General features: G+C 44.7%; 1 protein-coding gene across 2 annotated transcripts; it reads left to right on the top strand.

Annotated features, from left to right (window-relative positions):
• The first annotated feature begins 20,096 nt into the window (after nucleotides 1-20,096).
• LOC126109777 (uncharacterized) lies at nucleotides 20,097-71,746 on the top strand. 2 transcript variants are annotated; one of them, XM_049914833.1, is made up of 2 exons: nucleotides 20,097-20,507; nucleotides 68,589-71,746. In XM_049914833.1, exon 2 carries the CDS (start codon nucleotides 68,654-68,656, stop codon nucleotides 70,430-70,432), a length of 1,779 nt encoding a protein of 592 aa, XP_049770790.1. In that variant the 5' UTR covers nucleotides 20,097-20,507; nucleotides 68,589-68,653; the 3' UTR covers nucleotides 70,433-71,746. The 2 variants fall into 2 exon arrangements, with proteins under 2 accessions (XP_049770790.1, XP_049770791.1); XM_049914834.1 differs by lacking the exon at nucleotides 20,097-20,507 and adding an exon at nucleotides 40,901-41,027.
• The last annotated feature ends 343 nt before the right edge of the window (nucleotides 71,747-72,089 follow it).

The raw sequence follows: 72,089 nt of genomic DNA, 5'->3' as shown, positions 1-72,089 counted from the left end.
AGATCACGTAACTAATGAGGAGGTATTGAATAGGATTGGGGAGAAGAGGAGTATGTCGCACAACTTGACAGAAAGAAGGGACCGCTTAGTAGGACATGTTCTGAGGTATCAAGGGATCACAAATTTAGCATTGGAGGGCAGCGTGGAGGGTAAAAATCGTGGAGGGAGACCAAGAGATGAATACGCTAAGCAGATTCAGAAGGCTTTGGGTTGCAGTAAGTACTGGGAGATGAAGAAGCTTGCACAGGATAGGGTAGCATGGAGAGCTGCATAAAATCAGTCTCAGGACTGAGGACCAAAACAACAACTACTTCTTCCTATTTGTCAAGTCGTATTATTTGCTGGAATGTGTAATGGTTGTCAGGGACCGGCCTCGCCGTAGTGGTAACGTCGGTTCCCGTCACATCAGCGAAGCTAAGCGCCTTCGGGCTGGGCTAGCACTTGGATGGGTGACCATCTGGTCTGTCGAACGCTGTTGGTAAGCGGGGTGCACTCAGACTTTTGTGAGACAAACTGAGGAGCTGCTTGGTTGAGAAGTAGCGGCTCCGGTCTCTTAAACTGACACACGGCCGGGAGAGCGGTGTGCTGGCATGTGCCCCTCCATATCTGCATCCAGTGACGCCTGTGGGCTTAGGATGACACGGCGGTCGGTCGGTCCCGTTGCGCCTTCCAAGGCCTGTTCATACGGAATTTAGTTTACTTGAACAGTTAACAAACATCTACATCTACATCCATACTCCGCAAGCCACCTGACGGTGTGTGGCGGAGGGTACTTTGAGTACCACTATCGGTTCTCCCTTCTATTCCAGTCTCGTATTGTTCGTGGAAAGAGGGATTGTCGGTATGCTTCTGAGTGGGCTTTAATCTTCCTCATTTTATCCTCATGGTCTCTTCGAGATATACGTAGGAGGGAGCAATATACTGATTGACTCCTCTGTGAAGGTATGTTCTCGAAACTTCAACAAAAGCCCGTACCGAGCTACTGATCGTCTATTCTGCAGAGTCTTCCACTGGAGCTTATCTATCATCTCCGTAACGCTTTCGCGATTACTAAATTATCCTGTAACGAAGCGCGCTGCTCTCCGATGGATCTTCTCTATCTCTTCTATCAACCCTGTCTGGTACGGATCCCACACTGCTGAGCAGTATTCAAGCAGTGGGCGAACAAGCGTACTGTATCCTACTTCCTTTCTTTTCGGATTGCATTTCCTTAGGATTCTTGCAATGAATCTCAGTCTGGCATCTGCTTTACCAACGATTAACTTTATACGATCATTCCATTTTAAATCACTCCTAATGCGTACTCCCAGATATTTTCTGGAATTAACTGCTTCCAGTTGCTGACCTGCTATTTTGTACCTAAATGATAAGGGATCTGTCTTTCTATGTATTCGCAGCACATTACACTTGTCTACATTGAGATTCAATTGCCATTCCTTGCACCATGCGTCAATTCGCTGCAGATCCTCCTGCATTTCAGTACAATTTTCCATTGTCACAACCTCTCGATATACCACAGCATCATCTGCAAAAAGCCTCAGTGAACTTCCGATGTCATTCACAAGGTCATTTATGTATATTGTGGATAGGAACGGTCCTACGACACTCCCCGGCGGCACACCTGAAATCACTCTTACTTCGGAAGACTTCTCTCCATTGAGAATGGCATGCTGCGTTCTGTTATCTAGGAACTCTTCAATCCAATCACACAATTGGTCTGATAGCCCATATGCTCTTCCTTTGTTCATTAAACGACTGTGGGGAACTGTATCGAACGCCTTGCGGAAGTCAAGAAACACTGCATCTACCTGGGTACCCGCGTCTATAGCCCTCTGAGTCTCGTGGACGAATAGCGCGAGCCGTATTGGAAACGCTTTCGCCCTTAGCCCCAAAAGCCAATGATATGCTCTTATGGACGTTAGCTAAATCGCTCCGTATTTGCATTAGGACAACGCCTGCTGTGTTTTCAGCGTCCCCTTGACTCGCCCTCCACTGCTAGTGCTGCCACTGTGAGTGGTTATGGCACGCTGATGTACAACGATGCAGTGGTCACGTTAATGAGGCTGAATCGTGTAATATTCCCGAAAGTGTGTTAGAAAATAGTTTACGACAAACGTGTAAGATTGGAGAGTTCACTGTGTGTGATAACTGTAAAAGCCTATTTTGTTTCTGAATTCCTATTAGCATACAAAATTGTACTTATGCGTTTCATGACTATTTACACTTAATAGCGTTAATTCTATAGGACCTAAAAAAGGCTATTTCGACGTTAGTGTCTATATTTGCCTATTTCGGCTTTAATATACTAAAAAGTGCGTATTTCATCATATAAGACAGTGGCTCCAAATTTTTCCACACTATGCGACAGATGGAAAAAAATTTTTCTGTTCAGCGTGCAGCAAGGTGGCCAGTTGATATGCGCTCATGCTTCGTATTTGCCTAACACTTCGGTCTTTTTTTATTTTTTTATATCGCTATCCCTCTTAATACCAAATACTCTTTATAGGTGTTTTATTATTCCTATGTAAAAAATAGATCATGAATCTTTAGGTTAAAACCTATTTTTTTTCCTAAGTTCCTATTTGCATATAAGTTGGTAGTTACGCGTTTCATGACTAACTAAACTGAATACGTTAGTTCTATAGGACCTAAAATCGCGTATTTCGACGTTGACTCCTAATTTTGCCTATTTCGGAATCAAAATCCTAAAAAGTACCTATTTCGTTATTCCGACATAGAGTTCTTGTGTTTTCAAAGATTAGAAAAAGAAAGTAAACTTAGGGCTTTACGTCTCGTTGAAGGCGAAGGTCGTTAGAGACTGTTAACAATTCCTTTGCTTGCCTCACTACCAACAGCACTCGGCACTCCATCCAAGTACGCGCCGAGCGCGACAGCGCTTAATTTTGGTGAGCGAATGGGAACCGGTCAAAGATTTGAGTTACACATTAGAATCGAACGTGGGAGTACTAAATGTTATATTTGAAAATATTTCGTTCGTAGGATTCTGGCCAGCTGTGTATTTTCGCAAAGAAACGGTTTCAAAGGCCTTAAGCTCAGCACGGATTTAAAAATCACAATGTTAATCGTAGACGCCCTCTATAGCAAAATTACTGCCCTTCGCGCATTTTCTCGCTGCTGTCTAGAGGCAGTCCTATCAAACTACTCAGGCAGTCCTATCAAGCTACTCTATTTCGTGGAAGGTATTATACGTGAATTTTCCGGGTCGAAAAATAATTTGCCAGTAGTGAGATGTTTTCATCTGAAGCACCGGTCGATTCCATTCGCTTGTTCAGAAGAGGCGGCCATTAATAAGATGTTCATACTGTCAACACTGTGTATTTTAATTTATTTTCATTTTCTCTGCATCATTTGTATTAGAGCCTATTTTAGGTTTTATATAGCCTAGATGGTGAAGATCAGTTTGGATTCCGTAGAAATGTTGGAACACGTGAGGCAATACTGACCTTACGACTTATCTTGGAAGAAAGATTAAGAAAAGGCAAACCTACGTTTCTAGCATTTGTAGACTTAGAGAAAGCTTTTGACAATGTTGACTGGAATACTCTCTTTCAAATTCTGAAGGCGGCAGGGGTAAAATACAGGGAGCGAAAGGCTATTTACAATTTGTACAGAAACCAGATGGCAGTTATAAGAGTTGAGGGACATGAAAGGGAAGCAGTGGTTGGGAAGGGAGTAAGACAGGGTTGTAGCCTCTCCCCGATGTTATTCAATCTGTATATTGAGCAAGCAGTAAAGGAAACAAAAGAAAAATTTGGAGTAGGTATTAAAATTCATGGAGAAGAAGTAAAAACTTTGAGGTTCGCCGATGACATTGTAATTCTGTCAGAGACAGCAAAGGACTTGGAAGAGCAGTTGAACGGAATGGACAGTGTCTTGAAAAGAGGATATAAGATGAACATCAACAAAAGCAAAACGAGGATAATGGAATGTAGTCGAATTAAGTCGGGTGATGCTGAGGGAATTAGATTAGGAAATGAGACACTTAAAGTAGTAAAGGAGTTTTGCTATTTAGGGAGTAAAATAACCGATGATGGTCGAAGTAGAGAGGATATAAAATGTAGACTGGCAATGGCAAGGAAAGCGTTTCTCAAGAAGAGAAATTTGTTAACATCGAATATAGATTTAGGTGTCAGGAAGTCGTTTCTGAAAGTATTTGTATGGAGTGTAGCCATGTATGGAAGTGAAACATGGACGATAACTAGTTTGGACAAGAAGAGAATAGAAGCTTTCGAAATGTGGTGCTACAGAAGAATGCTGAAGATAAGGTGGGTAGATCACGTAACTAATGAGGAGGTATTGAATAGGATTGGGGAGAAGAGAAGTTTGTGGCACAACTTGACTAGAAGAAGGGATCGGTTGGTAGGACATGTTCTGAGGCATCGAGGGATCAGAAATTTAGCATTGGAGGGCAGCGTGGAGGGTAAAAATCATAGAGGGAGACCAAGAGATCAATACACTAAGCAGATTCAGAAGGATGTAGGTTGCAGTAGGTACTGGGAGATGAAGAAGCTTGCACAGGATAGAGTAGCATGGAGAGCTGCATCAAACCAGTCTCAGGACTGAAGACCACAACAGCAACAACAGATGGTGAGTCACTAACTATTGTCACCTAGGATAACATCGAAAGTATGGTAGGAGCTGAAAAGTTTGTGGGGCAAAAGTTGCATGGGACAACGGGAGCCATACTATAACTGTAGTTTCTTGTTGCTAGGTGAGGTCGCTTCAGAGATATGAAGGTAGTTTTTAAATGGGATGCTATAGTTTGCTACTTACTTTCTGATAGCGTCTATCGAGACTAATCCTATGATGTGTAACAGTAAGTTCTTTGAAGTTCAACGATGGTCACAAAGGTTGCATGAACGTCCATTTACAGAAACTTTTCGAATTGATGCTCATTGGTATCCTGCAGTGCTGTAATCCTATTATCATGGACTGAGTGGTATTCCTTATCACATCCGCACTTATCGTACCACATGCTATGACAATTCTCTCTCGCATATCTTCAAGTGTAGTTGGAACGTCTTCAAAACAATGTCTTTTACGAATCGCCACAAGAAAAAATCCAGAGGTGCCAAGTCTGGCGAACATCTCCTCCGCGTCCAATCCAACGATTTGGGAATTGTCTCCGCAACTCATTTCTAGCCATCAACGAAAAATGTGCCGGACACCCATCGTGTTGATACCACATTCTGTTGCTTGTTCCTAAAGGTATTTCTTCCAATAACAGACATAATGTTTCTTGCAAGAATGTGTTGTACTTCCTAACATTAAGATTTTCTTCGATGAAATAGGGGCGTATAATACTGTCCTCGAGAATCCCACACTATACATTCACCGACCACGGTTTTTGGTGTGCATCTTGCCGCAGTTGCCCAATAACGCATGTTACGCAAATTAACGTTTCCATAGTCCGTGAACGTAGCATCGTCAGTAAATAAAATCACGTCAATAAACGTGTCATCGCTCTGAATCTCAAGTTGAACCCCTCGGCAGAATGCAATGCGATGATTAAAATCCGTACCAGTTAATACACTCCAGGAAATTGAAATAAGAACACCGTGAATTCATTGTCCCAGGAAGGGGAAACTTTATTGACACATTCCTGGGGTCAGATACATCACATGATCACACTGACAGAACCACAGGCACATAGACACAGGCAACAGAGCATGCACAATTTCGGCACTAGTACAGTGTATATCCAACTTTCGCAGCAGTGCAGGCTGCTATTCTCCCATGGAGACGATCGTAGAGATGCTGGATGTAGTCCTGTGGAACGGCTTGCCATGCCATTTCCACCTGGCGCCTCAGCTGGACCAGCGCTCGTGCTGGACGTGCAGACCGCGTGAGACGACGCTTCATCCATTCCCAAACATGCTCAATGGGGGACAGATCCGGAGATCTTGCTGGCCAGGGTAGTTGACTTACACCTTCTAGAGCACGTTGGGTGGCACGGGATACATGCAGACGTGCATTGTCCAGTTGGAACAGCAAGTTCCCTTGCCGGTCTAGGAATGGTAGAACGATGGGTTCGATGACGGTTTGGATGTACCGTGCACTATTCAGTGTCCCCTCGACGATCACCAGTGGTGTACGGCCAGTGTAGGAGATCGCTCCCCACACCATGATGCCGGGTGTTGGCCCTGTGTGCCTCGGTCGTATGCAGTCCTGATTGTGGCGCTCACCTGCACGGCGCCAAACACGCATACGACATCATTAGCACCAAGGCAGAAGCGACTCTCATCGCTGAAGACGACACGTCTCCATTCGTCTCTCCATTCACGCCTGTCGCGACACCACTGGAGGCGGGCTGCACGATGTTGGGGCGTGAGCGGAAGACGGCCTAACGGTGTGCGGGACCGTAGCCCAGCTTCATGGAGACGGTTGCGAATGGTCCTCGCCGATACCCCAGGAGCAACAGTGTCCCTAATTTGCTGGGAAGTGGCGGTGCGGTCCCCTACGGCACTGCGTAGGATCCTACGGTCTTGGCGTGCATCCGTGCGTCGCTGCGGTCCGGTCCCAGGTCGACGGGCACGTGCACCTTCCGCCGACCACTGGCGACAACATCGATGTACTATGGAGACCTCACGCCCCACGTGTTGAGCAATTCGGCGGTACGTCCACCCGGCCTCCCGCATGCCCACTATACGCCCTCGCTCAAAGTCCGTCAACTGCACATACGGTTCACGTCCACGCTGTCGCGGCATGCTACCAGTGTTAAAGACTGCGATGGAGCTCCGTATGCCACGGCAAACTGGCTGACACTGACGGCGGCGGTGCACAAATGCTGCGCAGCTAGCGCCATTCGACGGCCAACACCGCGGTTCCTGGTGTGTCCGCTGTGCCGTGCGTGTGATCATTGCTTGTACAGCCCTCTCGCAGTGTCCGGAGCAAGTATGGTGGGTCTGACACACCGGTGTCAATGTGTTCTTTTTTCCATTTCCAGGAGTGTATTTCAGCGTATAAGTCTCTAGCTCTCACTGAATTTTGTTGGCATTCTCCGTAAATGACAAGCGTATCGGCTTGTTCTTCGAAGGAATACGTAATTCACATTCGCTTGATTCCACGATACTAGTCTTACCATTCCTATTAGTGTTGTATTGGGAAACCGTCGAAACACGTTTACATGTCAATAACACGTTAGATGGATACGCTGTATTCGACGAATATTTACTATTTGCACGATATACGAGGGAGAACTGTCAGGGTATGTGCTTCGTTAAGTGCCGAAGTGATACGGAATACAACTCAATCCATGACAAGAAGATTGCAACATTGCATTGATACCAATGGTCATCACTTCGAACACCTTCTGTAAATGGACGTTCATGCCACCTTTTTGACCTTCGTTGACCTTCAGAGACCTCACTGTCACACATCATTAGATTCGTCTCGATAGCTGCTATCAGAAAATAAGTACCATATTATAGTGTGGTGTCACCGCCGGACACCACACTTGCTAGGTGGTAGCTTTAAATCGGCCGCGGCCCATTAGTACATGTCGGACCCGCGTGTCGCCACTGTCAGTAATTGCAGACCGAGCGCCACCACACGGCAGGTCTAGAGAGACGTACTAGCACTCGCCCCAGTTGTACGACGACTTTGCTAGCGACTACACTGACGAAGCCTTTCTCTCATTTGCCGAGAGACAGTTAGAATAGCCTTCAGCTAAGTCCATGGCTACGACCTAGCAAGGCGCCATTAACCATATCTGAGAGTCTCACTTGTATTATCAAGAGCGATGTACCATAAGGATGAATTAAAGTTAAGTAAACAGAAGCTCCGTACTTTTCTTTATAGCATTCATTAGGTATCCTGTTTCAGACCTCACGCCAGCCGGCGTGTGTGTACGCGTGCATTTCGGCTACTTCCGAGTGGCGTGGCTGTCTTGCAACGCCTCAGCATATAGTATTCCATTGGAACTACTGACGGCCTCGGGAGAGCCAGTCCTGACAAAACTCTACCATCTGGAGGACAAGATGTATGAAACAGGTGAAATACCCTCAGACTTCAAAAAGAATATAATAATTCCAATCCCAAAGAAAGCAGGTGCTGACAGATGTGAAAATTACCGAACAATCAATTTAATAAGCCACAGCTGCAAAATACTAACACGAATTCTTTACAGACGAATGGAAAAACTAGTAGAAGCCGACCTCGGGGAAGATCAGTTTGGATTCCGGAGAAATACTGGAACACGTGAGGCAATACTGACGTTACGACTTATCTCAGAAGAAAGATTAAGGAAAGGCAAACCTACGTTTCTAGCATTTGTAGACTTAGAGAAACCTTTTGACAATATTGATTGGAATACTCTCTTTCAAATTCTAAAGGTGGCAGGGGTAAAATACAGGGAGCGAAAGGCTATTTACAATTTGTACAGAAACCAGATGGCAGTTATAAGAGTCGAGGGGAATGAAAGGGAAGCAGTGTTTGGGAAGGGACTGAGACGGGGTTGTAGCCTCTCCCCGATGTTATTCAATCTGTACATTGAGCAAGCAGTGAAGGAAACAAAAGAAAAATTCGGAGTAGGTATTAAAATCCATGGAGAAGAAATAAAAACTTTGAGGTTCGCCGATGACATTGTAATTCTGTCAGAGACAGCAAAGGACTTGGAAGAGCAGTTGGACGGAATGGACAGTGTCTTGAAGGGAGGATATAAGATGAACATCAACAAAAGCAAAACGAGGATAATGGAATGTAGTCGAAGTAAATTGGGAGATGCTGTGGGAATTAGATTAGGAAATGAGACACTTAAAGTAGTAAATGAGTTTTGCTATTTGGGGAGCAAAATAACTCATGATGGTCGGAGTAGAGAGGATATAAAATGTAGACTGGCAATGGCAAGGAAAGCGTTTCAGAAGAAGAGAAATTTGCTAACATCGAGTATAGATTTAAGTGTCAGGAAGTCGTTTCTGAAAGTATTTGTATAGAGTGTATCGATGTATGGAAGTGAAACATGCACGGTAAATAGTTTGGACAAGAAGAGAATAGAAACTTTCGAAATGTGGTGCTACAGGAGAATGCTGAAGATTAGATGGGTAGATCACATAACTAATGAGGGGGTATTGAATAGGATTGGGGAGAAGAGAAGTTTGTGGCACAACTTGACTAGAAGAACGGATCAATTGGTGGGACATCTTCTGAGGCATGAAGGGATCACCAATTTAGCATTGTAGGGTAGTGTGGAGGGTAAAAATCGTAAAGGGAGACCAAGAGATGAATACACCAAGCAGATTCAGAAGGATGTAGGTTGCAGTAGGTACGGGGAGATGAAGAAGCTTGCACAGGATAGAGTAGCATGGAGAGCTGCATCAAACCAGTCTCAGGACTGAAGACCACAACAACAACAACAACAACAACTATAGCATTCCATTTTGCCCTTCACATCTCTGACGCGACCCCACCTAGCAACAAAAAGGAACGTCATATTATGGGACCCGTTGTCCCATACAACATTTGTCCCACAAACGTCTCAGCTACTGTCATACTTTCGGAGTTACTCTAGGTGGCACTAGTTAGTTATTCGCCCTGTATAAGTTTATTTATTATATTTTCTTAAAATGGGCAAATTCACAATACTGACTTTCCTTAGCATTAATTCAGAATACCCGTTTAAAAACCGTATTTTCTGCAGAAGTTCCCTTTTAGCCTCTTCTGTTTCTGGGGAAGTCCTATTTCGCCCGTGTTAGCCTTTAAGTACGATTTAGCCTTACTTAGATAACCTTTGAAATCGGACGCTTCTAATGATCGAGACAAAATTTTTCTAGAAGAAAGTAGAAGTAACATGTGTTTCTAGCCTGACGTCGCATAGCTCTCGCAAACTTCTTTTAATACCGAAAATAGTTTCGTATGGGAAGCAATTCTTCCTAAATCGATTTTCTTCTTCTTCCACGCATTCCCCTACTATTGCTCTCAAGAGATTATTGAACATTCTAGAGTAAATTTTACGAACTGCAATTAAAACCAACCTTCGTAATTCTCATACCCATTTCTTAATAATTTTTTGAGTCTTACTGGGTTGTCTCAACCTACGTCAAAAGCTTCGAAATCGCACCGACGGTTGTGGCGGAGCGGTTCTAGGCACTTCAGTCTGGAACCGTGCGATCGCTACGGTCGCAGGTTAGAAATCTGCCTCGGGCACAGATGTGTATGATGTCCTTAGGTTAGTTAGGTTTAAGTAGTTCTAAATTTTAGGGTACTGATGACCTCAGATGTGCTCAGAGCCATTTGACCATTTTTGAGCTTCGAAATCCTGCATCTCCATTGACAAGACTTTCCTCTTAGTTCTCTCAGTATTTCACATGTTTCTGTTTCACATGTTGCTAAACTTTCTACGACAGTGTCTGTTAGCCTAATCTTCGTTGTTGATCTAATACGTATGTTCCATAAAACTGCACTTAGCACTTATATCACTTGTCGTGGACAACATGGTTCTAAATTTCCCTTTCACTGGAACCATCTTTCTTAAGGGGTTCCGGAAAGGCTCAAAATCATGAAAAGTTCAATTTTTACTTTTTTGCGTTTTCTGAATCTGCAGACTATTACCTTTTAATAGATATATAATTTATTCAATTCCGAAGACTACAACTATTTTTAATTTTTTTTTTTTTTTTTGAAATGTGTTCTACATTGGGCGTGACCCACTGTGGCGCTGTGCGATATGTTAATTACCTTGGTGACGGTGATTCTAAAAGTTTAAAACATGTTCAAGGACTGAAGCCCTATGGTGATGATGTTGTAGTGCAGAAATTTGAGTGTATTGGACACGTACAGAAGCGAATGGGAACAAGACTTCGGCGACTGAAAGCTTCGTACAAAAAACAAAAACTCAGTGATGGTAAAGGGTTGGATGGGAAGGGAAGGTTAACTGACAGTGTAATTGACAAAATACAGAACTATTATGGAATGGCTATTAGGCAAAATACACAAAGTGTCGACGAAATGAAGAAGGCTGTTTGGGCTCTTTTTTTTTCATACTTCTTCAACCGATGAAAATCTCCAACATAGCTTGTGTCCCAAAGAAGAAGACAGTTGGTGTAAATATAACAAAGGATTGCTAACTGGTGAAGTGTACACTCATAAGCATAGTCTGCCTCATGCAACAATGGAGGTGATAAAACCTATTTTCGGAGACTTAGCAGCACCTGAACTGTTGAAAAAGTGTATTCACGGAAAAACTCAAAACCCCAATGAAAGTGTAAATAGTGTTATATGGTCGAGAATCCCCAAGACTGTATTTGCTGGAATAGAAACACTTTACTTTGGTATGCATGATGCTGTTGCGACTTTCAATGATGGAAACATTGTAAGGTGCAAGGTATTTAGAAATATGGGAATGAAGATAGGTTCTAACATGGTACGAGCGATGCTTGCTTTAGACAAGGATCGCCTTCGGGCTGCAGACAGGGCTGTAAAGAGTCTAGAAATACAAGCAAGAGTAAACAGGAGGAGGAACAAGAGGAAGCTGGAGGAGGAGTTTGCAGAGGATAAAGATAATCCATCCTATGGACCTGGAATGCACTAAAAAGTTAATCCAATCTTTGTCGCTTGATTCCCAAAACTTATATTTTCTCATACTAATTACATGTTTTCTAAGGATCTTCCAAACATATTTGTTTCAAACTTTCAGTAAATGTTACACAGTACCTTCTGCATAATTTAACACAGCCTTTTTCCAAAAAACTGTATATTTTTGAATATATAAATAAAAAATTGCAAAAAAAATGTTGTGAATTTTCACTACAATTGAAAAAAATCATCTTTAATAACTGAACTAAAATTTTGTAAAATCCCTGTGTTAAGTTGTAGCCCATATTCCAATAAATAAATTGTAAAACGTTCAACTTCCTACCTCAAATACTTTGTGAGGAAAGATGTAATTTATAAGCGTTATTTTAACATTGCAAGTATAGGGCGTTCCGGAGTCCCTTAATGACGGATTCAACTGCAGACGACGCTGCAAACGAAAATGGACTATGAAATTTGGAACTTGGACTGCAAAGACAACCTTGGGCGTATTCACCACTGCAGCACAAGTGATTTACACCAGCATTTAACTGCGAAAAAGATCTGTTCACGATGGTTAGCAGAGGATCTGGCCAAAACTCAGTTTTAGGCTGGTACGAACTGTCGTCTGGAGGCACTCAAAACATTCGACCGAGTAAATGCAAAGTCTGAATACAACGAGCCAACAAGAGATGTATCTTTGATACATTCGCGACACCTAGAAACTTACGAGCCATGATCTGCGCTGATGATTCAATGTCAACCTGGACACACAAAAACTATTCGTCCGCGAAGCGTTTGATAGATGATAGGCTGTTCCTTCCCTCAGATGTTACGTCAGTCGACGATTGACTTGGGAGTATCAAAGACCAGTTAGTGCTGAGTGGTATAAAACAATTTCTATATCGCAAATTGATGAAATGAGGAAAAAACAGTGCAAAATGACAACACCGCATCACTTTTCATCACGACGATGTCTCACGCCGAATCAGGTAATTAATTTTTTGACACAGAAAACGTGCTGTTACTGTCTCACTGCTCGGTTTCACGCGATTTGTAGGGCACTGAAAAAAAATACAGAGACGGCGATTTTATTCACTTATTTACGTGCGCTCCAAATACCAGAGGGAAAAAGATTTTCCTAGTTTGTCCGAAAGCACACAAAAATGGGTAAATTTTAAAATCGAATATTACGAGTACATGGAGTCTTGTAACGTGACATCCTCCTCCAGCATTACTTTTCTTCAACAGCAGTTGTCGATGCCAGTACTGTTTTTCGAATTTTGTACGGGTCAATATTATCTCAGCTGTTTCTCTGAAACTTTCATATTATTTCATACGCAATATGTTATTTTCCATTTTCTGAAAGTACGGTTCAATTTTTTAACCATTGGAAATTACGAATTATTTGGCACACTAAAAACTTCTATTATTAATTACGCGATCTAGTACTGTTTATTAAGTTTATTCCTGGATTCATATATGAAATAATAATTGAAATTAAAAGAAATTCATTTGTCAAGCAAAACTGTAAAATCTTTGGAGCATGGTTATTACCTCATAGTGAAATACTACACTACTGGCCATTAAAATTGCTACACCAGGAACGTGACGTGCTACAGACGCGAAATTTAACTAACAGTAAGAAGATGTTGTGATATGCAAATGATTAGCTTTTCAGAGCATTTACACAATATTGGCGCCGGTGGCAACACCTACAACGTGCTGACATGAGGAAAGTTTCTAACCGGTTTCTCATACGTAAACAGCAGTTGACCGGCGTTGCCTCGTGAAACGTTGTTGTGATGCCTCGTGTAAGGAGGAGAAATGCGTACTATCGCGTTTCCAACTTTGATAAAGGTCGGATTGTAGCCTATCGCGATTGCGGTTTGCCGTATCGCGGCATTGCTGCTCGCGTTGGTCGCGATCCAAAGACTGTTAGCAGAATATGGAATCGGTGGGTTCAGGAGGGTAATAGAGAACGCCGTGCTGGATCAAAATGGTTCAAATGGCTCTGAGCACTATGGGACTTAACATCTATGGCCATCAGTCCCCTAGAACTTAGAACTACTTAAACCTAACTAACCTAAGGACATCACACAACACCCAGTCATCACGAGCGTGCTGGATCCCAACGGCCTCGTATCACTAGCGGTCGAGATGACAGGCATCTTATCCGCATGGCTCTAACGGATCGTGCAGCCACGTCTCGATCCCTCAGCCAACAGATGGGGACGTTTGCAAGACAACAACCATCTGCACGAACAGTTCGACGACGTTTGTAGCAGCATCGACTATCAGCTCAGAGACCACGGCTGCGGTTAACGTTGACGCTGCATCACAGACAGGAGCGCCTGCGATGTCATACTCAACGACGAACCTAGGTGCACGAATGGCAGAACGTCATTCTTTCGGATGAATCCAGATTCTGTTTACAGCATCATGATGGTCGTATCCGTGTTTGGCGACATCGCGGTGAACGCACATTCGATGCGTGTATTCTTCATCGCCGTACTGACGTATCACCCGGCGTGATGGTATGGGGTGGCATTGGTTACACGTCTCAGTCACCTCTTGTTTGCATTGACGGAACTTTGAACAGTGGACGTTACATTTCAGATGTGTTATGACCCGTGGCTCTACCCTTCATTCGATCCCGGCGAAACCCTACATTTCAGCAGGATAATGCACGACCGTGCAATGTTGCAGGTCCCGTACGGGCCTTTCTGGATAGAGAAAATGTTCGACTCCTGCCCTGGTCAGCACATTCTCCAGATCTCTCACCAACTGAAAACGTCTGGTCAATGGCGGCCGAGCAACTGGCTCGTCACAATACGCCAGTCACTACTCTTGATGAACTGTGGTATCCTGTTGAAGCTGCATGGGCAGCTGTACCTGTACACGCCATCCAGCTCTGACTCAATGCCCAGGCGTATCGAGGCCGTTATTACGGCCAGAGGTGGTTGTACTGGGTACTGATTTCTCAGGATCTATGCACTCAGATTCCGTGAAATTGTAAGCACGTGTCAGTTCTATTATAATACATTTATCCAATGAATACTCGTTTATCAACTGCATTTCTCCTTGGTGTAGCAATTTTAAGGGCCAGTAGTGTAGCTATACACAACATTTGTATCCTGCTCTCTAGTTGACATATATAGGTAAATCTCATCAATGTTACATATGTCGTTGTCCTCGAATAGGTAGTGCCAGTGTAAAGGTCAACTGGAGGACGGGATACATATTAAATTGTATCGACCGTTTCGCCTTTAATATGGCTAGTACAGATTCGAAAAAATTGTTCTCATACTAGTATGGGAAACGAAAGAATAACGACGGCTGCGAAATTTCTATTACCGGTAGGTACTGGAGTATACGAAAACATACGTAATGGTGTAGGCAACAATGAAATATGTCGAAATAGTCAAATACAGTAAAAGAAAAAAATGGAAAACTGAACGTACCACATGAGAACTTTTCAAAAGAACCGAAGCTCGTCTAGAAAGACATCAACAAAAATCACATACCCACATACGCAACAAACAAAACATAACGAAAACTCTCACAGACACACACACACACACACACACACACACATACACACACAAACACACACATTCACCCCCCATCCCCAAACCCCTATGCTAATGTGAAATTACCTTACATATTTCGGACGGTACATTTGCCCAACGCGTTTAACAAAACATGTAAACGGGCAATATGTTTGGGGAATACTACGACTCTATGAATATTCGTCTAAGTGACTGTGAAGTGTGTAAATCCGTCGTTTCCCCATCCCTACAAGAGATTTCACAGCTGACCAATAACCCTGTATGCTCTTCGTGCAAGCCCCTGTGGATAACGATCAAAACTCAGTATTGTGATTAACTACGAGATGCTGATAACCCGTTTCCCGTAAATCCCTATATGAAAAAAACCATCCGAAATTACAATGGAACCCTCTCCAACTTGATCTTCAATTAAGCTGACCAAAACTTTCTTCCATCGATTGGGTACTACTTTAAACACTACATCGTCACAATCTTGGGCTGAAACTACAGCCCCCCCAAACCCATAATTCCTCCAGAGATGCCCACCACTGTTGGTTGGTTGGTCGGTTGGATGGTTTGGGGAAGGAGACCAGACAGCGAGGTCATCGGTCTCATCGGATTAGGGAAGGACGAGGAAGGAAGTCGGCCGTGCCCTTTGAAAGGAACCATCCCGGCATTTGCCTGGAGCGATTTAGGGAAATCACGGAAAACCTAAATCAGGATGGCCGGACGCGGGATTGAACCGTCGTCCTCCCGAATGCGAGTCCAGTGTCTAACCACTGCGCCACCTCGCTCGGTCCCCCCACTGTTCTACTTCCTTTTGCCACCACACCAACAGTACGTGATTTTCATAATATCTCTCAAGGCGAGCTTACATTTTTCGAACCACGTCGCTCGTCTAATGGACCGCCACAACCTATCCCTGCTGCACCGCCATATGAGTAAGTCGCGAGTACGGCGATGAGATACATTTCTGAAGCGCATATGTTCGCCGCACTCACGAGATCGAACGTACTCTGCAACGAGACCACACATTTGTAAAAAAAAAAAAAATCGTGGCCAACATATCTACGCCTATAGCCTCTCTCATATCATCCAGATTTATCAGAACAGATAAATCCATACCTACAAACGGAAACGAGATACTAAAAATTGTCCTAAAACAAGAAATTAATCGTCCAAATTGTGGTGTCACCGCCAGACACCACACTTGCTAGGTGGTAGCTTAAATCGGCCGCGGTCCATTAGTACATGTCGGACCCGCGTGTCGCCGCCATCAGTACTTGCAGACCTAGCGCCACCACATGGCAGGTCTAGAAAGACGGACTAGCACTCGCCCCAGTTGTACGGACGACATTGCTAGCGACTAGACGTACGAAGCCTTCCTCTCATTTGCCGAGAGACAGTTAGAATAGCCTTCAGCTAAGCACATGACTACGACCTAGCAAGGCGCCATTAGCCTTACCTACTTTGAGAGTTATAGTATAAATGTCTCAAGAAGAACGCTGTATTCATCAGAGAATAAAAGTTAAGTATATTATAAGCTACTTACTTTTCTTGCTACCATTCAATAGTTATCCTGTTCCAGAATTCACGCCCGTCTGCATTACATCGCGTGCCTTTCGGCTACCTCCGAGTGGTGTGGCTGTCTTGCTACGCCACAACACAAATTACCTCAATATCATTAAGAATGAAATCAAGTACTGAATGAATTGCAAACAATAAATTATTTAAATAAATGCACACGAATAATATTTTGAGCAATATGTAGCGATCTCTTTTAAAATCACCTTCAATTATTTTAGTGTACAATGATAGCCCTTATTCACTGCAAGTTTAAACGCAACCAAAACCTCTCAGACAAACAGAAGCTAAACGATGTCAAAGTAAGCGTAAGGAGGGCTATGCGTGAAGTGTTCAGTGAATTCGAAAGTAAAATTCTATGTACCGACTTGGCAGAAAATCCTACGAAGTTCTGGTCTTACGTTAAATCAGTAAGTGGATCGAAACAGCATATCCAGACACTCTGGGATGATGATGGCATTGAAACAGAGGATGACACGCGTAAAGCTGAAATACTAAACACCTTTTTCCAAAGCTGTTTCACAGAGGAAGACCGCACTGCACTTCCTTCTCTAAATCCTCGCACGAACGAAAAAATGGCTGACATCGAAATAAGTGTCCAAGGAATAGAAAAGCAATTGAAATCACTCAACAGAGTAAAGTCCACTGGACCTAACGGGATACCAATTCGATTCTACACAGAGTACGTGAAAAAACTTGCCCCCCTTCTAACAGCCGTGTACCGCAAGTCTCTAGAGGAACGGAAGGTTCCAAATGATTGGAAAAGCGCACAGGTAGTCCCAGTCTTCAAGAAGGGTCGTCGAGCAGATGCGCAAAACTATAGGCCTATTTCTCTGACATAGATCTGTTGTAGAATTTTAACACGTGTTTTTTGCTCGCGTATCATATCATTTCTGGAAACTCAGAATCTACTCTGTAGGAATCAACATGGATTCCGGAAACAGCGATCGTTTGAGACCCATCTCGCTTTATTTGTTCATGAGACCCAGAAAATATTAGATACAGGCTCCCAGGTAGATGCCATTTTCCTTGAGTTCCCGAAAGCGTTCGATACAGTTCCGCACTGTCGCCTGATAAACAAAGTAAGAGCCTACGGAATATCAGACCAGCTATGTGGCTGGATTGAAGAGTTTTTAGCAAAATGGACACAGCATGTTGTTCTCAATGGAGAGACGTCTACAGACGTTAAAGTAACCTCTGGCGTGCCACAGGGAAGTGTTATGGGACCATTGCTTTTCACAATATATATAAATGACCAAGTAGATAGTGTCGCGGATGATGCTGTAGAATACAGAGAAGTTGCAGCATTAGAAAATTGCAGCGAAATGCAGGAGGATCTGCAGCGGATCGGCACTTGGTGCTGGGAGTGGCAACTGACCCTTAACATAGACAAATGTAATGTATTGCGAATACATAGAAAGAAGGATCCCTTATTGTATGATTATATGATAGCGGAACAAACACTGGTAGCAGTTATTTGTGTAAAATATCTGGGAGTAAGCGTACGGGACGATTTGAAGTGGAATGATCATATAAAATTAATTGTTGGTAAGGCGGGTGCCAGGTTCAGATTCATTGGGAGAGTCCTTAGAAAATGTAGTCCATCAACATAGGAGATGTCTTACGAAACACACGTTTGGCCTATACTTGAGTATTTGCTCATCAGTGTGGGATCCATACCTGGTCGCGTTGACAGAGGAGATAGAGAAGATCCAAAGAAGAGCGGCGTGTTTCGTCACAGGGTTATTTGGTAACCGTGATAGCGTTACGGAGATGTTTAGCAAACTCAAGTGGCAGACTCTGCAAGAGAGGCGCTCTGCATCGCGGTGTAGCTTGCTGTCCAGAGGGTGCGTTTCTGGATGAGGTATCGAATATATTGCTTCCGCCTACTTCATGAAAATTAGAGAGATTCGAGCGCGCACGGAGGCTTTCCGGCAGTCGTTCTTCCCGCGAACCATACGCGAGCGGAACAGGAAAGGGAGGTAACGACAGTGGCACGTAAAGTGCCCTCCGCCACACACCGTTGGGTGGCTTGCGGAGTATAAATGTAGATGTAGATGTAGAACACAGGTTTTATTATCTGCGGCTGAAAGTGAAGACATTATTACCTATGAGTAATTTATGACGTCATTTCTCAAAGCCGACGGATTGTATCGCCTGCTTCACTAGACCCCCTCTCTTTGTCAAAGAGATTTGACGAATATTTGTTCATATTCCTTAGTCAAACGAATTTGATGGTGTAATACCTGCCTTAGTAGAGTTGTGGCGATTCGTGAATGAGTCGTTCATTTGAACGACTCTAAATGAAGAATCGTAAGAATCGAATCGTGATACTGAAGAATCGTCGTTCAAAAGAATCGTAAGAACGATTGTGTGTTTCCGAGTCGTGACGATTCCAAGTTCTAACGATTCATCGATTCTTAGTACGCTATGCTTCGAAGGCAACTTCCGAATCATGCCGAGTCGTGCCGAATGATTACGGCCGCCAGATGGCAGTCAAGTGGAGGACGCGTGTCAACAAAGGAAGCTCGAAACGAACAAACGAAGTTCCTGGGCCGTAATATTACGCGTGAAAATCAAGCTGACACTTGGCAGTGTCGTCTTCTCATGTAAATAGTTGTGCCAGTGGCAAGTTCTCAGACAAATTAAAAGCAAAACCTCTGCTTCGCATTTAGAGGAAATGAAAGTTAAGCTAAATTTGCCTTGTGGAAGGGCTGTCAGCTGCGTTATGAATTGCAAGAGTGATGTGGACTTGGAAAGACATCTTAGCACAGAAAAACATAGGATGATATGAGCCAAATCACGTCTGCCTCACTGCTAGATTTTGTTACTATAAAACAGACGTCCGTAGTTCGATACGTTCAAGCCACACAACCAAACTGGCATACCACGTAATTTTGCACCACCTTTCGCACAAATCGACTCCTCTTTCCTGGCATACTGAAATAAAGCAATAGATGCAATCAAATCGAACGTTACGTATAAATCGAGAATCACACTTGTAACTTCATTTGCATGTTTACTCATAAACTATTTATGGCATATATTATCATGACACAGTTCGATTCTAATCCCATTGACAATTTCAGACATGTGCTGCCATCTGTGAGTAAGATGTAGAACTTTTTGCATTCCGTAAGAATCGTGCCATCGCAGACTTGAATGAATCGTGAACGAATCGTAGGAATCGATTCGCAATGTGAGACTGAATCGTAGGAATCGAATCGGGAAAAAGAATCGTGTTGTCCAACTCTATGCCTTAGCACTGACGATTTTACCGCCAGTTCGAGCGTCTGTCGTAACTGCAGCCGCAGTGGGTGGTTGGCGTGGAAGAGGGGAGGGGATTCACTGTGCAGTGCTGGCAACCTCTGCCGCACGCGCTCTAGGCGACAAACGTGATTTCTGCCCCGGGACGCGCAAGGAGAACTTAATGAAACGGCGTGTATAGCGCGTATACGTTTTTCTCCTTGCTGATCGATGTTCTTTGCTTGTTTTGCGTGTTAGTTAGCAGTTACAAAACCCGAGGAAGCGACTACAGTATATCGATAGCGCTGGCGGGCGACACGCAACTGTGGAGTGGCAACAGTGGTGGGTGCGTCCGGCGCTGCATTTTTTTACAAGTAGGCTCACTTACAGATAGCACGGAGAACGTTTCACGATCGCTAACGGAACTGATTGCAAGTGACGCCTTGTAATATCGCTGCAGATAATACTCCGAGAGTTTGCGCTTCTGTTAAGCACGTAGAGTTGGACACAGATACGGAGAACTACCAGTTAAGTGCCGAGTGACCAGCTGGGGCTAATTTTAACAACTGCATACGGAGCCACTCCCGTCTATTTCAGGTAAGTCTGGCCTCGCTCGTTCATACAGTCGAAGATCCGATTTGTAACAAGTGTCTTTGCGTGTGAACTTCCTTCATTAGCTGGTGCAGTAGATTTCGGAAAAATCAAGCCGCGAAAACAGTAACTCCACTGGAAATAGTCACCTACACGAGTACCGTTTGCAGCTTAAAATCATATAATGGCCCTAGGCACTAAACGACCATTTCTGTTTTTCTGTATGCGTGTTTGCGTTTCGGATGTGAAGCCCAATTTACGAAAACTACAGTAGTGAAAATGTGTAAAAAACGTAGGCCAAACAAATTACTTCTTGTAGTTTTCCACATTAGACAGGCAAATAAACAATTTATGCACTTTATAATGTTTAGCGGTTTATAGTGCAATGTGGATAAACGTTATTGGCAGAACCGATTTCGTTGTACTACTTTGTACTGCAATTCCATCTAGTGCAAAATCGTTGCGTAATGCATACAGTGCGTGCTCCAGATCTCCGATAACGATTCGCGAAAGCTTGCGAATTAATAGTAAACGACCACACTCATACACACCATTCATCTAATTTATCGTCCGTTTTCTCAGAAAAAAAGAAACATTTGAGGTATCAAAAAAACGTTTACATATTAGACATGAGCGCATTACAGGAAGTGACAAGCAGCTGTGTCAAAGTTTGACTTTCATACTTTATCGGTAATACAAACTGCAAGATATGTTTGTACGGGTCCGAAATTCGTGCATTGTTTGGGTGCCTGATAAACGTTTCAGCGCAGTTTATTTTCCATTATGTGTAAAGATAAGTTCATAGTAAATAACTGACCCCAGGAACGTCATTTGCGAATATACTTGAATGTATTTAATAACAGAAAGTCGTCACCAAGCAGTGTGTAACAATTTCTTTCACAACTTCGCACGTGTTTCGTAGGTGAAAACAAATTTCCGTAGACTACGTTACTGATAATTTGTAACTCGTAGGAAGGCTGTAGGATAAAGAAATTGCGTCACTTGCGTTTTCACATTACGCAGAATCGCAGATACCAGAAGCAACAGACGACTTTTGTTATCTTTACCTGTCTGCACTGTAATGTAGATAAGTGACGGATTACATAGCACAAATTTCTCTGTGCAAACATATAACTGTGACGTACAAATTTCGTGTACGTAAATTTCTCTTCGAATCCGGAATAACGAATCCTTGCAAATACGCAGTAAATGCTTCTGCACATATACATCATGTCTGTTATTTTACGCAAGTTTTTCACGGAAAAATAACATTTCGGTTGTCACGTATTTTCTTACGAAAATTAAATCACAAACGCAAGTTAGCAGTCTATTCAGCACAATGGCAAAAATGGTTGATACAGGTACGTTTTCATTGTAGGTAGGCGCTGAAGCAACGTACGATTTTCTTATCCGCATTAATGTACAGTATATTGTAGTTTGTATAAGTGATAAATTTCGAAGTACTACTACTTTGGATCCAACGCAAAACTGAGTCGTATTACACAGACAGAAGCCGTGCGATTTTTCTGTATATCATAGCAACCGCCAAATATTTAAAACTTTTTCTCGCAAATGACGTTCCTACGGTCAGTTATTTATTATGAACGTACGCACACTGCAGTGAACATAATGGAAAATAAATTGCATTGTAACGTTAATCAGGTACCCAAACAATGCTCGAATTTCGGATCCAAACAAATATATATTACAGTTTGTGTTAACGATAAAGTGTGAAGTCAGACATTGGCATAGCTACTTTTCACTTCCTGTAATGCGAATGTACAGTTTTTTCTGATGCTTTTTCTCTTTTCTCTTTTGAATATTTTTCAATGAGCTTTCTCTGTTTCTGCTTATATATTATGAATGTACGCACACTGCAGTGAACATAATGGAAAATAAATTGCATTGTAACGTTAATCAGGTACCCAAACAATGCTCGAATTTCGGATCCAAACAAATATATATTACAGTTTGTGTTAATGATAAAGTGTGAAGTCAGACATTGGCATAGCTACTCTTCACTTCCTGTAATGCGAATGTACAGTTTTTTCTGATGCTTTTTCTCTTTTCTCTTTTGAATATTTTTCAATGAGCTTTCTCTGTTTCTGCTTATACATTATGAACGTACGCACACTGCAGTGAACATAATGGAAAATAAATTGCATTGTAACGTTAATCAGGTACCCAAACAATGCTCGAATTTCGGATCCAAACAAATATATATATTACAGTTTGTGTTAACGATAAAGTGTGAAGTCAGACATTGGCATAGCTACTTTTCACTTCCTGTAATGCGAATGTACAGTTTTTTCTGATGCTTTTCTCTTTTCTCTTTTGAATATTTTTCAATGAGCTTTCTCTGTTTCTGCTTATATATTATGAACGTACGCACACTGCAGTGAACATAATGGAAAATAAATTGCATTGTAACGTTAATCAGGTACCCAAACAATGCTCGAATTTCGGATCCAAACAAATATATATATTACAGTTTGTGTTAACGATAAAGTGTGAAGTCAGACATTGGCATAGCTACTCTTCACTTCCTGTAATGCGAATGTACAGTTTTTTCTGATGCTTTTTCTCTTTTCTCTTTTGAATATTTTTCAATGAGCTTTCTCTGTTTCTGCTTATATAGGGGTGCTAAGCATCTACAAAAACATTATACAGCAGTCCAAGAAAAAATAAGAGGTGAATAACAGGATACATAAAAAAATTGGAGTATAAATTCAAACTTAGTTATCGCTAAGTAACTAGAAAAACATTTCCCATTTTCTATTTTGTTTTAATATTTGACGGTAATGAAAGACGATGCCACCCATAAATTGCGAATAAGTCGGAAATCAACCTGCGCTGCCGCAGGGGACAACTCACTATTGTTGAATTTTTCAGGAGGAATAAAAATCATTTCACAGCTTTGGTTAGTAATGCAATGGTGAACTTCTTTCTGCCGTGTAAAACAGTTCATTTTCTTGAATGTGAAACGGTAATATTGCCTAATTTAAAACATATTTGTAGTTGCAATGGTGATTTTTATCGCCTATAGATGTCCTCTTACACCAATAAATCTGGAAACAAATATATTTTAAGTCTGTTACTTAAAATTACATGAAAGTAAGAACTGATAATTAATTAATGAACATGCCTTTGTAGGGAGCAGTATTAAGCAGAAAATGATTTATTACCCAAAAAATTTATATTATGAAGGATATTTAAATGATAACCAAATAACTTGCTTTTGAACCTAAACCACTCAATGTATTTAATATTAACCCTTAAGCCTTCACAAAACAGCACTCATATTACAAAAGATGAGTTGTTCTAGCCACTTTTAAGTCATATTCGTCCACTTTTGTGGTGGACCACATTTTCAGACGATTAGAAAAGGCATGATACTGTGGATCTTTAATATACTTCATTAGTTTCCCAATACCATTTTTTCATGTTTTTAGGAATTTTTCTGCCATCTGTTTCTGTTTGATGAAGCCCAATATATGCTGTGGATCTTTGATATACTACATTAGTTACCAATATGTTTTTGTAATAACGGTAATAGCCACCCTCGGAACATTGTTAGAAAAAGGGCTAACGCAGCAGCAGATATCTTATGAAGAACACTGAACACTAATTTCGAAATATTTTCCAAGTCTTCTGTCTTATTTGTACAATTTAGCGCAGAGCCACTTGGCCGTTTTACACTAGCATATTTCTTTGTCAAAGTAGACAGTCAAATATTTATGTCAAAGCAATTTGATGGTGTAATCGGTTCAAATGGCTCTGAGCACTATGGGACTTAACTTCTGAGGTTATCTGTTGGGGTTTATGGGCGCTCAACATCGAGGTCATCAGCGCTTCTGAGGTCATCAGTCCCCTAGAACTTAGAACTACTTAAACCTAACTAACCTAAGGACCACACACACATCTATGCCCTAGGCAGGACGCGAACCTGCGACCATAGCGGTCGCACGGTTCCAGACTACAGCGCCTAGAACCGCTCGGCCACACCGGCCGGCACAGCCTAGAAAACGAAACCATTTACGCCATCAGACATTCATAGAATCGAAAGTGCTGAAGGTGATAATCTGGTAGGGTTTTCGCCTCACACGAAAGCACATGCGAGAATTGTAAATCCTTACCAGCAGTACTGGGGAATTTTTGGAATTGTTAATTTGCGGTAAGGCCTTATGGAACCAAACTGCTGAGGTCATCGGTCCCTAAGGCTGTACACTACTTAATCTAACTTAAACTAACTTACGCTATGGACAACACACACACACACACACACCCATGCCCGAGGGAGGACTCGAACCTCCGACGGGGGGAGCCGCACGAACCGTGACAAGGCGCCTAAGACCGCGCGGCTATCCCGCGCGGCGGGAATTTTTGAAGCTACCGCATAGGATGAACAAAGGTAGATCAACAGACGCTCTGGAAGAAAGTGAGATTTAAATCGTCTTCACTGAGCAATAGGAAGATATACGTAATGAACAAACCGACCACGTTTTTAAATTGTCGTCAACATTTACTCCAATGCAACACTATAGATTCACCCTTCTAGCTGTGTAAACACTCATTGTGATTTAGATACTCCATTCACGATTATACCGTTGTGTTTTCGATAACATACAGCGTGCCTTGTTCTAACGTGTACTAACTCTTAGGGCAGGGGTCGGCAAGTAGTTTTCAGTGGGGTTCGGATTCGGTGTAAAAATTTTTATGCAGTTCCACAAAAAAAAACTATTAATTAAAAGGTACAGTTTTATATTTTGTTTTAAAGTCGAGTTAGTTTCCAAAAAACGGGTAAACCAAGCAAAACAAGTAGTTCTCAGGTAATGTTGTAATATACTGAATGTGAGAAATTACATCGACGGTCTTGAGCCAGTTTTTTTTTCCTTTTTAAGTTCGGAGTAAGAGGGGTACAGCAAATGCGAAACAGGCCTATGTCTTCGAAGTGGGCGTCCGTCAACCCGGACCGATATATGTTCTTCGAAAAATTCATTTTCGAAACCGACGACTCGCATATTTATGTCGAACCAAACATAGTGGCCAGATTGATAACTACTCTCTTACAATTTTCATATTTTTCTGAAACATTTTTACCCCAAAATTGTTCAGTGTATTCAGCTTTATACATTCGCAAAGAAATATCTTCTTGCAAGTCGATTATCTCCACTTGAAGTGAAGACTTTGAAACGCTGAACAACTTAGCAGGCACATCAGTCCATTCTGCCGATACATCAACTTCGTAAGGAAATTTTAGCAATTGAGACAGCTTTCCAATTACTGCAAAGTCTTGAAATCTTGTAGCAAAATTCGTCCCTTACATCGGACAGAAATCTTACAAACACTGCAATGTCTTCTTCAGAGTTCTCTTTTTTATACTCAGGAATTGTTGGGAAATGAACAAATTCGTGCCTTGCAATATATTTTTTAAAAATATCCAGCTTACGACGAAAAGCAGACACGCTTTGTATCAGATCACATATTAATTTTCCATTCCCTTGTAACTCTATGTTGAGCGCATTTAAGTATTTCAGAATATCCTTCAGAAAAGCCATAGCTAGCATATTGCTCTCGTTTGTTATGAACTCTGAGTGCTTCTTTACTCCCTGCGTATCCAAGATTTGCAAGAAGGTTACTTCTTCCTTTATTAGCCAGAAACGTTCAACAACTTGTCCTTTACTTAACCAACGAACATTGTTGTATTGCAGTAAGTCAGAATACACTGCATCACATTCTGAAAGAAACTTCTTGAACTTTCGATGTTGAAGAGAATCTCATAAAATTAATCAAATACACCAAGCTGTCCACTACTTCTTTCAGTGTATCACTGAGTTCCCAGAATGAGATTTTCACTCTGCAGCGGAGTGTACGCTGATATGAAACTTCCTGGCAGATTAAAACTGTGTGCCCAACCGAAACTCGACTCGGGACCTTTGCCTTTCGCGGGCAAGGAAGTTTCATATCAGCGCACACTCCGCTGCAGAGTGAAAATCTCATTCTGGAAACATTCCCCAGGCTGTGGCTAAGCCATGTCTCCGCAGTATCCTTTCTTTCAGGAGTGCTAGTTCTGCAAGGTTCGCAGGAGAGCTTCTGTAAAGTTTGAAAGGTAGGAGACTAGATACTGGCAGAAGTAAAGCTGTGAGGACCGGGCGTGAGTCTTGCTTCGGTAGCTCAGATGGTAGAGCACTTGCCCGCGAAAGGCAAAGGTCCCGAGTTCGAGTCTCGGTCGGGCACACAGATTTAATCTGCCAGGAAGTACCACTGAGTTTTTCTCAAAGGGCAGTCTGATGAATTACACACTGATACGACAGTAGACCTGGATTCTGATCCCTGATTTTCTTTACTACACCTTTTTCTATGCCAATCACCGCTGAGGCGCCGTCAGTTGAAAGTGACACTATTTTATCAGAACGAATGTTGGAATTATTAATAAATTCGTCAGTAGCTTTGAATAAATCTTCTCCTCGAGTGTTACCTTTCAAAGGCATTATTGCGAGCAATTCTTCCCTCAGTATCTTATTTTGAATGTCGAAAAATCTCACGAAAATAGATATTTGTTCATCGTCAACAACGTCACATGATTCGTCACGTGCAATGGCGTAGCACGGTGCCTTTTCCAAAAGTTCAAGCAGAGTGCTTTTAATGTCAGTAGCTAAAATTTCCGTTCTTCTTATATTACTTCTTGCCGACATTATAATACATTGAATTGCAGCGACAACATCCTTTTTTTCTTCAAAAATTGCCGAGGCTACTTCCAACATACATTCTTCCATTATTTCAGAATCTGAAAATGATTGTTGGTGTTTACTAAGTGTCCAGTACACACGTAACGCTGCTTCTGCCGATTTTTCTAGCTCACTCGTGCAGCGAAAAAGCAGTTTCGTGCTTTTTTCGTAAGAAGTGAGATATTCCTGTAATTTATATTTACATTTTATCGTGATACGTTTACAGAGAAGTTATACATATCACATTTATACACTACTGGCCACTAAAATTGCCAAACCACGAGTGCTACAAACGCGATATTTAACCGACAGGAAGAAGATGTTGTGATATGCAAATGATTAGATTTTCAGGGCATTCACACAAGGTTGGCGCCAGTGGCGACACCTACAACGTGCTGACATGAGGAAAGTTTCCAACCGATTTCTCATACACAAACAGCAGTTGACCGGCGTTGCCTGGTGAAACGTTGTTGTGATGCCTCGTGTAAGGAGGAGAAATGCGTACCAACAAGTTTCCGACTTTGATAAAGGTCGGATTGTAGCCTATCACTATTGGGGTTTATCGTATCGCGACATTGCTGGTCGCGTTGGTCGAGATCCAATGACTGTTAGCAGAATATGGAATCGGTAGGTTCAGGAGGTTAATACGGAACGCCGCGTTGGATCCCAACGGCCTCGTATCACTAGCAGTCGAGATGACAGGCATCTTATCCACATGGCTGTAACGGATCGTGCAGCCACGTCTCGATCCCTGAGTCAACAGATGGGGACGTTTGCAAGACAACAACCATCTGCACGGACAGTTCGACGACGTTTGCAGCAGCATGGACTATCAGCTTGGAGACCATGGCTGCGGTTACCCTTGACGCTGCATCACAGACGGGAGCGCCTGCGATGGTGTACTCAATGATGGATCTGGGTGCACGAATGGCAAAACGTCATTTTTTCGGATGAATCCAGGTTCTGTTTACAGCATCATGATGGTCGCATTCGTGTTTGGCGACATCGCGGTGAACACACATTAGAACCGTATATTCGTCATCGCCATACTGGCGTATCACCCGGAGTGATGGTAAGGGGTACCATTGGTTACACGCCTCGGTCACCTCTTGTTCGCATCGACGGCATTTTGAACAGTGGACGTTACATTTCAGATGTGTTACGACTCGTGGCTCTACCCTTCATTCCATCCCTGCGAAACCCTGCATTTCAGCAGGATAATGCACGACCGCATGTTGAAGGTCCTGCACGGGCCTTTCTGGATACAGAAAATGTTCGACTGCTGCCCTGGCCAGCACATTCTCCAGGTCTCTCACCAACTGAAAACGTCTGGTCAATGGTGGTCGAGCAACTGGCTCGTCACAATACGCCAGTCACTACTCTTGATGCACTGTGGTATCGTGTTGAAGCTGCATGGGCAGCAGTACATGTACACGCCATCCAAGCTCTGTTTGACTCAATGCACAGGCTTATCAAGGCCGTTGTTACGGCCAGAGGTGGTTGTTCTGGGTACTGATTTCTGAAGTTCTATGCACCCAAATTGCGTCAAAATGTAATCACATGTTAGTTCTAGTATAACATATTTGTCCAATGATTTCCCCGTTTATCATCTGCATTTCTTCTTAGTGTAGCAATTTTAATGGCCAGGAGTGTACATTATCCAATTGAAATGTATTACCTTTAGTTTTTCTTTACGAGCCTCACTGCCAAGAGGAACATTTTTGTGGAATTGGCGATGAGTTGTTTCATAGTGTCGCTTTAAATTGCCACTTTTAATAACAGCGACAGTTTTACTACATATTAAGCAAACTGGAACCGCTTGAGGCCTACCAGGCAGGGTAAACCAATATTGCTCAGTCCATTCAGTCAAAACTCTCCTATTTTCAGTGTCCTCTTTTCGCCTTTTAGGACCCATCATTAATGTAGGTATGTGTGTACGAAAAGGTTTTTCACGCGACAAATTGTAAAACAAATGAATAAAGTTCACAGTACATTAAAACTTATTCATGGTTTTTGCACTGACAAAGGACTGTCCCCACCGCAGCCCCCTCAGATTTTGTGGTAAGATGAAAGCAGATCAAGCATGTAAACAGGAAGGGGATGTAATGAACTGTGAAAAAAGAAGCAAAATACTAATGGTGACGGGTCCAAGGTCATGATGTGCAACATCGAGGGAATGACAACAACCATGGCGTCGAGGTTATGGGGTCACTGTACTGGACTGCAAGGCAGCAGATCAGCGTTCAAATCTCCCTCGTGCCCATTTATTTATTTATTTATTTCACAAAATTATGAAATTTCACCCCGGTCACTGACGTGTCTGTTCTCTCGTTGCGCGTACAGATAGTTTGTGTTACTCCTTCAAAGCTATACAGGACAGATGGATCAGCCATTGTACAACTTTTATGTAGGAGTGGACATGTCTACCACGCCTGCAGGTTCCACACGTCTTGGGCAACGACTAGATGTGTTTCACTTTAGACAAGTGAAATACGTCGCGAAAATATTCTAAGATTTGGTAAAGCTGCGCAGATACGAAAAAAGCAGTATTGTTTACGGGATCGTGCGTCTATTATCGAAGTCGAAGCACTCACATAAAGGGTGGTCCAGTGATAGGAACCGGCCCAAATATCTCACGAAATAAGCATCAAATAAAAAAACTACAAAGAACGAAACTCGTCTACCTTGAAGGGGGAAACCAGATGGCGCTATGGTTGGCCCGCTAGATCGCGCTGCCATAGGTCAAACGGATATCAACTGCGTTGTTTTAAAAATGGAACCCCCATTTTTTTTCATATCCGTGTAGTACGGAAAGAAATATCTATGTTTTAGTTGAACCACTTTTTTCGATTTGTCATAGATGGCGCTGTAATAGTCACGTGGTATCACGTAACATTCCACCAGTGCGGACGGTATTTGCTTCGTGATACTTTACCCGTGTTAAAATGCACCGTTTATCAATTGCGGAAAAGATCGATATCGTGTTGATGTATGGCTATTGTGATGAAAATGCCCAAGGCGCGTGTGCTATGTATGCTGCTCGGTGTCCTGGACGACATCATCGAAGTGTCGGGACCGTTCGCCAGATAGTTACGTTATTTAAGGAAACAGGAAGTATTCATCCACATGTGAAACGTGAACCACGACCTGCTACAAATGATTATGCCCAAGCAGGTGTTTTAGCTGCTATCGCGGCTAATCCGCACATCAGTGGCAGACAAATTGCGCGAGAATAAGGAATCTCAAAAACGTCGGTATTGAGAATGCTACATCAACATGCATTGCACCTGTACCATGTTTCTATGCACCAGGAATTGCATGGCGACGAGTTTGAACGTCGTGTACAGTTCTGCTACTGGGCACAAGAAAAATTACGGACGATGGCAGATTTTTTGCACGCGTTCTATTTAGCGACGAAGCGTCATTCACCAACAGCGGTAACGTAATCGGCGGAAAATTCACGATGGCTGCGACAAGTGGAACATCAGCGACCTTGGCGGGTTAGTGTATGGTGCGGTATTATGGGAGGAAGGATAATTCGCCCCCATTTTATCGATGGTAATCTAAATGATGCAATGTATGCTGATTTCTTACGTAATATTCTACCGATGTTACTACAAGATGTTCCACTGCATGACAGAAAGGCGAAGTACTACCAACATGATGGATGTCCGGTACAGCTCGCGTGCGGTAGAAGCGGTATTGAATAGCGTATTTCATGACAGGTGGATTGGTCGTCGAAGCACCATACCGTGGCCCGCACGTTCACCGGATCTGACGTCCCCGGATTTCTTTCTGTGGGGAAAGTTGAAGGATATTTGCTATCGTGATCCATCGACAACGCCTGACAACATGCGTCAGCGCATTGTCAATGCATGTGCGAACATTACGGAAGGCGAACTACTCGCTGTTGAGAGGAATGTCGTTACACGTATTGCCGAATGCATTAAAGTTGACGGACATCATTTTGAACATTTATTGCACTTATGTACTATTTCCAGGTAATCACACTGTAGCAGCATGCGTTCTCCAAAGCTACATGTATCACATTGGAACAAGCAAAATAAAATGTTCAAACGTACCTACGTTCTGTATTTTAATTTAAAAAACCTACCTGCTACCAAATGTTCGTCTAAAATTGTGAGCCGTATGTTTGTGGTTATTACAGCGCCATCTGTCACAAAGCGAAAAAAGCGGTTCAACTAAATCATTCATATTTTTTTACGTACTACACGAATGTGTAATAAAAAATGGGGGTTCCTATTTAAAACAAAAAAATAAAACGCAGTTGATGTCCGTTTCACGTATGGCAGCACCATCTAGGGGGCCAACCATAGCAGCATCAGCTTTCCGCCTTCAATGTATACAAGTTTCGTTCTTTGTAGTTTTTTCGTTTGACGCTTATTTCGTGAGATATTTGGCCCAATCACTATCAATGGACCACCCTGTATACGGAAGTGACGTAAGTAATAAGGTAGTGATAAGCAATAGTGTTGCGTATACAAGGTCTAAAAGTGCAGTGCATTGTCGGATATGTTATTTGTACTCAGATTACTGAGGTTCAAATGGCTCTGAGCACTATGCGACTTAACTTCTGAGGTCATCAGTCCCCTAGAACTTAGAACTAAAACCTAACTAACCTAAGGACATCCATGCCCAAGGCAGGATTCGAACCAGCGACCGTAACAGTCGCGCGGTTCCGGACTGAGCGCCTGGAACCGCTAGACCACCGCGGCCGGCAGATTACTGAGGTGAAAAGGTGTTACGGCCGAAGGACGGGAATTAAAAGACTTTGAAAGCGGAATGGTCGCTGGAGCTACACGCACTGTATTTTCCACAGTGATAATAATTATGTAATCCACTGTTACGATATTCCCAGTGTCAACAGTGTGCTGAGAATATGAATTGTCATACATTATCTCTCACAACAGACAACGCAGTGGCCGACGGCCTTTACTTAACTACCGGGAGAAGCGGCGTTTGCGGAGTGATGTCAGTGGTAACAGACAAGCAACGCTGCGCGGAATAACCGCAAAATCAATGCGGGAAAGGGCACGAAATTGACTGGGCTGGTGACCATATTGATTGGACCCTTGATGACTGAAAAACCGTGGCCTCGTCAGATGGGTCCCGATTTCAGATAATAAGAGCTGACGGTAGGGTCGCAGTGTGGCGCAGATCCTTCGAAGCCATGGACCCAAGTTGTCAACAACGCACTGTGCAAGCTGCTGGTGGCTCTGTAATAGTGTGGGCTGTATTTACATCGAATGGACTGAATCTTCTGGTCCAACTGAACCTATCGTTGTTGTGGTCTTCAGTCCTGAGACTGCTTTGATGCAGCTCTCCATGCTACCCTATCCTGTGCAAGCTGCTTCATCTCCCAGTACCTACTGCAGCCTACATCCCTCTGAATCTGCTTAGTGTATTCATCTCTTGCTCTCCCTCAACGATTTTTACCCTCCACGCTGCCATCCAATACTAAATTGGTGTTCCCTTGATGCCTCACAACATATCCTACCAACCGATCCCTTCGTCTGGTCAAGTTGTGCCACAAACTCCTATTCTTCCTAATTCTATTCAATACCTCCTCATTAGTTACGTGATCTACCCATCTAATCTTAAAATTCTTCTGTAACACCACATTTCGAAAGCTTTTATTCTCTTCATGTCTAAACTATTTACCGTCCACGTTTCACTTCCATACACGACTACACTTCATACAAATACTTTCAGAAACCATCTCCTCAGAAACGCTTTCCTTGCCATTGCCAGTCTAAATTTTATATCCTCTCTACTTCGACCATCATCAGTTATTTTTCTCCCCAAATAGCAAAACTCTTTTCCTACTTTAAGTCTCTCGCTTCCTAATCTAATTCCCTCAGCATCACCCGACTTAATTCGACTACATTCCATTATCCTCGTTTTGCTTTTGTTGATGTTCATCTTCTGTCCTCCTTTCAAGACACTGTCCATTCCGTTCAGCCCGCATCTCGTGGTCGTGCGGTAGCGTTCTCGCTTCCCACGCCCGGGTTCCCGGTTTCGATTCCCGGCGGGGTCAGGGATTTTCTCTGCCTCGTGATGGCTGTGTGTTGTGTGCTGTCCTTAGGTTAGTTAGGTTTAAGTAGTTCTAAGTTCTAGGGGACTGATGACCATAGATGTTAAGTCCCATAGTGCTCAGAGCCATTTAAACCATTCCATTCCGTTCAACTGCTCTTCCAAGTCCTTTGCTGTCTCTGACAGAATTACAATGTCATCGGCGAACCTCATAGTTTTCATTTCTTCCCCATGGATTTTAATACCTACTCCGAATTTTTCTTTTGTTTCCTTTATTGCTTGCTCAATATACAAATTGAATAACATCGGGGAGAGGCTTCAACCCTGACTCACTCCCTTCCCAACCACTGCTTCCCTTTCACCTCCGTCGACTCTTATAACTGCCATCTGGTTTCTATATAAATCGTAAATAGCGTTTCGCTCCCTGTATTTTACCCCTGCCACCTTCAGCCAACATTGTCAAAAGCTTTCTCTATGTTTACAAATGCTAGATACGTAGGTTTGTCTTTCCTTAATCTAGCTTCAACGATAAGCCGTAGGATCAGTATTGCCTCACGTGTTCCAATATTTCTACGGAATCCAGACTGATCTTCCACGAGGTCGGCTTCCACCAGTTGCTCTAGTCGTCTGTAAAGAATTTGTGTTAGTATTTTGCAGCTGTGACTTATTAAACTGATAGTTCGGTAATTTTCACATCTGTCCACACATGCTTTCTTTGGTATTGGAATTATTATATTCTTCTTGAAGTCTGAGGGTATTTCGCCTGTCTCATACATTTTGCTCACTAGATGGTAGAGTTTTGTCAGGATTGGCTCTCCCAAGGCTGTCAGTAGTTCTAATGGAATGTTGTCTACTCCCGGGGCCTTGTTTCGACTTAGGTCTTTCAGTGCTCTGTCAAACTCTTCACGCAGTATCCTATCTCCCATTTCATCTTCATCTACATCCTCTTCCATTTCCATTATATTGCCCTCAGTCATTGACTGGAAATGTTTATGTTCGGCAACGTGGAGATAATTATTGCCATTCGTGTTCCCAGACGACGATGGGATTTTTACGGACGACAATGCGCCATGACAGCGGGCTACAATTCTTCGCGATTGGTTCCCGACAATTCGAGTAAACAGTCTGGCCCCCCACATCGCCCATCATGAATCCCACCGAACACACACGGCACGTAATCGAGAGCTTAGTTCTTGCACAAAATCCTGCACGGGAAACACACATTTATCAATGGCTATAGAGGGATCATGGCTCAATATTTCTGCACGGAGCTTCCAACGAGCTGCTCCCTACGCCAGGCACTTTTCCATGACTTCTGTCACCTCATCGCATTATTTTTCCGCTGCTAAAATGAATGCTTGCCAGTTAAGTACGCAAAAGAACTTGCCCCCTTCTAACACCCGTGTACCGCAAGTCTCTAGAGGAACGGAAGGTTCCAAATGATTGGAAAAGAGCACAGGTAGTCCCAGTCTTCAAGAAGGGTCGTCGAGCAGATGCGCAAAACTATAGACCTATATCTCTGACGTCGATCTGTTGTAGAATTTTAGAACATGTTTTTTGCTCGCGTAACATGTCATTTCTGGAAACCCAATATCTACTCAGTAGGAATCAACATGGATTCCGGAAACAGCGATCGTGTGAGACCCAACTCGCTTTATTTGTTCACAAGACCCAGAAAATTTTAGATATAGGCTCCAGGTAGATGCCATTTTACTTGACTTCCGGGAGGCGTTAGATACAGTTCCGCACTGTCGCCTGATAAACAAAGTAGGAGCCTACGGAATATCGGACCTGCTGTGTGGCTCGATTGAAATGTTTTTAGCAAGCAGAACACAGCATGTTGTTATCAATGGAGAGGCGTCTACAGACGTTAAAGTAACCTCTGGCGTGCCACAGGGGAGTGTTATGGGACCACTGTTTTTCACATTATATATAAATGACCTAGTAGATAATGTCGGCCGGCCGGAGTGGCCGTGCGGTTCTGGGCGCTACAGTCTGGAACCGAGCGACCGCTACGGTCGCCGGTTCGAATCTTGCCTCGGGCATGGATGTGTGTGATATCCTTAGGTTTCTACATCTACATCTACATCCATACTCCGCAAGCCACCTGACGGTGTGTGGTGGAGGGTACCTTGAGTACCTCTATCGGTTCTCCCTTCTATTCCAGTCTCGTATTGTTCGTGGAAAGAAGGATTGTCGGTATGCCTCTGTGTGGGCTCTAATCTCTCTTATTTTATCCTCATGGTCTCTTCGCGAGATATACGTAGGAGGGAGCAATATACTGCTTGACTCTTCGGTGAAGGTATGTTCTCGAAACTTTGACAAAAGCCCGTACCGAGCTACTGAGCGTCTCTCCTGCAGAGTCTTCCACTGGAGTTTATCTATCATCTCCGTAACGCTTTCGCGATTCTGAATGATCCTGTAAAGAAGCGCGCTGCTCTCCGTTGGATCTTCTCTATTTCTTCTATCAACCCTATCTGGTACGGATCCCACACTGCTGAGCAGTATTCAAGCAGTGGGCGAACAAGCGTACTGTAACCTACTTCCTTTGTTTTCGGATTGCATTTCCTTAGGATTCTTCCAATGAATCTGCTTTACCGACGCTCAACATTATATGATCATTCCATTTTAAATCACTCCTAATGCGTACTCCCAGATAATTTATGGTATTAACTGCTTCCAGTTGCTGACCTGCTATAATGTAGCTAAATGATAAAGGATCTATCATTCTGTGTATTCGCAGCACATTACACTTGTCTACATTGAGATTCAATTGCCATTCCCTGCACCATGCGTCAATTCGTTGCAGATCCTCCTGCATTTCAGCGCACGGAGTTCTAAGTTCTAGGCGACTGATGGCCTCAGAAGTTAAGTCGCATAGTGCTCAGAGCCATTTTGAACCATTTGAACCAAGATAGTGTCGTAAGTTCCATGCGGCTTTTCGCGGATGATGCTGTAGTATACAGAGAAGTTGCAGCATTAGAAAATTGCAGCGAAAAGCAGGAAGATCTGCAGCGGATAGGCACTTGGTGCAGGGAGTGGCAACTGACCCTTAACATACACAAATTTAATGTATTGCGAATACGTAGAAAGAAGGATCCCTTATTGTATGATTATATGGTAGCGGAACAAACACTGGTAGCAGTTACTTCTGTAAAATATTTGAAGTGGAAGGATCATATAAAAGTAATTGTTGGTAAGGCGGGTGCCAGGTTGAGATTCATTGGGAGACTCCTTAGAAAATGTATACCATCAACAATACTTGAGTATTGCTCGTCAGTGTGGGATCCGTACCAGGTCGCGTTGACAGAGGAGATGGAGAAGATCCAAAGAAGAGCGGCTTGTTTCGTCACAGGGTTAATTTGTAAGCGTGATAGCGTTACGGATATGTCTAACAAACTCAAATGGCAGACTCTGCATCGCGGTGTAGCTTGCTGTCCAGGTTCGGAGAGGGAGCGTTTCTGGATGAGGTATCGAATGTATTGCTTCTCCCTACTTATACCTCCCGAGGAGATCACGAATGTAGAATTAGAGAGATTCGAGCGCGCACGGAGGCTTTCCGGCAGTGGTTCTTCCCGCGAACCATACGTGACTGGAACAGGAAGGGAGGTAAAGCAGTGGTACGTTAAGTGCCCTCCGCCACACACCGTTGGGTGGCTTGCAGAGTATAAATGTAGATGTAGTTGTAGAAGTATCATAACATTCAGCCAAGTGCTTCAGTACTGCCAAACCTACGGGTTACCGAAGGGGTTACTTAAATTTCTTAGAGCTTCTCAGTATTCGCAGAAGAGCACAAGAAACATGTGCAAGCGATAACGAGACTTGAGGATTGCGATGCGGGTAGCATTTCTCCTATCCACGCAGAAATCTGCCGACAACATATTTAGTACAATTTTGGTAAACATTTTTGGAATACAGTGATCAATAGATTATTATATTTTGACTAAAGTTCAGTCTTGATCACACCATTAACTTCGTAGCAGCTGAGGAGAGCTCCACCTACCATCCTAAGGGAGCCATGGGTCTGATGATGGTTATGTAAAAATAACCGAAACCGGTTACCTAAATCATTGAAACATAAATGGTGTGATCAAGATTGAACTTTAGTCAAAGTATAACATATTTAGTGTCGCATTTGGACCGTGCTGTACAAGTTCCGTGCGATACCAAGAAGTTTCGCTGGTGAAGTATGTGCCAGCGCTTGTCAGCACTGGAGCCGCTAGCAGCTGTTTCTGCCAAGCCACAGCTGACGCACCAAGTGCAACCGCTTCCAAGGTCTCCGAGCTATTTCTGCTTGTGCGTGCTGCGCCAGCGAAACACGTCACATCGCGTTGGTGGGGTCTAGGGAGACAGATTAGTCATACGCTTCAGTCAGCCACAGGATGAACTTACACGGTATCTCGGTGCAGCAGAGTGCCGCGTGCCATTACGAATCAATAAAAGCTACGGCTGTTGTCTATTAACCGCAGTAACGCCGGAGTGCCGACCATTGAACCAACGGCGTTTTTCTTTGTGGCGAGATTGTTCAGTGACGTGTTAAACACCAGCTTTCTCCTCCGGATCCCGAAACACTTCCAGAATGAAATTTTCACTCTGCAGCGGAATGTGTGCTGATATGAAACTTCCTGGCAGATTAAAATTGTGTGCCGGACCGAGACTCGAACTCGGGACCTTCGCCTTTCGCAGGCAAGTGCTCTACCATTTGAGCTACCCAAGTACGATTCGCGAGTCATCCTCACAGTTGTAATTTCCTCAGTACCTCGTCTCCGACCTTCCAAACTTCACAGAAGCTCTCCTGCGAACTTTGCAGAACTAGCACTGCTGGAAGAAAGGATATTGCTTAGCCACAGGTAGGAGAGGAGGTGCTGGCGGCATTAAAGCTATGAAGACAGGTCGTGAATCGTGCTTGCGTAGCTAGGATGGTAGGGCACTTGCCCATGAAAGGCGAAGGTCCCGAGTTCGAATCTCGGTCCGGCATTACAGTTTCAATCTGCTAGGAAGTGCCAAAATACTTTGTTGACATCCACGTACATAGGGAAAAACGACCATCGTAATTATGTACGAGAAGTGCGAGATTTCAGGGAAAGATTTAAGTCTTCATTTTTACCACATGATATTCCAACTTGCAATTGTCTGGAATTTCTTTTCCCAGTCCAGGAATTATTTATCGCCATAAGAATTGACTCACTGTATTCCTAGCATATGCACAGCCTAGCGTGAACTAATGCAAAAAAAGAGAAAGCAACTGGGAATATGTTGTTGTTGTTGTGGTCTTCAGTCCTGAGACTGGTTTGATGCAGCTCTCCATGCTACTCTATCCTGTGCAAGCTTCTTCATCTCCCAGTATCTACTGCAACCTACATCCTTCTGAATCTGCTTAGTGTATTCATCTCTTGGTCTCCCTCTACGATTTTTACCCTCCACACTGCCCTCCAAAGCTAAATTTGCGATCCCTTGATGCCTCAAAACAGGTCCTACCAACCGATCCCTTCTTCTAGTCAAGTTGTGCCACAAACTTCTCTTCTCCCCAATCCTATTCAATACCTCCTCATTAGTTACGTGATCTACCCACCTTATCTTCAGCATTCTTCTGTAGCACCACATTTCGAAAGCTTCTATTCTCTTCTTGTCCAAACTAGTTATCGTCCATGTTTCACTTCCATACATGGCTACACTCCATACAAATACTTTCAGAAACGACTTCCTGACACTTAAATCTATACTCGATGTTAACAAAGTCCTCTTCTTGAGAAACGCTTTCCTTGCCATTGCCAGTCTACATTTTATATCCTCTCTACTTCGACCATCATCGGTTATTTTACTCCCTAAATAGCAAAACTCATTTACTACTTTAAGTGTCTCATTTCCTAATCTAATTCCTTCAGCATCTCCCAATTTACTTCGACCACATTCCATTATCCTCGTTTTGCTTTTGTTGATGTTCATCTTATATCCTACGTTCAACTGCTCTTCCAAATCCTTTGCTGTCTCTGACAGAATTACAATGTCATCGGCGAACCTCAAAGTTTTTACTTCTTCTCCATGAATTTTAATACCTATTCCGAATTTTTCTTTTGTTTCCTTTACTGCTTGCTCAATATACAGATTGAATAACATCGGGGAGAGGCTACAACCCTGTCTTACTCCTTTCCCAACCACTGCTTCCCTTTCATGCCCCTCGACTCTTATAACTGCCATCTGGTTTCTGTACAAACTGTAAATAGCCTTTCGCTCCCTGTATTTTACCCCTGCCACCTTCAGAATTTGAAAGAGAGTATTCCAGTTAACATTGTCAAAAGCTTTCTCTAAGTCTACAAATGCTAGAAATGTAGGTTTGCCTTTTCTTAATCTTTCTTCTAAGATAAGTCGTAAGGTCAGTATTGCCTCACGTGTTCCAACATTTCTACGGAAACCAAACTGATCTTCCCCGAGGTCGGCTTCTACCAGTTTTTCTATTCGTCTGTAAAGAATTCGCGTTAGTATTTTGCAGCTGTGACTTATTAAACTGATAGTTCGGTAATTTTCACATCTGTCAACACCTGCTTTCTTTGGGATTGGAATTGTTATATTCTTCTTGAAGTCTGAGGGTATTTCGCCTGTCTCATACATCGTGCTCACCAGATGGTAGAGTTTTGTCATGACTGGCTCTCCCGAGGCCATCAGTAGTTCAAATGGAATGTTGTCTACTCCAGGGGCCTTGTTTCGACTCAGGTCTTTCAGTGCTCTGTCAAACTCTTCACGCAGTATCTTATCTCCCATTTCGTCTTCATCTACATCCTCTTCCATTTCCATAATATTGTCCTCAAGTACATCGCCCTTGTATAGACCCTCTATATACTCCTTCCACCTTTCTGCCTTCCCTTCTTTGCTTAGAACTGGGTTGCCATCTGAGCTCTTGATATTCATACATGTGGTTCTCTTCTCTCCAAAGGTCTCTTTAATTTTCCTGTAGGCAGTATCTATCTTACCCCTAGTGAGACTGCGAATATACGCAAGCTAAAATATTTGGAGGAAAGTAGTGTTATAATTTCTGAAATGCCTCGAAGCAAACGGTCTGTTGTGTCATAACCTGCACGGATATGGAAAATATCTTAATTGAGGAATACCACTGGCTTCTTATTCACAAGGTTTCTATATCTACAGCCGGCCAGTGTGGCCACGCGGTTAAAGGCGCTTCAGTCTGGAACCGCGCGACCGCTACGGTCGCAGGTTCGAATCCTGCCTCGGGCATGGATGTGTGTGATGTTCTTAGGTTAGTTAGGTTTAAGTAGTTCTAAGTTCTAGGGGACTGATGCCCTCAGATGTTAAGTCCCATTGTGCTCAGAGCCATTTTTTCTATATCTACATCTACATGGATACTCTGCAAATCACACCTAAGTGCCTGGCAGAGGGTTCATCGGACCAGCTTCACAATAGTTCTGTATTATTCCATTCCTGAACATCGCGCGGAAAAAAAACGCACATCTATATCTTTCCGTGCGAGTTCTGATTTCTCTTATTTTATTATGATTATCATTTCTCCCTATGTAGGTCGGCGTCAACAAAATATTATCGCATTCGGCGGAGAAAGTCGGTGATTGAAACTTCGTGAGAAGATTGCGCCGCAGCGATAAACGCCTTTTTTTAAATATGTCCACCCCAACTCGTGTTTTATGTCTGAGACTCTCTCTCCCCTATTTCGGGATAATACGAAACGTGCTGCTCTTCTACGAACTTTCTCGATGTACTCCGTTAATCCTATCTGGTAAGGATCCCAGACTGCGCAGCAAACGTTTTGTGTATGTTTATACCAGAACGCTGCTATTTTTTGAGGCTTGATTCAAGAGTTGTGCTTTTACGCAATAAGCATTTTTCGGCTGCAAGGCCGATTTGCCGTGATTTGCAATTACACAGCGCTATTAACTTGTACAATTTTTACGTTACACATCTTACTGGTTTGTAACAATGTGTCGAATACGTACTTCCCTACCTGATCTTTGGCGTTGTAGTTGTCAAACATTCTGAGTATTGCATTTGTAGCACAGACTGGGTTTTGTATATTCTCAATAGTAGATGTTGTTCATTAATTTTTGTTTAACTTCTCGTTTTCTATCAATCTGACAGCTTTACTGAACAAGCAATGATCACACGCACGGCACAGCGGACACACCAGGAACCGCGGTGTTGGCCGTCGAATGGCGCTAGCTGCGCAGCATTTGTGCACCGCCGCCGTCAGTGTCGGCCAGTTTGCCGTGGCATACGGGGCTCCATCGCAGTCTTTATCACTGGTAGCATGCCGCGACAGCGTGGACGTGAACCGTATGTGCAGTTGACGGACTTTGAGCGAGGGCGTATAGTGGGCATGCGGGAGGCCGGGTGGACGTACCGCCGAATTGCTCAACACGTGGGGCGTGAGGTCTCCACAGTACATCGATGTTGTCGCCAGTGGTCGGCGGAAGGTGCACGTGCCCGTCGACCTGGGACCGGACCGCAGCGACGCACGGATGCACGCCAAGACCGTAGGATCCTACGCAGTGCCGTAGGGGACCGCACCGCCACTTCCCAGCAAATTAGGGACACTGTTGCTCCTGGGGTATCGGCGAGGACCATTCGCAACCGTCTCCATGAAGCTGGTCTACGGTCCCGCACACCGTTAGGCCATCTTCCCCTCACGCCCCAACATCGTGCAGCCCGCCTCCAGTGGTGTCGCGACAGGCGTGAATGGAGGGACGAATGGAGACGTGTCGTCTTCAGCGATGAGAGTCGCTCCTGCCTTGGTGCCAATGATGGTCGTATGCGTGTTTGGCGCCGTGCAGGTGAGCGCCACAATCAGGACTGCATACGACCGAGGCACACAGGGCCAACACCCGGCATCATGGTGTGGGGAGCGATCTCCTTCACTGGCCGTACACCACTGGTGATCGTCGAGGGGACACTGAATAGTGCACGGTGCATCCAAACCGTCATCGAACCCATCGTTCTACCATTCCTAGACCGGCAAGGAAACTTGCTGTTCCAACAGGACAATGCACGTCCGCATGTATCCCGTGCCACCCAACGTGCTCTAGAAGGTGTAAGTCAACTACCCTGGCCAGCAAGATCTCCGGATCTGTCCCCCATTGAGCATGTTTGGGACTGGATGAAGCGTCGTCTCACGCGGTCTGCACGTCCAGCACGAACGCTGGTCCAACTGAGGCGCCAGGTGGAAATGGCATGGCAAGCCGTTCCACAGGACTACATCCAGTATCTCTACGATCGTCTCCATGGGAGAATAGCAGCCTGCATTGCTGCGAAAGGTGGATATACACTGTACTAGTGCCGACATTGTGCATGCTCTGTTGCCTGTGTCTATGTGCCTGTGGTTCTGTCAGTGTGATCATGTGATGTATCTGACCCCAGGAATGTGTCAATAAAGTTTCCCCTTCCTGGGACAATGAATTCACGGTGTTCTTATTTCAATTTCCAGGAGTGTAGATCTGTGTGAGTAGTCTTTGCTTGTCATGTTATCTATAACTGTGTTCTAAAATTTCGAAAAATTTGCAATAAAATTTATGCCAAAGTTCTGTTTGTTCGTTTAGGATTTGGCTTGGTATGTTTGTGTGTGTGTATGTATGTGGTTTTGGGTGTGTGTGTGTGCGTGTGTGTGTGTGTGTCTATTTTTCATTTTTTCTAAAATGATCATTATTGCGCGTTTAGGTATTATATATACGAATTTAAATGCGTGGACGAACTGGTTCACGTTATTGCTTTCTCTTTCCACGTGGCAGAAAATTGTAGAGCGATATGTCTTGCTCTTTGTGATATTTTCTGGATATCCGAGCAGGAAATATCGTTCTGTTTGGCCTATACATAATGTTTCACAGTCATTACAATTGATTTTATAAATGCGTAAGTGTACACTGTTTATTTTCTTTTAGTGGAATGGATTTGTATTTTTATATTGTGTACGGTACGGTATGTAAATCTTACTGCAGTTTTTTTTAATAATGAATTTAGCTCCTCTGATATATTTCTATGTATGTTCGTGGTACATAAGGGATCTTCCGATTTGTTGGTGTTTCTCGAGTTAAATTTATGACAGCATGAATTCGGGTACGTGTAGGATTTTTATATTTCCACATCTCTGCCTACACATAAATAAATGTAAATGTCGGTAGACTGCCGGCCGGAGTGGCCGAGCGGTTAAAGGCGCTGCAGTCTGGAACCGCACGACCGCTACGGTCGCAGGTTCGCATCCTGCCTCGGGCACGGATGTGTGTGATGTCCTTAGGTTAGTTAGGTTTAAGTAGTTCTAAGTTCTAGGGGACTTATGACCACAGCAGTTGAGTCCCATAGTGCTCAGAGCCATTTGATTTTGTCGGTAGACTATGGCCTCCCGTCGGGTAGACCGTTCGCCTGGTGCAGGTCTTTCGATGCGACGCCGCTTGGGCGATTTGCGCGTCGATGGGGATGAAATGATGATGATTAGGACAACCCAACACCCAGTCCCTGGACGGAGAAAATCTCCGCTACAGCTGGGAATCGAACCCGGGCCCATAAGATTGACATTCTGTCGCGCTGACCAATAAGCTACCGGTGGCGGACATACCTACAGGCCTCAAAAATACTGCGACTAACAGAAATTATGGGGGCTGAACTATCAAAGGTCGAAACAACAGCAGCTTTTGCTCAACAACTTTTACTGTACTGACTATATTGGGATTAGAATTTTGTGATCTATGTGGTTGAGGCTTTCAAGTTTTTTTTTCTGTATAGCTAGTTGTTGTAATGGTAGGTTTTGCAATCTGTTAATCATTGTGTGACAATAAGCGTGCTTGTGTGTTTTTGGATAACAGTATTTGCTTTAACAATGTTACCTGCGGTCGTAGGTTTTCTGTAAATGTAAAAGTAATGTCTACTGTTAATGTTTATTTTGCATTGTTAGGTCTAGGAAGTTGATCGATTAATCGTGTTCATGTTCTATTACGAATTTCAAATTGGGATGAAGTTGGGTTCCGGTTGCACGTACCTGTTTTATGTCGCCGTTAGGAGCGTCTAATAGTAGCATAGTGACATCTACATATCGTGCTCTCGACACAGGATGTTAAATTAAGTTGACTCTACAGGGTGTTACAAAAAGGTACGGCCAAACTTTCAGGAAACATTCCTCACACACAAAGAAAGAAAACATGTTATGTGGACATGTGTCCGGAAACGCTTACTTTCCATGTTAGAGCTCATTTTATTACTTCTCTTCAAATCACATTAATCATGGAATGGAAAGACACAGCAACAGAACGTACCAGCGTGACTTCAAACACTTTATTACAGGAAATGTTCAAAATGTCCTCCGTTAGCGAGGATACATGCATCCACCCTCCCTCGCATGGAATCCCTGATGCGCTGATGCAGCTCTGGAGAATGGTGTATTGTATTACAGCCGTCCACAATACGAGCACGAAGGGTCTCTACATTTGGTACCGGGGTTGCGTAGACAAGAGCTTTCAAATGCCCCCACAAATGAAAGTCAAGAGGGTTGAGGTCAGGAGAGCGTGGAGGCCATGCAATTGGTCCGCCTTTACCAATCCATCGGTCACCGAATCTGTTGTTGAGAAGCGTACGAACACTTCGACTGAAATGTGCAGGAGCTCCATCGTGCATGAACCACATGTTGTGTCGTAATTGTAAAGGCACATGTTCTAGTAGCCCAGGTAGAGTACCCAGTATGTAATTATGGCGCTGAATCGAGGAAGTACAGTACATACTGACGAAACTAAAATGAGCTCTAACATGGAAATTAAGCGTTTCAGGACCCATGTACACATAACATCTTTTCTTTATTTTTGTGTGAGGAATGTTTCCTGAAAGTTTGGCCGTACCTTTTTGTAACACCCTGTATATTTCTAGATTACCAAAAGGTTTTTGACAACCCTGCTCATAAGCGGCTTCTAATCAAAGTCCGCGTATTATTGTCTCAGTTGTGCGACTGAATTCCTGATTTCCTGTCAGAAACATCACACATTCTATAGTAACTGACGCAGATTCATCGAATGATGTGTTCCTGATCTACATAAACGATTTGGCAAACAATCCGTGCGGCGTTCTTGCACTGTTTCCGGATGATGTAGTCACGTGTCTAGTAACGCCATCAAAAGATCTAAGCGAATTACGAAATTACTTGCATAGGATATCTGCGTCGTGTGAAATTTGGCAGTTAATGCTAAGCATTAAAAATTGCATGAATACACTCCTGGAAATTGAAATAAGAACACCGTGAATTCATTGTCCCAGGAAGGGGAAACTTTATTGACACATTCCTGGGGTCAGATACATCACATGATCACACTGACAGAACCACAGGCACATAGACACAGGCAACAGAGCATGCACAATGTCGGCACTAGTACAGTGTATATCCACCTTTCGCAGCAATGCAGGCTGCTATTCTCCCATGGAGACGATCGTAGAGATGCTGGATGTAGTCCTGTGGAACGGCTTGCCATGCCATTTCCACCTGGCGCCTCAGTTGGACCAGCGTTCGTGCTGGACGTGCAGACCGCGTGAGACGACGCTTCATCCAGTCCCAAACATGCTCAGTGGGGGACAGATCCGGAGATCTTGCTGGCCAGGGTAGTTGACTTACACCTTCTAGAGCACGTTGGGTGGCACGGGATACATGCGGACGTGCATTGTCCTGTTGGAACAGCAAGTTCCCTTGCCGGTCTAGGAATGGTAGAACGATGGGTTCGATGACGGTTTGGATGTACCGTGCACTATTCAGTGTCCCCTCGACGATCACCAGTGGTGTACGGCCAGTGTAGGAGATCGCTCCCCACACCATGATGCCGGGTGTTGGCCCTGTGTGCCTCGGTCGTATGCAGTCCTGATTGTGGCGCTCACCTGCACGGCGCCAAACACGCATACGACCATCATTGGCACCAAGGCAGAAGCGACTCTCATCGCTGAAGACGACACGTCTCTATTCGTCCCTCCATTCACGCCTGTCGCGACACCACTGGAGGCGGGCTGCACGATGTTGGGGCGTGAGCGGAAGACGGCCTAACGGTGTGCGGGACCGTAGCCCAGCTTCATGGAGACGGTTGCGAATGGTCCTCGCCGATACCCCAGGAGCAACAGTGTCCCTAATTTGCTGGGAAGTGGCGGTGCACCTTCCGCCGACCACTGGCGACAACATCGATGTTCTGTGGAGACCTCACGCCCCACGTGTTGAGCAATTCGGCGGTACGTCCACCCGGCCTCCCGCATGCCCACTATACGCCCTCGCTCAAAGTCCGTCAACTGCACATACGGTTCACGTCCACGCTGTCGCGGCATGCTACCAGTGTTAAAGACTGCGATGGAGCTCCGTATGCCACGGCAAACTGGTTGACACTGACGGCGGCGGTGCACAAATGCTGCGCAGCTAGCGCCATTCGACGGCCAACACCGCGGTTCCTGGTGTGTCCGCTGTGCCGTGCGTGTGATCATTGCTTGTACAGCCCTCTCGCAGTGTCCGGAGCAAGTATGGTGGGTCTGACACACCGGTGTCAATGTGTTCTTTTTTCCATTTCCAGGAGTGTAGTACAAAAAAGTCAGCTAAATTTTTTTGTTACATGATGACTCACAATTATTTAAAGGTTGTCATTTGAACTAAATACCGTACTTTGGGATTATAATTGCGAACAACGTTAATTGAAATTATGACAAAGAAAATGATATGGGAGAGGCAAACCAAACACTGCGTTTTGTTGGCGCAGTCTTCAGAAGAGGCGGCAGATCCACTGAAGGGACTAGGCATGTTCGTTCTCTTCTGGAGTATTGCTGTGCGGTGTGGGATCTACATCAGATAGGACTGACGCAGCATGTCGAAAAAAACTCGGAAGGCTAGCTCGTATTGTACTATAGCGAAATAGCGGAGAGAGGGGTTCGCAGATATGATACACGAGTTTGGGTGGCAATCATTAAGACACAGTCGTGGTTCAATACGACCATATTTTTTCATGAAATGTTGATCGTGAAGATTGTCCTGCGAATGCTAATATCTTTTCTTGACTCCCATTTAAAAGGGGGGAGATGACCACCGTAATGAGAGAAATCAGAGATCGCACGGAGAGCAGGGGCGGGCAGGAATCCTGCACATGTGCGGTGCACTTGCACGCGTGCAGTTAACAGGTGTTCCGCGTGCACACAGGGGCAAGCTGGCCACCCTCTTATCTCCCATCCCCACCACACCTTCTCTCCGCTGCTTCCTCTGTAAAGCGTTTTGTTTCCTAGCTTGCTTTATTGAGTGAATGAATAAGGTTAGTAGGAGTGCTTGAAAGAAATCATGGTTTGAAAGAGTACCTATTACCTACGATACGTTTTATTTAATTATCACAGGTGGAGTTTACAATACGTTTAATATCCGGAACAAAATTTCTACATACAGACAAACGCAAACAGTTACGTAAATTTTCATCACTGATGTTTGCTCTTAACCGAGACTTATTAATTCAGCAAATGGTTTTCCAGCTCTCGCTATATTAAGCGCAATCTTATAACTTGCACATACCGCTGGGCTATTATTGTTGTCGTCCTGAAAACTTGAAAACAGTGCTCCATAAACAGTTAGATGAGAGACATGACGAGAGGAAATCGCAGATCTCTCGTGACAACAGCAACTACGACAAATTCAAATGGCTCTGAGCACTATGGGACTTAACTGCTGTGGTCATCAGCCCCTTAGAACTTAGAACTACTTAAACCCAACTAACCTAAGAACATCACACACATCCATGCCCGAGGCAGGATTCGAACCTGCGACCATAGCGGTCGCGCGGTTCCAGACTGTAGTGCCTAGAACAGCTCGGTCACTCAGGCCGGCCAACTACGACAGATTCATCTGGTATCGTCAGATCGCTCTTCTTAAGCTCAGTCAATTCCCCATCCGCTCAGAATCCGACAATAAATTGTACTCGTCCTTGTGAAATTTATTATAATGGCCTTCAATACTAAACTTCCGTTGACCAGCGAGAATACTGCCACATATTAAACATTTCGAATTTTCACGTTTTTACACAAAGAAAAAATGATTCTCCCATTACTTTTTAAAAGATAGCAAATCTCCACTTCTCCGTTTCTCGAAATACAACGTTCACTACATAGTGCTCGCTTCGCATCAACGTCCGCAGCTTAGCCTGGCACTACACTGCCGCAACCTGCCGGCTGTCGCCACAGCCCCGGTCGACGCCTGCACGCGAGCAGCACACGCGCAGCGCTGTGCGCTCATGAGCCGCGTGCAACGTTTGCCCGCCCCTGGGTTAGAGGGTTAGCTGCCCTCTGTATTAAAAAAATAAAAATAAAAATAAAAAAAATAAAAAAAAGAAGAAGACTGAGTAAATGGATCAATAAGGAACTTCAATGGGCGTCAGGGGACGTCCGCCACGAACAATTGCAACGAACCATAACGAACAAAATGAGATAAAAAAAAAAGTGGTCAACGCGACAGAATGTGAATCCTAAGGGCCCGGGTTCGATTCCCGGCTACGCCGGAGATTTTTCTCCGTTCAGGGACTGGGTGTTGTGTTGTCCTAATCATCTTCATTTCATCCCCATCGACGTGCAAATCGTCGAAGTGGCGTCAAATCGAAACACTTGCACCTGGCGAACGGTTTATCGGACGGGAGGACCTAGTCACACGACATTTACATTCATTTGCCACCTTCAACCAATCTCTCTACCTTAAAAGGAAAAACAAACTCTTACAGCTTTGCGTACGAGTTCTGATATCTGTTATTTTATCATGGCCATTCCCCCTATGCAGACAGACGCCAAAAGGATATTTTATCATTCGAAGGAGCAAGTCGGTGATTGAAATTTCTTGAGGATACACTGCCGCAACGAAAAACTGCATTGTCTTAATGACTGCCACCTCATTCGCGCGGTAACCACTCAGGTAGGAAATCGCGAATCTAGTCACATAACTGAGACGATACCCGGCAGGCACGCAGTTTCATTAGAAGTCCATAGTGAGGAACGATGTAAAAAGCCTTGTGGAAATCTAAGAAACTGGATTCAAACACAGAACCCATGTTAATAGAAGTCATTACTTAAGTATCGGCATCTACATGGATACTCAGCAAATCAAATTTAAGTGCTTGGCGAAGGATTCATCGAACCACCTTCACAAAAATTCTCTGTTAAAGCAATCTCGTACGGAACGCGGAGAAAACGGACACCTATATCTTTTCGTGCGAGCTCTGATTTCATTACTTTATTATGGTGGTCATTTCTCCCTCCGTAGGTCGGCGTCAACCAAATATTTTCGCATTTGGAGGAGAGAGTTGGTGATTGAAATTCCGTGAAAAGATTACGCCGCTACGATATACGCCTTTGTTTCAATGATGTCCACGCTAAATCCTGCATCATGTCAGTAACACTCTCTCCCCTACTTCGGAATAATACAAAACGTGCTGCCCTTCTTTGTACTTCATCGATATATTCCGTCAGCCCTACCTGGTAAGGGTCCCACACCGCGCAGCAGTACTCTAAATGACGATGGACAAGTACAGCATAAGCAGTCTCTTTATTAGATGCGAAATAAACGCAGGATTTCCTTAGCCTTCCCCCAACATTTTCTATGTGTTCCTTACAGTTTAAGTTGTTTGTCATTGTAATTCCCAGATATTTAGTTGAATTTAAGGCATTTAGATTTGGCTAATTTATCGTGTAATCGAAGTTTAGGAATTCCTTTTAGCAGTCACACACCATCAGATTATTTGACTTGTCGCTCTAACGAGTAGGCGAGTGTCAGCAATATGTCTCGTGGTCTTATCGTGGCGTGCTTATCTTCTGCCGTTAGGTCAGACGATAGAAACGCCACTTGCATGCTTACAAGGGAACCTCCCCATCGCACCCCCTTCAGATTTAGATATGATACGCCTTGAAAAACTGAACACAGATCAATCGAAAAAACAGGAAGAAGTTGTGTGGAACTATGAAAAAATATGCAAAATATACAAACTGAGTGGTCCATGCGCAAGATAGGCAACATCAAGGTCACTAGAGCTCAGGAGCGCCGTGGTCCCGTGGTTAGCGTGAGCAGCTGCGGAACGATAGGTCCTTGGTTCAAGTCTTCCCTCAAATGAAAAGTTTAACTTCTTTATTTTCGCAAAGTTATGATCTGTCCGTTCGTTCATCGACGTCTCTGTTCACTGTAATAAGTTTAGTGTCTGTATTTTGCGACCGCACCGGTAAACCGTGCGATTAGTAGACGAAAGGACGTGCCTCTCCAATGGGAACCGAAAACACTTGATCGCAAGGTCATAGGTAAGCCGATTCCTCCACAGCAAAACGCGTCTGATATATTCTATACGACACTGGTGACGGCATGTGCGCCACATGACAGGAATATGTTACTGACCCACGTAACTTGTACACTTGGCGAATGGGTAAAAAGATTCTTCCACCTTACCCCATTTCGGTTTTCTCGTGGATGTGATAATCACTCCCAAAAAAGTGTTGAAAACATAAGAGTTTGTCACATAAACTGAAAAAAAAAAGGTTTCACTGGAGGGAAGACTTGAACCAAGGACCTTTCAGTCCGCAGCTGCTCACGCTAACCACGGGACCACGGCGCTTCTGAGCTCAAGTTATCCTTGATATTGCCGATCTTGCACATGGACTACTCACTTCGTATATTTTGCTTATTTTTTCGTAGTTGCACACAACTTCTTCCTGTTTTCTCGAACGATCTGTGTTCAGTTTTTCAAGGCGTATCCAGTGTGCCAACGTATAACTAAATCTGAAGGGGGGTGCGATGGGGAGGTTCCCTTGTTAGAGTAGCAGATTGACGGTGACCAACTTTAAACAGAACTTGATTAATTTTCACACACATTTATTAAAATAATAAGAAGCATAGAAATTACTTAACTTGATTCTGGATGTTGTTTACAATTGACAATCTGAAGTTCCTTTGGTCTTGGTACGTTAATCTTATTCTCACATATCTCTGATACTTGACAAAGTGTCTATACATTTCTCTTCATGGCTATGTACAGGAATATGGTAATCTTATTAGGCGCAGACTGAAACTTGACTATAGACTGGTACAGACTGGTGCAGACAAATGCAGACTGACTAATCGGAGGTCTGTACACTCGTGATAATACCTCGCGCATTCAGGTATCACTGCGCGAGTGTGATCCGCGAGGAGAAAAGGCCCTACGTTAGCAGCAATCTCATTGGCTGCGTTACATATTAATCCGCGGATCGGCGGAAGCAGAATTTGGTCCGTCTCTAAGCGCCATCTTGTGCAGGGACAGACGAGCGCTACGCCTGCGCTGTTGTGCTTAGCGGGGCGCGCTCTAGTGGGAAAGTTGTGTACGCGCTGACTACGCGGAACTACACTCCTGGAAATGGAAAAAAGAACACATTGACACCGGTGTGTCAGACCCACCATACTTGCTACGGACACTGCGAGAGGGCTGTACTAGCAATGGTCAAACGCACGGCACAGCGGACACACCAGGAACAGCGGTGTTGGCCGTCGAATGGCGCTAGCTGCGCAGCATTTGTGCACCGCCGCCGTCAGTGTCAGCCAGTTTGCCGTGGCATACGGAGCTCCATCGCAGTCTTTAACACTGGTAGCATGCCGCGACAGCGTGGACGTGAACCGTATGTGCAGTTGACGGACTTTGAGCGACGGCGTATAGTGGGCATGCGGGAGGCCGGGTGGACGTACCGCCGAATTGCTCAACACGTGGGGCGTGAGGTCTCCACAGTACATCGATGTTGTCGCCAGTGGTCGGCGGAAGGTGCACGTGCCCGTCGACCTGGGACCGGACCGCAGCGACGCACGGATGCACGCCAAGACCGTAGGATCCTACGCAGTGCCGTAGGGGACCGCACCGCCACTTCCCAGCAAATTAGGGACACTGTTGCTCCTGGGGTATCGGCGAGGACCATTCGCAACCGTCTCCATGAAGCTGGGCTACGGTCCCGCACACCGTTAGGCCGTCTTCCGCTCACGCCCCAACATCGTGCAGCCCGCCTCCAGTGGTGTCGCGACAGGCGTGAATGGAGGGACGAATGGAGACGTGTCGTCTTCAGTGCTGAGAGTCGCTTCTGCCTTGGTACCAATATGTTCGTATGCGTGTTTGGCGCCGTGCAGGTGAGCGCCACAATCAGGACTGCATACGACCGAGGCACACAGGGCCAACACCCGGCATCATGGTGTGGGGAGCGATCTCCTACACTGGCCGTACACCACTGGTGATCGTCGAGGGGACACTGAATAGTGCACGGTACATCCAAACCGTCATCGAACCCATCGTTCTACCATTCCTAGACCGGCAAGGGAACTTGCTGTTCCAACAGGACAATGCACGTCCGCATGTATCCCGTGCCACCCAACGTGCTCTAGAAGGTGTAAGTCAACTACCCTGGCCAGCAAGATCTCCGGATCTGTCCCCCATTGAGCATGTTTGGGACTGGATGAAGCGTCGTCTCACGCGGTCTGCACGTCCAGCACGAACGCTGGTCCAACTGAGGCGCCAGGTGGAAATGGCATGGCAAGCCGTTCCACAGGACTACATCCAGTATCTCTACGATCGTCTCCATGGGAGAATAGCAGCCTGCATTGCTGCGAAAGGTGGATATACACTGTACTAGTGCCGACATTGTGCATGCTCTGTTGCCTGTGTCTATGTGCCTGTGGTTCTGTCAGTGTGATCATGTGATGTATCTGACCCCAGGAATGTGTCAATAAAGTTTCCCCTTCCTGGGACAATGAATTCACGGTGTTCTTATTTCAATTTCCAGGAGTGTATGTACACAACAACATATATATGATTTTAGGCTGACAGTGTGTAGAAACATGAAATGGAAATAATTTCAAGACAACATCATGTTATTCAAATGCACAACTTCACAAAGATACCAGGTTGTGCACTTTAATTTCGTTGCATAGGTCCGCGATGTAGCTATCAATTGTGTAAGCTTGACATGCAGAAAATTACTATAACCTACTATCTTGAATACTTTACAGTTACTACATCTTTTGGGATCACTGATATTTTAAATGAGGTAGTGCCTGCTGGTCTCCATGTGGTCACACACCTTCTACATCTACATACATACTCCGCAATCCACCATACGGCGCGTGGCGGAGGGTACCTCGTACCACAACTAGCATCTTCTCTCCCTGTTCCACTCCCAAATAGAGCGAGGGAAAAATGGCTGCCTATATACCTCTGTACGAGCCCTAATCTCTCTTATCTTTGTGGTCTTTCCGCAAAATGTAAGATGGCGGCAGTAAAATTGTACTGCAGTCAGCATCAAATGCTGGTTCTCTAAATATCCTCAGTAGCGATTCACGAAAAGAAAGCCTCCTTTCCTCTAGAGTTCCTGAAGCATTTCCGTAACACTCGCGTTATGATCAAACCTACCAGTAACAAATCTAGCAGCCCGCCTGTGAATTGCTTCTATGTCCTCCCTCAATCCGACCTGATAGGGATCCCAAACGCTCGAGCGGTACACAAGAATAGGTCGTATTATTGTTTTATAAGTTGTCTTCTTTGCAGATGAACCAGATCTTCCCAAAATTCTACCAATCAACCGAAGACGAGCATCCACCTTCCCCACAACTGCCGTTACATGCTTGTCCCACTTCATATCGCTCTGCAATGTTACGCCCAAATATTTAATCGACGTGACTATGTCAAGCGCTACACTACAAATGGAGTATTGAAACATTACGGGATTCTTTTTCCTATTCATCTGCATTAATTTACATTTATCTATATTTAGAGTTAGCTGCCATTCTGTACACCAATCACAAATCATGTCCAAGTCATCTTGTATTCTCCTACAGTTACTCAACGAAGACACCTTCCCGTACACCACAGCATCATCAGCAAACAGCCGCACATTGCTATCCACCCTATCCAAAAGATCATTTATGTAGATAGAAAACAACAGCGGACCTACCACACTTCCCTGGAGCACTCCAGATGATACCCTCACCTCCGATACCTCCGATGAACATTCACCATCGAGGACAACGTACTGGGTTCTATTACTTAAGCCCAGGTTCCCCCGGGTTCGAATTCCGGCGGGGTCAGGGATTTTCTCTGCCTCGTGATGACTGGGTGTTGTGTAATGTCCTTAGGTTAGTTAGGTTTAAGTAGTTCTAAGTTCTAGAGGACTGATGACCATAGATGTTAAGTCCCAGAGCCAACCATTTTTTCTATTACTTAAGAAGTCTTCGAGCCACTCACATACTTGGGAACCAATCCCATATTGTCGTACCTTAGTTAGGAGTCTGCAGTGGGGCACCGAGTCAAATGCTTTCCGCACCTTGGCGGCTGCTCTTACTTCAGCAACACGTACACTACGGCAACGAGGAAACAAGTACACTCGCTGGAACGCAAATGGTTCCGCGAAACGGAGGCACCAAAACCACTTACACCTTCGATGGAGAGAGTTGTTGGTGATGGTCTCGAGGGATGGGCCTCTCCGGGAAAATAGGCACCGAAACAATGCGACGAGTAACGCCCGGAGTTGACTTCAGGCAGGTCCTCCACAAACTCGCGACCGTCAATGCAAGGCAGACCGGCCGCGCCGGTGCTGTCCGAGCCCGCGTGTTTTCCTCATTCGTCCCCGTGAACACGTCCTTCCACTTCGTAGCGAGTCCGGCTCCAACTCTCCGTCCGCCGAAACAAGCGCCATATCAGAACCGGGGTAGCATTCATCTCACGCTAGGTGAGGAGAACCCTACGTCATAATGACGTAACGCTACGTCATCGTGACGTAAATAACCTAAATCGACTAAATGAGTACGTATATCGACTGTGCAGTTGCACCGATACCGTCAAGGGTTTCGAAAAAGACGGTCGTGTGAAACGTCAGCTCGCGCTATTCGTCCACGAGACTCGGAGCGCCATAGACACGGGTTCCCAGGTAGATGCCGTGTTTCTTGACTTCCGCAAGGCGTTCGATACAGTTCCCCACAGTCGTTTAATGAACAAAGTATGAGCATATGGACTGTCAGACCAATTGTGTGATTGGGTTGAAGAGTTCCTAGATAACAGAACGCAGCATGTCATTCTCAATGGAGAGGAGTCTTCCGAAGTAAGAGTGATTTCAGGTGTGCCGCTGGGGAGTGTCGTAGGACCGTTGCTATTCACAATATACTTAAATGACCTGGTGGATGACATCGGAAGTTCACGGAGGCTCTTTGCAGATGATGCTGTGGTGTATCGAGAGGTTGTAACAATGGAAAATTGTACTGAAATGCAGGAGGATCTGCAGCGAATTGACGCATGGTGCAGGGAATGGCAATTGAATCTCATTGTAGACAAGTGTAATGTGCTGCGAATACATAGAAAGAAAGATCCCTTATCATTTAGCTACAATATAGCAGGTCAGCAACTGGAAGCAGTTAATTCCATAAATTATCTGGGAGTACGCATTAGGAGTGATTTAAAATGGAATGATCATATAAAGTTGATCGTCGGTAAAGCAGATGCCAGACTGAGATTCATTGGAAGAATCCTAAGAAAATGCAATCCGAAAAGAAAGGAAGTAGGTTACAGTACGCTTGTTCGCCCACTGGTTGAATACTGCTCAGCAGTGTGGGATCCGTGCCAGATGTGGTTGATAGAAGAGATAGAGAAGATCCAACGGAGAGCAGCGCGCTTCGTTACAGGATCATTTACTAATTGCGAAAGCGTTACGGAGATGATAGATAAACTCCAGTGGAAGACTCTGCAGGAGAGACGCTCAGTAGCTCGGTACTGGCTTTTGTTAAAGTTTCGAGAATATACCTTCACCGAGGAGTCATGCAATATATTGCTCCCTCCTACGTATATCTCGCGAAGAGGCCATGAGGATAAAATCAGAGAGATTAGAGCCCACACAGAGGCATAGCGACAATCCTTGTTTCCACGAACAATACGAGACTGGAATAGAAGGGAGAACCGATAGAGGTACTCAAGGTACCCTCCGCCACACACCGTCAGGTGGCTTCCGGAGTATGGATGCAGATGTAGATGTAGAAATGTAAATACATGTGTACAAACGAAGTGGCAGGAGTTATGTGATAAGCTCATCCCAGCTGAATGAATTGTTAAATGTAATTCCAACAATTTGCGATGTAATTATGTATTTCATGAACATAATTAATGTCTGAGCGAAGGAGCCTTAACGAAATAAAAAAAAGCTTCTCATTCTTTTTAAATCCGATGAATCGTGCATAAGTCCTGTGGGCACAATATTGAAGTAATTAATTATTAAGCTGCAATCCAAAGAATGTGCGATGTTATTGTGTGTTTCGTGAACGTAACGAATATCTAAATGAAGGAATCATAACCATAACGAAAGTTAAAAAAGTGTGTAGTCGTGCTTTCAATCCGATTAATATTGAATCAATCATGTGGATAAAAACGTGAAATAGGAAGAAATTAAAGTGTTTCGTGTTTTTTTTTTTAAATCCAATGAATTGTACGTAATTCATGTGGGCAGATACCGAAGTGGTTCTGAACATAATTCCGAATGTTGCTAGAAACATTAAACCATCTAGTTCCATTTAATTTTGCCTTCGTGTTCTAAATCAATCGTGAAATCTTTCAGACTATATTCATGGATCTGCTCGAAAGTTCTCTCATCTCCGTTAGAACGCATGTTTAGAACGAAGTACAAGCTAGCAACACCGGACAATAGGACAATGAAAGCACATAAACAAATGACAATGCAGATTCAAGACGCACACAGCAGTCGATATATACAGAATGCACACAACAGTCGATAGGAAAACTCGTGAAACTCATCATCTACATCTACATCTATACTCCGCAAGCCACCCAACGGTGTGTGGCGGAGGGCACCTTACGTGCCAGTGTCATTACCTCCCTTTCCTGTTCCAGTCGCGTATGGTTCGCGGGAAGAACGACTGTCTGAAAGCCTCCGTGCGCGCTCTAATCTCTCTAATTTTACATTCGTGATCTCCTCGGGAGGTATAAGTAGGGGGAAGCAATATATTCGATACCTCATCCAGAAACGCACCCTCTCGAAACCTGGACAGCAAGCTACACCGCGATGCAGAGCGCCTCTCTTGCAGAGTCTGCCACTTGAGTTTGCTAAACATCTCCGTAACGCTATCACGGTTACGAAATAACCCTGTGACGAAACGCGCCGCTCTTCTTTGGATCTTCTCTACCTCCTCCGTCAACCCGATCTGGTACGGATCCCACACTGATTAGTAATACTCAAGTATAGGTCGAACGATTGTTTTGTAAGCCACCTCCCTTGTTGCTGGACTACATTTTCTAAGGACTCTCCCAATGAATCTCAACCTGGTACCCACCTTACCAACAATTAATTTTATGTGATCATTCCAATTCAAATCGTTTCGCACGCATCCTCCCAGATATTTTACAGGAGTATCTGTTACCAGTGTTTGTTCCGCTATCATATAACCATACGATAAGGGATCCTTCTTTCTATGTATTCGCAATACATTACATTTATCTATGTTAAGGGTCAGTTGCCACTCCCTGCACCAAGTGCCTATCCGCTGCATATCTTCCTGCATTTCGCTACAATTTTCTAATGCTGCAACATCTCTGTATACTACAGCATCATCGGCGAAAAGCGGCATGGAACTTCCGATACTATCTACATGGTTGTTTATATATATTGTGAAAAGCAATGGTCCCATAACACTCCACTGCAGCACGCCAGAGGTTACCTTAACGTCTGTAGACGTCTCTCCATTTATAACAACATGCTGTGTTCTGTTTGCTAAAAACTCTTCTTCAATCCAGCCACACAGCTGGTCTGATATTCCGTAGGCTCTTACTTTGTTTATCAGGCGACAGTGTGGAACTGTATCGAATGCCTTCCGGAAGTCAAGGAAAATAGCATCTACCTGGGAGCCTGTATCTAATATTTTCTGGGTCTCATGAACAAATAAAGCGAGTTGGGTCTCACACAATCGCTGTTTCCGGAATCCATGTTGATTCCTACAGAGTATATTCTGGGTCTCCAAAAACGACATGATACGCGAGCAAAAAACATGTTGTAAAATTCTACAACGTCACTATGACGAAGGGCTCTCCTCACCTAGTGTGAGATGAATGCTACCCTCACAGCAGGGGCAAAGATCGTAGTACAGCCGGGTAATCGATAGTCATGTGCCACCCTTACAGAGCCTCCACCAGCTTGAACAGTCCCTTGCTGACATGACATGGAGGGCCCATTTATTCATGAGGTTGTCTCCATAGTCGTACACATCCATCCACTCGATACAATACGAAACGGTTACCCAGTCACGAGCCCAGGAGAGACACTTCATTCGGTGTCATGCTGCTAGCAAGGACGCTCGCGTGGGTCTTCTGCTGCCAAAGCGCATTAGCGGCAGATTTCACTGCACTGTCCGAACGGATACGTTGATCATACTGATTTCTGCGACTCTTTCATGCAGTGTTGCTTGTCTGTCAACAGGGACAACTATACACGAACACTGCGCTTCTCAGTCGTTAAGGGGGGCGGACGCGGTGGCCCAGGGGTTCTACGCGTATCAGTCTGGAACCGAGTGACCGCTACAGTCGCAGGTTCGAATCCTGCCTCAGGCATGGATGCATGTGTGGTGTGCGTATTGTAAGACTTTCGGTACACACACCATCAGATTATACGACTTTTCGTCTAACGAAGTAGGCGAGTGTCAGCAATATGCTTTGTGGTCTTATCGTGGCGTGTTTATCTTCTGCTGGTCAGACATTAGAAATGCCACTTGCACGCTCAGATTAGCAGATTGACGGTGACCAACTTTAAGCAGACCTTGATTAATTTTCACACATCAGAGGGTTGGATCCCCTCATTCGAAGGCGTCAGATTGCAAAGCCTGGGCTACTCTCGGGTTGGAATCTCCGTCTTCGAAGGTTGTGTCTGTCTGTCTGTCTGTCTGCCCGTCTGCCCGCCGCTTACTGCTGTAGCTGTTCATTCGTCCGTCCGTCTGTCCGCCTGCCTGCTCGCTGTCCGTCACCGCAGCTACCGCTGCTGCCTGCTGTCCGTCCGTCCGTCCGTCTGTTCGCCGCCGCCGCCGCCGCCGCCTGGTCGCCGCCGTCGCCGTCCGACCGCGGTCTTTGGCCGTCTTCGTCTTCCTCCGACCTCGTCCCCCTCCGTCTTTGTCTTCGTCTGTCCCCTGTTTGTGTCCTTTCTTTCTCGTTCTGTGCGTTATTGTTTCTCCCTGACGTCATGTCCACCCCCACCACCACCACCACCGCTACCACCACCGCCATAGTTTACACTTCCCCTTCCGCCGCCCCCACCACTATAACGTGGTGTGCCCAGTCCCACCCCTCTCCTTCCATCCCACCTCTTCTCACTCTCCCTTCGCCCTCGCTCTTTGTCGCCCCCTCTCCCGCTCCTCTCGATCTGATCCTTTCCCCCCACTCCCCCAGCCTGTCACTGCAGCTCCGGCTAGTGTGGTGGCCCGTCGGGCCACTGTCCATGCCCAGCTCTCCCCGTCGCCTTCGCCATCAAAGCCACCTGCCTGCCGCGAGGCCCCCACCTGCCCCCATTGTAGGCAAGCGCATTTCCTCAGGCAGTGCCCTAACCTACGACCCCCTCCTTCCTGCAATACCTGCCATCACCTGCCTTCGCCATCACCGCCACCACCGCCACCGTCATCGTCATCGTCGCCGTCGCCTTCACCGTCACTGTCACCATCTCCAGCCCCGACTGCTGCGTCCACGCTGGGACCTGCCCCTTCCCGCCACCTCCCTATAGCTCCCGTCCGCCGTCTCCTCCCACCGTCCCATCAGCCTTACCTCGGTCTTCAGCAAGGTCCTGGAATCTATCCTCACCCGACGCATCCACCAGCATCTCCGCCAGCACCGCCTCCTTCCACCTACTCCCAAAAGTGTAAAGCCCGACCCCCTCCGACCACTCCTGAACTCACCGTCCCTGTCCGTCCTCTGGACGCCCTCACCCCTCCTGGAAATTCACTTCGCCCCCCCCCACCGCTGAGGACATCATCCGGTTCCTCACCATCGTCCTCCAGAATGTCCATCCCTTTCAGCACCCCCACACCCTCCAACAGGTTTCCCTCGCTGCCCGTTCCATTTTCCACCTCAAAATGTACGCCACCTACTCCAACAACCAGGCCCATTTCACCTTCTCCCGCCTTGACACCCTCGTCTAATCCCTGTCATGGCGCGACAGCAACGTATCCTTTTCAACAACATCCGCTCCCTTCCCGCCAACAAGAACCTCTTCCTGCACACCCTTGCCACCCCCTGCGTGGATGCCTTCCTCCTTAATGAAACCTTCCTCCAAGCCCACCACACCATCCACACTTCGCCCTATCTCCTCCACTGCTCTGACAATCCCCTCCCAATAGCACGTGGCGGAGTTGCCATTGGTCGCCACCGCCAGATCCCCGTTCGGCTCCAACCTCTCCTTCCCGACCCCACCGAACACCTGATCCTTAGTCTCTTCTTCCCCGGCCTTACTGTTACCTGCGCCACCATCTATGTCCGCCCCAACGCTCTTATTCCCTACGACTTCCTCTCCCACATCGACCGTACCTTCTCCTCTTACGTGATCGCCGCCGACCTCAACATCCACAGTCGTTCCGCCGCCCAGTTACGGCGGTGGCATCAGTTCCTCTCCTCCCTTCAGGGCGACCTAATCCCCATCCCCCAGCACACCTGCCTCGAATCCAATTCCAATCCTGATGTTATCCTTTCCTCCCCCAACCTCCTCGGCTGCATAACGGTGGATGTCCTGGAGCCTATTGGTAGCGACCATCTCTCTGTCCTCCTCACCGTTTCAGACGGTCGTCGCCCCCGCCCCGACCCTCGTCATGACCCTCCCCCTAAGTACGTCCATGACTATTCCCGTGCCGACTGGAATGCCTACCGGGATACCCTTTCCACCCAGGTCGATAGCCACCCCTTCACCTACCACCACCCTGACGATGTCACCGATGCCGCCTCCTGTCTCCAGCAGACCTTGTCTGAGGACGTGGAGGCCCACGTCCCTACTGTCGCCATCCACCCCCACCGTCCTACCTTACCCCCACAGGCCGTCCTCCTCCTCCGTGAATCCCGTTGTCTCTACCGTGCCTTCCTCTGCACGCATGACCCGGACACACTACGACGCCACCAGCAACTCCAGCGACACATTCGTAATTTGCTCGTGGCTAAGAAACGCCGGGACTGGCGACAGACATGCACCCGTTTAAATGTTACTCTACCAATAAACTCGTCCTAGTTCTGGTCGGCCTTCCGTCGCCTTACCGGAACTAAACCCTCCCCCTATTATCCTCTTCTCCATGATGATCACCCTTTCCCTGACACCCTTGGTAAGGCCAATCACTTTGCCTCCTACCACTCCGATGTATTTTCCATCCCTGATGACCCCCAGTTCGATTACTCCCTCTTCCCGGATATCCGCGATCGAACTGACACCTCTGTCCCTCCTCTCGCTCCTGGTTTCCAATACTTGGACAACATTGCACACACGGAACTCAATGCCCCTATCACTACACAGGATCTCATTGATACACTCCGCACAAAACGCAACACCCCTCCTGGTCACAATCATGTCACCTACCGTCACCTTCGTGAAGCTCCTGTCTCTTTCCTCTCCACCCTGACCAGGCTCTACAATGTAGTCCTGTCCATCGGTTACTACCCCAACCTGTGGAAAACCCCCCGTATCCTCATGTTCCTTAAACCTGGCAAACCGCCGTCCGCCATCTCCTCCTACCGTCCCATCAGCCTTACCTCGGTCTTCAGCAAGGTCCTGGAATCTATCCTCACCCGACGCATCCACCAGCATCTCTGCCAGCACCGTCTCCTTCCCGTTACCCAGTGTGGCTTCACTCATCTCCTTTCCGAACAGCTTAATTCCCGTCGCTCCGCAATCTTCCTCTCCCTGGACCTCGAATGTGCATATGACCGCGTATGGCATTCCGGTCTCCTCTTCAAGCTCCAAACCTTCGCCCTTCCCAATAACTACGTCCGTCTGATCGGCTCCTTTCTCTCCCGCCGTCCTTCCTATGTCACCATCCATAACACAGATTCCTACACCTTTTTCCCCTGTGTCGGTGTGCCCCAAGGCTCCGTCCTCTCCCCCCTTCTGTACCTTTTGTACACGGCGGACATGCCGCCGCCGTCAGCCCCCGTCCACCTTCTCCAGTTTACCGATGACACCGTCTTCCTTGCCCTTGCCCCCACCCTCCAGCGCTCACAACACCTTCTCCAATCCCATCTTGACCAGTTCACCGCTTGGTGCAACCAGTGGTTGCTCAAGGTCAATCCCTCCAAAACCCAGGCGATCATTGTAGGCAAAACCACCCCTTCCTTCTGCCTCCTTGATTTCTATCTCACTATCTATGGCCGTCCTATCGCCCTCACTCCCATCCTTAAGTACCTTGGCGTCACCCTCGACCATCGCCTCTCCTGGACTCCCCACCTCCAGACAATCCAAGCCAAGGCACACTCCCGACTCAGTCTCCTCAAGCTCCTCTCCGCCCGTACGTGGGGTCTGGACCCCTCCACCATCCCCCACACCTATAAGTCCCTCATCCGCCCTATCCTTTGTTATGCTCATCCGGCTTGGATCTCCGCCCCCCCTACCTTTTATAAATCCCTCCAAATCCTTGAACGTCATGCTCTCCGCCTCGCCTATCGCATCCGTCTCCCCTCCCCCACGCGGATCCTGTACAATCTCATCCCCTTCCCCCACCTCCACCTTTTCCTTCAAAGGCTACGGATCCTGTACACCTCCCGCCAACTCGATCCTCTGCACCCGCTCGTCTCCCCGATCCTCTCCCACCCCCGCCCGCTGCCGCGCCTGTATTCGCACGTCCCACCCGGTCTCCATCTCTCCACCCTCCTTACCCTCTCCCAAGGTGGCTTCCGCCAGCTCCCCCTCCCTAATGATGTCGTCCTCCCCTCCATCTACCCCTCCTATCAGCTTTGACCCTGCCCCACCCCCCACTTCCGGTGTCCTTTCCTTTAGGCTCCCTCCCTCCCTTCTCTTCCCATTCCTTCTCTTTCCTTTTCCCACGTCCCCTCCCTCCACCCCTCTTCCCACAGGCTTCCCCTCCCCCTTCCTCCCTCCCCCCTTTCTCCCCTACCCGTGGCATCTCTGCTCTCCCCTCTCGCTCTGCCACTCCCCTTCCTCCTCCTCCTCTCTTGGCAGGTCCCCGGACTTGCACACGCGTAGTGAACATTCGTGCGCTGGAGGTCATCGCCATTAGTGTCTCGTGTGTGTGCCTTCGTTTGTGTTTAGTGTTTGTTCGCCGAAACGCCGCCACTGTTCACGTGTACCATCGCCATCATCCCTGTTTTGTGCACCGTGTCGACTAGTGTCAGTGATGTTTTCTCGTCAGGCGTGAACGGCTCCATGTTTTTAGTTTTTTGGTGTCTACATCGTTTTGCCCGCCAGTTTTGATTGTATTCTCTGTGTCCCCTCTATTTATTACTTATTGTAAATCTCAAGGCTGAAGAACGGCGTACTCAGCTGCTGACAGACCGCCTTGTGTAAGGTGATAAAAATTACAATAAAGAAAAAAATAATAATTTTCACACACATTTATTAAAATAATAAAAAGTATAGACATTATGTAACTTGATTCTGGATGCTGTTTACAATTGACAATCTGAAGTTCCTTTGGTATTGGTACGTTAATCTTATTCTCACATATCTCTGATACTTGACAAAGTGTCTACACATTTCTCTTCACGGCTATGTACAGGAATATGATAATCTTATTAGGCGCAGACTGAAACTTGACTATAGACTGGTACAGACAAATGCAGACTGGTACAGACTGCTGCAGACAAATGCAGACTGACTAATCGGAGGTCTGTACACTCATTATAATACCTCGCGCGTTCATGTATCACTGCGCGAGTTTGATCCGTGAGGAGAAAAGGATCTACGTTACCAGAAATCTCAATGGCTGCGTTACATATTAATACGCGGATCGGCGGAAGCAGAATTTGGTCCGTCTCTAATGCAGCGCCATCTTGTAGTGCAGAGACGGACACGAGCGCTGCGCCTGTGCTGTTGTGCATAGCGGGGCGCGCTCTAGTGGGAAAGTTGTGGATGCGCTGACTCTGCAGAACTATGTACACAACAGTATGTGATGTCCTTAGGTTAGTTTGGTGTAAGTACTTCTAAGTTCTGGTGGACTGATGACCTCAGATGTCAAGTCTCATAGTGCTCTGAGCCATCTGAACCATTTTAATCGTTAAGTGCGGATGTAACGCAAAATGTAAACATTTACTTAAAAAATCATTACAGCAATATTTATTAATGTACAAATGTAAGATTTTGCATGTGTAAAGCAAAAGAGCTGTGTTTCAACGGGAAAATAAAATATACAGGATTCATATTTTGCCAGATATTTGAATTTTTTATTTTTTATTGCCATTTTTATAAAAAGCCGTAACTCAAATTCTAATCACGCAGTTTATCTGGAAATTTTATCGTAATGTCCTGAGAAGGTTATAAGACCACTGAATTACAATTGTTAATTCATGGTACAAATTGTGTCATTAGCAGAGTTTTTAATTTTTTACATCCACAATCAACTTTTTTTCTACATACAATCATCTAAAAATCAGAATTTAATTTCAGGATCTCGTATTTTTCAGTTCCAGGGAAACAGCAGCACGTTGCCAGCAGTTCCTGATAATTTCATAGCTTTAGCGCATATACCTTTTCAGAAAATGCTTCTAATAACGTACAAAATGTAAAACAGAAAATGAGGTTGAAAGATTTTCTCCTCATACGTCTACATGTAATAAGCTTACCTCAGTTTTAAAATCCTCCATACTGATACTCCTCATCCTCCAGGTTTCTCTTCTCTCCTCTTAGAATCTGCCTGGCCTGTATATGTAGTTCTGTTAGCTTTCTTGACGCTGCTTTTGTCGACGGTGGTAAATGCTTTTGTTGTGAACAACAATCTATACCAACTCTCTTCAGCACTTCAATCTTGCCATTATTTCTGTTATTGTAACATAAAACTTCATCATACATACCTATTTTGGAGGAGGAAAATGAAAATGCGTCAGAGCCACACGAATAACAAAATTAATTCAAAGTCACAAACTATTCTCACTCTTCTTTCTTCAACAATAGTAATGCATTCCATAGTTTTACAGATAACATATGAACATGAAAACTTTATAGCCTGGCAGAGAAGCTGTAAATCAATGAGTCTGAATCTAGTGGGATATCAACATCATTCACGCACCTGTACAGTTCTGTGCCAAGTTTCAATGCTGAAGTTGAGAGCTTATGTTCTTCATTTCGAGCTGCTTCCTGTTTTTTGTGGGCAAACCGATTTCCATGAAACCTCTGTCTCCTAACTACAGTTTTTCCACCACCCATAATGTATAAATTGTGACTTCCACGTAAAGGTTTGCGAATTCAACCTTCCACCTACTAATACGTGTTAGTATTTTCAAATCGTAAATAAACCACATGGAAAAAAGTTTTCGGGAAGCATTCATCTCACGCTAGGTGACGTCTTAGTGACGTAGGCACGCATCATCATGGGTTTCACGAGTTGTCCTATCGACTATTGATTCCATTCTGGATATATCGACTGTTGTGTGCGTCTTGAATATGCATTGTTATTTGTTTATGTGCTTTCATTGTCCTATTGTCTGGTGTTGCTACCGTGTACGTCGTTCTGAACATAGGCTTCCACGGAGATGAGAAAGCTTTCGATATGATCCATAAAGATAAGTCTGAAAGATTTCGCTATTTACCTTAGTTGATTTACAATATGAAGGCAGAATCAACTGGAACTATATGGTTTAATATTTCCAGCAACATTCGGAATTATCTTCGGAACCACTTCAATTTCTCAGTTTAACGTTCCTACCCACATGAATTATGTATAATTCGGTGGCTTTTATAAAAATACGAAACACTTCGTTTACTTCCTATTTCACGTTTTTATTCATAGGAGATTAATCGGAATTTAAAAAATGGCTAGACACCTATTTAAACTTTCGTTATGGGTATGTTTCCTTCATTCAGATATTCATTATGTTCATGAAGCACACAATAACATCGCTAGTTGTTGGGATTGCATGTAATAATTTATTCCACTGGGATGAGCATATCACACAATTCCTGTCACTTTCTTTGTACACAGGTATTTGCATTTAGCTTTGACGTTATCGGTACAACAGCAGAGATCGATATACGTACTGATGTAGTCGATTTAGGTTATTTACGACATTATAACGTAGCTTTACGTCACTATGACGTAGAGTTCTCCTCACCTAGGGCGAGATGAATGCTAACCAAAGTTTTCAGATGTCAGCCAGAGATACAGATGTCAGCCAAAGATACCGAAAAGAAAATAGGCTTCACACTGACAAAAATTCCGCTGAAGTAAGCAGTTTCCTAAACGTCAGAGAAGGTGGGAATGGCAGCCAGTGCAGAGTTAATCTGTTTGACGATTTAAAGGCATTACCAAAGCTGCTATCACGATAATATTCATACACAACATAGGTTAAACAGTGTAGACCAAGAAAATAATATATTTGAAAAATCGATTTTTTGAAGAAAAATCCCCTTAAGTGATGGGCATCGGCCACCGCCTTGTCTGTGGTGGTAGATAATGAAGTAAAAATGGTATTTTCGGCACACTCTTCACAATGTGAATCTCATAATTCCCTAACGACTTCCATCATCTAAGTGCAGAAGACAGTTCTGCCAATGTATGTTCCTTTTAAATCGTGTATATGTGATACTATTGGGAGAGCCAGCCCTGACGAAACTTTTCCATCCGGTGAGCAAGATGTATGAGACAGGCGAAATACCCACAGCTATTGACAGATGTGAAAATTACCGAACTACATAAACTAAGTCACGGCTGCAAATACTAACGCGAATTCTTTACTGGCGAATGGAAAAACTGGTAGAAGCTGACCTCTGGGAAGATAGGTTTGGATTCCGTAGAATTGTTGGAACAGGTGAGGCAATACTGACCCTACGACTTATCTTAGAAGATAGATAAAAGAAAGGCAAACCAACGTTTCTAGCAATTATAGACTTAGAGAATGCTTTTGACAATGTTGACTGGAATACTCTCTTTCAAATTTTGTGGGTGGTAGGGGTAAAATACAGGGAGCGAAAGGCTATTTACAATTTCTACAGAAACCAGATGGCAGTTATAAGAGTCGAGGGGCATGATACGGAAGCAGTGGTTGGGAAGGGAGTGAGACAGAGTTGTAGCCTCTCCCCGATGTTATTCAATCTGTATATTGAGCAAGCCGTAAAGGAAACAAAAGAAAAATTCGGAGTAGGAATTAAAATCCGTGGAGAAGAAATGAAAACTTTGAGGTTCGCCGATGACATTGTAATTCTGTCAGAGACAGCAAAGGACCTGGAAGAGCAGTTGAACGGAATGGACAGTGTCTTGAAAGGAGAATGTAAGATGAACATCAACGAAGCAAAACGAGGATAATGGAATGTAATCGAATTAAGTCGGGTGTTGCTGAGGAAATTAGATTAGGTTAGGAAATGAGACACCTAAAGTAGTGAAGGAGTTTTGCTATTTGGGGAGCAAAATAACTGATGATGGTCGAAGAAGAGAGGATCAAAATGTAGACCGGCAATGGCAAGGAAAGCGTTTCTGAAGAAGAGAAATTTGTTAATATCGAGTATAGATTTAAGTGTCAGGAATTAGTTTCTGAAAGTATTTGTATGGAGTGTAACGACGTATGGAGGTGAAACATGGACGATAAACAGTTAGGACAAGAAGAGATTAGAAGCTTTAGAAATGTGGGGCTACAGAATAACGCTGAAGTTGAGATGGGTAGATCACATGACTAATGAGGAGTTGTTGAATAGAATTGGGGAGAAGAGGAGTTTGTGTCACAACTTGACTAGAAGAAGGGAGCGGTTGGTAGGACATGTTCTGAGGCATCAAGGGATCACCAATTTATTACTGGAGGGCAGTGTAGTGGTTAAAATCGTAGAGGGAGACCAAGAGATGAATGCACTATGGAGATTCAGAAGGGTGTAGGTTGCAGTAGATGCTGGGAGATGAATCAGCCTGCACAGGATAGAGTAGCATGGAGAGCTGCATCAAACCAGTCTCTGGACTGAAGACCACAACAACAACATGCGATACTACTATCATCTGTATACGTGCATGTCGCTATTCCATGAATTTGTCATCCCAGTGTAGATCCTACATCCTTGTACTGATGAACCAGCACACTGTTGTGCTACATTTGTTTGTTAATGCTATTTTATGGTAATGTTTTTATTGGTTTGAGAATTTCACACTTAATCATTCGTGTAAAATTGTTGTCAACAGGAACCGGGCGACCGCCACGTTTCTCCTCTCCACTCCTGCCACCTGCGAGAACCTGAGTCTCCAGCATGGGCGTCGACGGTCTGTCAAAGTACGCCAAAGACCATCGCCTCTACCAGGAGGTGGACATCCAGGCAGTTGCCAACGACTTCAGGAGCAGTAACGTCGGGCAGCCTGTGATTGCCGTCGACGGATCGCAGTGTGCTTGGTACTTGTATGCAAACATGGACTCTCTTCATGGTGGACAGTATAAGGAGTTTCGGGAAAGCTGTGAGCAGTTTGTCGAGCGGTTCCACGGCATGGGCATTAAGCTGTCTTTCTTCTTCGATGGCCTTCCAGTCGAGGAGAAAATTTTGACGTGGGTGAAGAGGAGAGTGGATAAGGCAAAGGAAATCAGCAAGATATTTGCTAAATTGCGGGCAATGCAATCCCGCGAGAATGGGTCTGTCGGGTGCAGGTTCTTACCGGAAGCTGTGGTACCTTTAGCAACAGTCACCTTCAAGCACCTTGGCACCTCCAAGCATCTTGACTGCGAGGTACGTTTGTCCACAAATGACTGCGACACTGAACTGGCGAAGTTTGCAGCCAGCGATAGGTGCTGCATTGGTGTACTATCCAACGATTCAGACTTCCTGATATATCCCAATGTACCGTGCCTGTTCACTTTTTCCAACCTGCGACTAGAGCAGAGAGTGACGGGACGGCGTTTCCGGTCCACTGATCTCGCCAGGCACCTCCGCATAGAGGTGGACGACCTCCCAGTGTTAGCGTCCTTTATGGGCAACGACATCGTCAGAAGGGAGGCTTTACAAGAGGCACATCGAAAACTGAGGCAGACCTACAGGCACAGACAAGTAGCTGAGCTCGTAGCAGAGCTGTTGAGGAGACAGCCTCGGGGTGATCTCAGGAGAATGTGTGAGCTCGCTTTCGGTGGCAATTGGAGAAAAGGCCTCGAACTGGTCGAAAAAAGTGTTGACAGCTACAAGTATGAAGAGATCGAGCCAGCGACAACTCGAAATGTCTCCCGATGGGATGAAGTGCTCCAAAAAATTGAGGCCAAACACGTGTCGTGCGAGATTCCTGGCTACGTTTATACAGTGATGAAGTGCCGCCTCATGAGAGCTGGTGACGTCCTCGAGGATCTGTCTGTAAGTTGCTCAACCTCCCCTCCAACTGGTCTGGTGGTGCGGGAGATGCTACAGAGAATGTACACGGTGCTCCTATGGGAAAGCGGCAGCGGGCCATTCCGAGTGACCGAGTACATACCGACAGGGTTAGGAGAGGTGCACCATGAGACCGTTGAGGTACAGAAACGACTGCCAGAGGGCATTCACCACCCAGGGCTCGTAGAACTGTGGTCAGGTCCAGAGGATACCCGTTGGCGTATCTTCAGTTGGGTGATATCTCCAACGAAAGACCTCTCTGCTCTCTGTTCACTGTCTCCCCAGTACCTGGTGGTTCCTGCAGCGGCACTCTGCTTCTTGTACCACGAGGCTAAAGTCCTAACAAGGGACGAGGTCAAGACCTTCGTGACTGTCGCTTTGTCTGTCAAAAGTTACTCTGCCCACGATCTGTCGAGACTTGACGTGAGAATCCCGACCGAACGCGGCATCTACTTAGCCACTCTGTTTGTGCGCACTGTACTCCACGTGTTGGACGTTGCTGGAGCGTGTGGTTTGTCCTTCCCACGACCAGCTGACTGCCACCTGGACGCCTACTTCGATGGCAGATTATTTCATCACATCTACAGGAAGTCGCAAAACGCTTCTGATCCTAGGGATGTCATTGCATGGAACAGTTCAAGTACACAGGCATTCAATTATATTATGAGGGAGATCATAGATTAACACAAAGTGGTACATTCGGCTAATATGAGCTGTCTCATATATCCAAAATGGCCAAAAGAGACTTAAGCCCATTAACATCTTTCGAATATCATTGACTCTACTGCTTCCACCTATTCACTTATTAGGTTGCACATTAACATCATATTAGATGTCCTTAGGTGTTTCCTCTCCTCATTCTCCAGAGCTCTAGGAACACAAAATTGCTGTGGTGGGTTCTTTGTGCTTACTCTTACCAGGAGTTGTTGTACAAAGCTGTGTAGGCATTCCTAAGCATTGGGAACGTAAATTTGCAGGCCATAAATGTAACTCATCTAAAAAATGACACATGAATATAGCCTTACCAAAAGACAGTTCCTAAAATCAACTGTTGGTAACATCACAATAGTACATGACTGATTATAATGTTGTACTTAAGCTCAATGTTGTCATCAGTACGACATGACAGCTTGGGTACAAGGTCTAGTTAAGGAATTCTGGCAATTCCGAATACCACACTGTTTTCTCAAAATTTTTGTATCACAGTTCGTCTCTTGGGACTGCTGTATTCTAGCTGAGGGTCATAGACTTTGTTCACTTGTTTTATTTATTGGATTATATTGAAACCTATGCTGGAGTTTTGTGTAGCAATGAAACTAAATTGGAATTGGAGGAACAGCTTTCGTGAATCAGGAAAGCTAAGCAACATAGCCAAGAAATTGCAGTGTACAAACATGAAAATCAATATACACTCCACTCCGCAAAATCCAAATTAGCATGGTTAAGTCACCAGTGCATCTCGAGATGCATCTTTCGCTGTATATATTATCTTGATCACTGGTTAAACATGAAAATATTAAAAAGTGCAACTGTCAAGTCAGTTAGGATTTACATTATCATTCTAGTGTCTTAAGGGCAATTAGCATCCTACGGTGATGAAACTAATCATAGCTGTAGTCAGGAGGTCTGGTGAATCATGACTATGAGGTGAGCATATAAAAATATTAATATTTTTATGCACATTTACATCGAATTCTACCATTATAATCGCCGTAGCTGTCTTTTTTAAGCGAATCTAAAAAATTATTCTAAAATATTGACTGTGGTGTCAACAAACATACGTGCAAAAAGATTTCACTGAAAAGTTTGTACTTTTGAAATATTTTTGTACCGGGATGATTCCATTAATATTTTTGGATTGCTTTAGTGCAGTATGTAAGATGTTTTTCCCTAGTGTCCCTGAAGTTCTCTTTTGTCTCTGAAGTTGAATTTTCTTTTGTGAATTTTACAATGGCATTTTCATAACTTTTTTGTATCTTAGTGAATAAAGGCATGAAAGCAGTTAAATATTTTAACTGAGCTTCAACAGAAAATTTTAATTCAATCTTTTATGCAGGTTCCTTTTTTTTTTTTTTTTTTTTTTTTTTTTTTTTTTTTTTTTTTTCTTCAGAATCCCATACTCAACTTGTTAAAACGATGAAAACACTGCGTGAAAAAAGAATTTAAAATAATTTAGGAATAAGGAAATCTTTATGAAATACATACTAATGGGTACAATAAGAGAGCAAACATCACTAAGGCGTAACAGTTGTTAGAAAAAATTAAAACAATCGAAAAGCAATAATGGCAGAGAAACAATCAACCACAATGTATTCTGAATGAGGTACGACCACCTAGTCTT

The sequence above is a fragment of the Schistocerca cancellata genome, chromosome 12 (genome assembly GCF_023864275.1).
Source record: "Schistocerca cancellata isolate TAMUIC-IGC-003103 chromosome 12, iqSchCanc2.1, whole genome shotgun sequence".
In the NCBI taxonomy this organism is placed as follows: domain Eukaryota; kingdom Metazoa; phylum Arthropoda; class Insecta; order Orthoptera; family Acrididae; genus Schistocerca; species Schistocerca cancellata.
Note: the sequence above shows the minus strand (reverse complement) of the source record. Positions and strands in the feature narration are given on the sequence as shown.

Bases quoted from the DNA above. Each gene is read 5' to 3' on its own strand.
- LOC126109777 (XM_049914833.1), top strand. From the start codon at position 68,654: ATGGGCGTCGACGGTCTGTCAAAGTACGCCAAAGACCATCGCCTCTAC.